Source organism: Anas acuta, chromosome 2 (assembly GCF_963932015.1).
Source record: "Anas acuta chromosome 2, bAnaAcu1.1, whole genome shotgun sequence".
Lineage (NCBI taxonomy): Eukaryota > Metazoa > Chordata > Aves > Anseriformes > Anatidae > Anas > Anas acuta.
Window position 1 is genome coordinate 47,322,040 of NC_088980.1, and position 60,842 is coordinate 47,382,881.

General features: G+C 40.6%; 6 protein-coding genes across 14 annotated transcripts; 1 reads left to right on the forward strand and 5 right to left on the reverse strand.

Moving 5' to 3' along the window:
* Nucleotides 1-10,445: 10,445 nt before the first annotated feature.
* RBFA (ribosome binding factor A) lies at nt 10,446-21,805 on the reverse strand. 4 transcript variants are annotated; one of them, XM_068674672.1, is made up of 7 exons: nt 21,380-21,805; nt 21,060-21,098; nt 19,696-19,872; nt 17,416-17,528; nt 16,126-16,210; nt 12,929-12,999; nt 10,446-11,177 (listed from the first exon to the last, which is right to left on the reverse strand). In XM_068674672.1, exons 1-7 carry the CDS (start codon nt 21,755-21,757, stop codon nt 10,787-10,789), a joined length of 1,254 nt encoding a protein of 417 aa, XP_068530773.1. In that variant the 5' UTR covers nt 21,758-21,805; the 3' UTR covers nt 10,446-10,786. The 4 variants fall into 4 exon arrangements, with proteins under 4 accessions (XP_068530773.1, XP_068530776.1, XP_068530775.1 ...); XM_068674675.1 differs by having other exon boundaries at nt 21,376-21,514; XM_068674674.1 differs by having other exon boundaries at nt 21,060-21,102; nt 21,376-21,514.
* Nucleotides 21,806-22,680: 875 nt separating this feature from the next.
* On the reverse strand, nt 22,681-27,768 carry LOC137852689 (probable 2-ketogluconate reductase). 3 transcript variants are annotated; one of them, XM_068674681.1, is made up of 6 exons: nt 27,633-27,768; nt 26,323-26,707; nt 25,206-25,377; nt 23,954-24,132; nt 23,285-23,381; nt 22,681-22,960 (listed from the first exon to the last, which is right to left on the reverse strand). In XM_068674681.1, the coding sequence occupies exons 2-6, from the start codon at nt 26,702-26,704 to the stop codon at nt 22,807-22,809; spliced, it is 984 nt and encodes a 327-aa protein (XP_068530782.1). In that variant the 5' UTR covers nt 26,705-26,707; nt 27,633-27,768; the 3' UTR covers nt 22,681-22,806. The 3 variants fall into 3 exon arrangements, with proteins under 3 accessions (XP_068530782.1, XP_068530781.1, XP_068530780.1); XM_068674680.1 differs by lacking the exon at nt 27,633-27,768 and adding an exon at nt 27,520-27,540; XM_068674679.1 differs by lacking the exon at nt 27,633-27,768 and adding an exon at nt 26,808-27,382.
* Nucleotides 27,769-27,828: 60 nt separating this feature from the next.
* On the reverse strand, nt 27,829-36,224 carry LOC137850910 (putative 2-hydroxyacid dehydrogenase SH0752). The gene is given in 5 exon segments (XM_068671437.1): nt 27,829-30,114; nt 32,138-32,160; nt 32,162-32,377; nt 33,896-34,219; nt 34,221-36,224. Coding segments are annotated over 5 exon segments (876 nt in total). The 5' UTR covers nt 34,326-36,224; the 3' UTR covers nt 27,829-29,906.
* A 142-nt stretch (nt 36,225-36,366) lies between these two features.
* On the reverse strand, nt 36,367-42,737 carry LOC137852688 (probable 2-ketogluconate reductase). Of its 3 annotated transcripts, none has more exons than XM_068674677.1 (7): nt 42,512-42,642; nt 41,759-42,003; nt 39,777-40,161; nt 38,538-38,709; nt 37,536-37,711; nt 37,186-37,282; nt 36,367-36,735 (listed from the first exon to the last, which is right to left on the reverse strand). In XM_068674677.1, the coding sequence occupies exons 2-7, from the start codon at nt 41,954-41,956 to the stop codon at nt 36,579-36,581; spliced, it is 1,185 nt and encodes a 394-aa protein (XP_068530778.1). In that variant the 5' UTR covers nt 41,957-42,003; nt 42,512-42,642; the 3' UTR covers nt 36,367-36,578. The 3 variants fall into 3 exon arrangements, with proteins under 3 accessions (XP_068530778.1, XP_068530777.1, XP_068530779.1); XM_068674676.1 differs by having other exon boundaries at nt 37,536-37,714; XM_068674678.1 differs by lacking the exon at nt 41,759-42,003 and having other exon boundaries at nt 37,536-37,714; nt 42,512-42,737.
* Nucleotides 42,738-45,369: 2,632 nt separating this feature from the next.
* On the forward strand, nt 45,370-55,579 carry TXNL4A (thioredoxin like 4A). 2 transcript variants are annotated; one of them, XM_068674682.1, is made up of 4 exons: nt 45,370-45,687; nt 45,846-46,019; nt 52,557-52,660; nt 53,598-55,579. In XM_068674682.1, the coding sequence occupies exons 2-4, from the start codon at nt 45,867-45,869 to the stop codon at nt 53,767-53,769; spliced, it is 429 nt and encodes a 142-aa protein (XP_068530783.1). In that variant the 5' UTR covers nt 45,370-45,687; nt 45,846-45,866; the 3' UTR covers nt 53,770-55,579. The 2 variants fall into 2 exon arrangements, with proteins under 2 accessions (XP_068530783.1, XP_068530784.1); XM_068674683.1 differs by lacking the exons at nt 45,370-45,687; nt 45,846-46,019 and adding an exon at nt 46,960-47,042.
* On the reverse strand, nt 55,348-58,630 carry HSBP1L1 (heat shock factor binding protein 1 like 1). The gene is made up of 4 exons (XM_068671487.1): nt 58,267-58,630; nt 57,835-57,894; nt 56,630-56,731; nt 55,348-55,377 (listed from the first exon to the last, which is right to left on the reverse strand). Exons 1-4 carry the CDS (start codon nt 58,432-58,434, stop codon nt 55,348-55,350), a joined length of 360 nt encoding a protein of 119 aa, XP_068527588.1. The 5' UTR covers nt 58,435-58,630.
* Nucleotides 58,631-60,842: the final 2,212 nt, after the last annotated feature.

Below are 60,842 nucleotides of genomic sequence, written 5' to 3' on the forward strand. Positions count from 1 at the left end.
GATCTGCAGTGGCAGAGGGTCCTCCTCATAAAACAGGGAAAGGTCTATAGAATTTAAAATGATTTGTGTTTTATTTGTAAATAAAAGACTTGAGAATGATTGCAGGAGTGGCCATTTCAGAACAGAAATAATTCAATCAAAGTTGTAAGTAGCCTTTCTGAATAAACGACTGGCACAAACCCAGTTGTCATTAACATTCCTGAGAATAAACATCTGATGGAACCTCTTTACTGGATTATCACCTACCTACCAAAACAAACAAACAAAACAAAGCAACAACAACAACAACAAAAAAACAGGATTGAAGAGGTAAATTCTCCTGAGCTCAAGTTACTTGCATTCACAATGCTCCAAATCACCAAGCATGCTAGTTCAGCATGTCTCATACAGTTACTGCTCTGCTTTAAAGCTACTCAATTGAGGCCAAGACAAAGCATTGATGGAGCTCATCAGACAGAACTGACACTACCAGAAAAAAAAAAAAAAAAAAAAAAAAAAAAGTAATCATAGAATCATTAAGGTTGGAAAAGACCTCCAAGATCATCTCGTCCTACCATTCCCCTACCACCAATACCACACACGAAATCATGTCCCTAAGCACCATGTCCAACCTTTCCTTGAACACCCCCAGGGACGGTGACTCCACCACTTCCCTGGCCAACCCGTTCCAATGTCTGACTGCTCTTTCTGAGAAGACATGTCTCCTAATTACCAAACTAAGCCTCCCCTGGTGCAACTTGAGGCCATTCCCTCTAGTCCTGTGTCTGGTTATCTGCGAGAATAGGCTGACCCCAGCTCCCCACACCTTCCTTTCAGGCAGTTGTAGAGAGCAATAAAGTCTCCCCTGAGCCTCCTCTTCCCCAGACTAAACAACCCCAGTTCCCTCAGCCACTCCTCACAGGACTTGTGTTCCAGGCCTTTCACCAGCTTTGTAGTCCTTCTCTGGACACACTCCATGGCCTCGATGTCCTTCTTGTAGTGAGGGGCCCAAAACTGAACACAGCACTCGAGGTACAGCCTCACCAGAGCAGAGTACAGGGGGACGATCACCTCCCTGGTCCTGCTGGCCACACTGTTTCTGATACAAGCCAGGATGCCGTTGGCCTTCTTGGCTACCTGGGCACACCGCCAGCTCATGTTCAGGCGAGCATCTACCAACACCCCCAGATCCCTTCCCTCTGCACAGCCTTCCAGCCACCCTGTCCCAAGACAGTAGCACTGCATGGGGTTGTTGTGGCCAAAGTGCAGGACCCGGCACTGAGCCATGATGAACCTCATCCTATTGGTCTCTGCCCATTGATCCAACCTGTCTAAGTCCCTCTGCAGGGGCTTTCTACCCTCTGGAAGATCAACACTTCCCCCCATCTTGGTGTCATCTGCAAACTTACTGTGGGTGCATTCAATTCCCTCATCCAAATCATCAAGATATTAAAGAGGATGGGGCCCCAACACCAACTCCTGGGGAACACCACTCCTGACCGTTCACCAGCCGGATTTCACTCCATTCACAGCTACTCTCTGGACCCAGCTATCAAGCCAGTTTTTAACCCAGCAAAGAGTGTACATGTCCAAGCTATGGGCTGCCAGCTTCTCCAGGAGAATACTGTGGGAGACTGTATCAAAAGATTTGCTGAAGTCTAGGCAGACTACATCAACAACCTTTCCGTCATCCACCAGGAGGGTCACCCAGTCATAGAAGGAGATGAGGTTGGTTGGGCAGGACTCACCTTTCATGAACCCATGCTGACTGGGCCTGGTTCCCTGGTTGTCCCGCATATGCTGCGAGACTGCATTCAAGATGACCTGTTCCATCAGCTTTCCTGGCACCGAGGTCAGGCTGACAGGCCTGTAGCTCCCCAGGTCCTCCTTATAACCCTTCTTATAGATGGGCATCACATTAGCAAGTCTCCAGGCATCCAGGACCTCTCCAGATGACCATGACCGCTGATAGATGACAGAAAGCGGCCCAGCAATCACATCCGCCAACTCCCTCAGCACCCTTCGGTACATCCCATTGGGGCCCATAGATTTGTGGGTATCTAGCTTGCCTAAATAACCTCTAACCCAATCCTCTTCAACCAGGGGAAAGTCTTCCTCTCTCCAGGTTTTCTCCCTGGTTTCCAGGCTCAGTAGTGCATGGGGGCTAGCCTTAGCAGTGAAAACTGAAGCAAAGGAGACATTGAGTAACTCCTCCTTCTCTGTATCCACCATCACCAAGGCATCCACCTCATTTAGCAGTGCACCCACATTTTCCTTAGTCTCCCTTTTGCTGCTGATGTATTTGAAGAAGTCCTTCTTGTTGTCCCTGATGTATCTTGCAATGTTTAATTCCAACTGGTCCTTGGCCTTCCTCATTGCATCCCTGCATCCTGCATTCTCTGACAATGTTCCTATTTTCCTCCCAAGTGGTCTGTCTCTTCTTCCACGTCATGTATGCTTTCTTCTGTTTAAGTTTTCTAAAGAGCTCCTTGCCCATCCACACAGGTCTTCTGCCCCACTCATTTGACTTCTTTCTCTGAGGGATGCACCAATCCTGAGGCTGGAGGAAGTGGTGCTTGAATATAAGGCAACTCTCCTGGGGCCCCTTTCCCTCTAGAGCCCTGGCCCTGGGGATTCCTTCATTTATGTCCCTGAAGCTCTCTTGAAATCCAGGATTGCAGTCCTACTTTTTGCCCTGCTTCCTCCTCACAGGATCTTGAACTCCAACATCTCATGATCACTGCAGTTGAGACTGCCCTCAACCTTCACATTTTCAAATGTTTGTTAGTAGCAGGTCAGCAGGGCCCCTCTCCTTGTTTGCTCACCTACCACCTGCATCAAGAAGTTATCCTCAACATTCTGCAGTAACTTCCTGGACTGTTTGTTCTGAGCTGTGTTGTCTTCCCAGCAAATATCAGTGTGGTTGAAGTTCCCCATAAGAACAAGTGCCTGTGATTGTAAGGCAACTTGCAGATGCCTGTGGAAGGCCTCATCCACTTCTTCTTCCTGATCTGGTGGTCTGTACTAAACACCCACCACAATGTCACCTCTGTTGGCTTGCCCTTTAATCCTCACCTGTAGGCTCTTGGCTCGCACTTTCAGCTGACTCACTTTCAGCTGACCAGAAACCATAGTCAGACTATAATTATCTAGAGCAGGCTAGTGAGCTTGAAAATTTACACTGTCTTCAGTTCTTTGGAATGGGAGTCTCTGCTTTGAAGACAAAGTATCAATATACTTTTCCATAAGATAAGCACATACATTAAAGTATTTCGTTCCATTAATGTGAGGTGGATTTTTTTTTTCACTCCTCTTCTATATAGCAGTTTATCATCGACTCTTCTATAGTGTCTAGTTACCCTTGAAATTGCCAGCCTGTCTGAAGAGAGAAAACTGAAGAATACTGTCAAAGACAGTCATCTGTTACGGTAAGGTAAGGTAAGGTAAGGTAGGGTAAGGTAGTCTTGAAAGGAAAGTAAAAAGTCACATGAAATAATATGAAAAAAAAAGTTTTTTGGGCACTATCATATAAAACTTTGTTACAGCTAACAGTTACACAGGAGATGGCACACAGTCAGATATCAAAAAATGCTAGGACCTGGAGACCAGAAAGGACCACAACCACAAAAGGCAGTGCTATTTGATAGGTCTGTTCTGTTCTGCCTCAGTTCATCTCATCTCACTTTACTGGAAACTTACTGGAAATGTTCCCAGAAAAAGCAAAAACACAAAGTAATTGCATAGTGTATAAAACTGAACGGCAAACCTATTGGGAAAAGTAGAAGCAAGCCTAACCTTTTGGGCTTGCAAATTGGGGTATTTCTTACTATGACAAACTTCCTATGAATCTGCCAGCAAATAGCCTGTCAGCATAAATAAAAAGTATGAACTTGATATGCAATGCAATCAGAATAATGACTTAAAGATTTTCATCCTACAGATCCTAACACAAAAGGGACACAATTATGAAGAATCATACACCAAAAGGCAAACATCAATCTGAGGATCTGATGCTTACTAAGTGATACATATTCATTTTGTATTCTAATACAAGTGTTGACTCCCACCAACTGCTGCTGCTGTGACAGAAATAAAAACTCAAAATGCCAAGCTCTTTGACAAAGAAGTCAGAAGCACCAATGAGGAAGTCAAAGTTCAGGTATCCGAATCAGAGTGGCACACAGAGAGTACTTAGCTGTGTCCTGTTATCATTCAAACACTGATGTCATGATGTGCAGAGCTTGTCCCAGCTTGCTCCCTCATAATTTTTAATGCCATTCTATGTTACAAAATTAAACTAAATAAATAAACAAACAAACAAACAAACAAACAAACAAATAAATAAATATTGCCTGATTTCCATTGTAAGTTTTGCAAATGGGTGAGTTTGGAAGAGGAAAGAGTGGAAGATAGTTCCCTTTTCCTTGCAATGCATCTCAGCAGTGAGAAGAAGAAAAATAATGGAACTGACTTCCATTGAGCAAACAATGCACAATTTTATTGCTTATGATCTGTTGAATAAATGTCCTTCAACACGGATTATTTGAATGAACTAAGCTGCCAAATTTTGTTTTCAGTTTTGCACCAAGTCCTGCAGCAACCCCACCGCCCACCTGACCTCCCTTACCCAGCAGAGGTAGGGGCTCCTGCAAGCCAGCAGGTCTACCCCATTCCTACCCAGGGAAGGGGAGTCAGCATATGCCCATGAGGCCAATGGGAACATGTGATTTGTTTTGTTCCTCATGGTCAGTCCTGAAGCTTCCTTGGGATTTTACCATGACTCACCATATCCTCAGAGTAAATAGAAAATGGCTCCCGACCACTTCAGAATCACAGAGCATCCTGAGCTGTAAGCGACCCAAAAGGATCACTGAGTCCAACTCTTGGCTTCACACAAGATCACCCAAAAATCAGACCATACGTCTGAAAGCATTGTCCGAACACTTCATGAACTCTGTCAGACTCGGTGCTGTGACCACTGCCCTGGAGAGCCTGTGCCAGTGCCTGACCACCCTCTCAGTGAAGAACCTTTTTCTGATATCCACTCTGAGCCTCCCCTGTCACAGCTTCATGCTGCTTCCTCAGATCCTATTGCTGGTCACCAGAAAGAAGAGATCAGTGCCTGCCCCTCTACTCTCTGCATGAGGAGGATGTAGGCCACAATGAGGTCTCCCCTCATCCTTCTCTAAGCTGAACAAACCAAGTGATTTTCCACCATGTTTGAGGTGTTGTCTGATGGCAGAGACCATGCTACATTAATGAATAGCAGTGATGAACAATTAGGCTCTTACATCTCTTAATGAGGAGATGGAGTCTAAGCAAAACACTGCTTAGCTCTGCTTTTGAATATTTGTTTATGCCAAAGTTATTCAAGATTTCTTCAAGGAGGTGCACACTCTGTAAGCTGCAATAACCCTGTGGAGTCTACCAAGGAAAACTACCATTGCTAGAAAGACGTACCAGTCTGTATGTTACCTCTTTAAGCCTGTTGTGCTGCCTAGGGACAAAAATGACATAAATGCTCATACAAGGTGAGGCTGTGAGAACTCAGCATTGATATGGCTCCAGAGATGATCTTTTCAGTGTTTATAATAAATATCTGACAGGAAGTATAGAGAAGACCAAGCCAGACTCTTCTCAGTGGTGTCTATTGACAGGAGAACAGGCAACAGGCAGAAGCTGAAATGTGAGAAATTCTTTCTGAAGAAAACACTTTTTTTTTTTTTTTTAATTAGTGGGGTGTTTGAATATTGGAACAAGTTGATGAGAAAGGCTTTAGAGTCTTCATCTCTGGAAATATTTGAAGCCCAACTGGATATAGCCCTTGGCAACCAGCTTGTAGCTGACCTTGCTTTGAGCAGGGGTTTGGACTCAACAGTCTCCAGAAGTCCCTTCCCACCTCAAATACTCTGTGGTTTCGTCGTTGCCATCATGACCTCATCTGGTCAACATGAGAAAAATTCAAGCTCTGTTGTATTGGGGTTTTCTTTCATCAGGAGCCATCCCATGCTCCTAAGAGACTTTTATTATTCTGATTGCAGCTGAAGAACATGTCTTAGGAGGGAAGGCCAGTAGGCTGCCTAGAGTTCAGCAGTAGCAGCTCCTTCTTTCTCATTGTTTTAAGCCTCTCTTCAGAATCAGATGATAATTTTCAGTTACAAGTTATCAATATGAATAAACTTAGTAAGGTCTTGTGAACCACATCTTGTGACCCACATTACTTCCGCAAAATCCTGGATGAAAGTTTTCACTGAAAGGGGGTAAGCAGTGGAAACAACAAAGCCTTCCTCTCCAGAGGCACGCACCAGTGGAGACAGACACTTACGGACTTCCCTGTCTAGCACCAAAGCAAGCACCTACCAACCCTCGTGTCAAATGGGATAAATCCTGTCTTCTGGCTTAGTGGGAGAGATGGGAACAGGCATTTATGCATTGCTTTCTTTGGAAAGCCACTAACACACCGAAGATAACAAAAAGTTTATAAATCTTACTATTGCAGATAATTCAGCAAAAGGCTACAGTTATTGTCTGAACCTGCAGAATAGAGTAAAATTCACTTGAAATTATACCAGGTTGTCCCAGGCAACTTGCTTAAAACCATGACAGCTCATAAATCTCAGTCACAGAACTTGTCTTCTTTGCAAGAGACCACAGAGCTCAACACTCCTGCCATTGCATTGCTTTTTTACTACACCTCATTCCCTAGGCTTTGCTCTCTTTTTCCTTACATGTTCTTTAGAGCCAGAGAGAAATTAATCAAAATTAAATAGAAGCATTCTCAATTGGATTTATTTTCCAGTAAGTTTGAGCAAAGCCCACAAGGTAAGGTGGACTACCTGAAGGACATAATACAGCCAGAAGAAAGTATGCCCCAAGTCATTATCACAATAGACAAACATTATTGTTGTTTTACTCCAATAGTTTGAAGTGTTATGCTTGAAGTGTAATGGTTAGGTGTTAATGAGAAGTTCTTTAAACATAATAGCTTTTGAAGTATAAATGAGTACAGCAAAGTGCTATCAGTAATGGTTGAATGCAATAAAAACACACATGTAGCTCATTATTCCTTGTTAATGAAGACTTTCTCCTGGTTTGGTAGGGACTATTCTATAGAATTTTAAAATCCTTTAAACTTCTGTCTTTGCTTATCCTGCTGCGGTTAGACAAAATGATAAAGGACAAAACGACAAAGCATTGAGCAATATGCTCCTTTCTCTCTGTTGAGCTTTTATGCTATTTACCTTGGCTTTACATATTCAAGAAACAACTACGTGTAAACTGGTTTTCATAACATTTAATTCCTTGGATAGAAAAGTTTGATGAGATATGCATCTTTGTTACCTAATTTCCCTGGCATGATGTTATTTTTTGTCAGTGGCTTTTCTGAGTCACATGAGTAAGGGGACATCCCTCTCTTGGGGTGGGACACATCTGGAGAGTGTTAATAAAACTCTCATCGTCAGACTCTTCAGCACAGTGGTTCTGCTGGAGACACACTTCAGTTCAGAAAAATGACTTACTAAAGAAAAGTAGAAGAATATGACCTTATGTACTCATTCAAAATCAACACCAGACAGTAATGGGTCTTCAGAAAAATAACCAGGTTGGAACCATGGTTATAGACATCCAAACTAATTAAGAAGCAGATTGACTCTGTTCCCTTTGTTTCTTCCAAAGCCTAATACATAGATTGTTAATTTTACTTTATTAGGCAAACAGGACAGTCCCACATTTTGTACAGCAGAAGCTAAAGATAGGGACATGAGTAATCTGTGGATTCATTTAACAAGTACCAAACATTCATTCAAAATGTTAAGAGCTTTGTTGACAAGTTGCAACAAATTCATGCGTAGCGTTGATAGATAGTAATACTGCACATTAACTCCTTCTGATTTGATAAATACCATCACTCACTGGAAAACAAATTATGGCATCACCTTCAAAGCATGTCCCTCCTGCGGAATTCAGGAAGAGCTGAAAAGTGAGAACTAGACACACCAAAATCAGTGGGACATGCTTCAAGTTAGGCAAGTATAGACATGAATTGCAGCTTTAACATGTATCCTAATAAAATTGATGCATATATTTTCAAGGCCCTCACCTGTATTCAAAACAAGCTTTAAGTACTTTACATGTATATGAGTAACATATGGACATTGATAGCCCATACACTCTCCATGTTATTACAGGTAAAGTAAACATCAAAATAAACTAAAGTGGGATTATTAAAATAGAACTGAATGTTTTTTAATTGTCGTAGAACTCATTTTTACTACTGAATTAGTTATATATTAAAGTTTAAACACTTCTGTTTTTATACAAACATGCAATTAAATTGTAATTGCTTTATAAGAAAACCCTAAACCTAACCAAACTCTAAACCTAACCCCTACCCTTCCCTAAACTTAACCCTACACCTAACTGAAAACTAACACTAACCCTAAACAATAACCCTAATGCTAATGATAATTCAACACTAACTGTAACCCTAAAACTAAACCTAAAAATAATCCAACACTAATCCTAACACTAAACATAACACTCACCTCAATGCTAATCCAAACCTAAATCTAAACCTACCCAAAGGTCTAAACCTAACCATAAACCTTAACCCAGTGCAAACCCTAAAACTAACCTTAACCCTAAAGCTAATCCACCCAAAAACCTAGCCCTAACCCTAAACATAACAATGCTCCTAAGCTTAACCAGAACCATACCACTTACCAAAACTCAAACCATAACCCTAACAGTACCCCAACCAAAACCCTAAACTCTATTCCTTATCCAACCCCAAACCTAATCCAAACCTAGCCATAAACATAACCATAAACCTAACTGTAACCATAACAAAAAAAACACTAAACCTAACCCTAACTGCAACTCTCATCCAATCCTAGTCCTAACTCTAGAGCTAACCCAAACCTAAACCCTGATCCTACTACTAACATTAACTCTAAACCCAACCCTAAATGTAATTTTAATCAACCAAGAACCATAACCCTAACACAAATCCTAACTCTAACCATAACCCTAATCGCAGCTCTAATCCAATCCTAGCCTTAACCCAGACCTAACTCTAAAACTAACACTAACCCTAACCATAACACAAAACCTAATGCTAACCCAAATCCTAACTGAAACTCTAATCCAACCCTAGATATAACCCTAACCCTAACACAAACCCTAACCCTAACCCTAATCGCAACTCTAATCCAACCCTAGCCCTAACCCTGACCTTAACCATAACCCTAAAGCAAAACCTAAACCTAACTCTAAAGATTAACGCTAACTCTAATCCAACCCGAACCCCAAATCCAACCTAAAATTTACATGTAACTGTAACCCTAAACCTAACCCTAGCCCCAAACATGTCCTAACACTAACCCTAAGTGAAACTCTAATCCATTCCTAGAGCTAACACTAACCCTAATTCTCAACCTAACCCTAACCGTAACCCTAACTCGAACCCTTACCAAAACTCTAACTGTACTTCTCACCCTAACTCTAATTGCAATTATAATCCAATCCTAGCCCTAATCCAAACACTAAACATAATGCGAAACCTAAACCTAATCCTAACTCTAACCCTAAATCTAAACGTAACTCTAACCCTAACCCTAAATCTAAACGTAACTCTAACCCTAACCCTAAATCTAAACGTAACTCTAACCCTAACCCTAATCCAACCTTTACACTAACCCAAACCCTAACCGAAACTCTAATCCAACCCTAGACCTAACCCTAATCCAAACGCTAATCCAACACTAACCTGAACCCTTACACTAACCCTAACCCTAATCTAACCCTACCCATAACCACTAACCCTAACTTAACATTAAACTAGACTTAACCCTAACCATAAACCCTAACCTGACCCTAACCCAAATCCCTAACCCTATCCATAACCTTAACCCTAACACTAACTCAACCCTAACCCTATCCTAACCTTAATAAAAGGTCAATATATCCAAGGAGGGTCATTTCTCAATTTTATATGATTTCTCATTCATTTCTAAATCTTAAAACAGTTACTGAGGTACTCTTCCTTGCTCCTTTTTTTCCACCTTTGAACTTTCAGTACATTTTTTCAGTCACAGTCAGTGCTTTGCCCAATTTTTCTCAAGAGGTCAGCAGTTCTCTATTCTTTTCTGATTACAATTCTCTTTGCACAATCATCATTTTCTAAATATTAACATAAATAACTTGATTTTTCTTTCAGGGTTGTAACTTTACTGGCCATAGCCTCAATGAGTTTTACCTTCTTGTGGAATGAGTGCCCCCATTAGTCTAGGATCCCTAGAGAACATCCTCTTTGGGTCTTCCTGTGCTGAAGGCTGCCCTTTGAACTCCACTATCAATATTTCATTTCCTTCTTCCTTCCTGACCTGATCTTGAAATAGCAGGTACCATCACTTAGTGATTATTCTTATCCAGATTACTGAAAAAAATCAATCAGTAAAATAAAATTTCTTCACGGAAGCAATAATTTTATTGGAAATAACAGAGTTGCAAGAAGTTTTAGTATACAGTGTTGCACTATGTATGTTTTGTAATTAAAAACTGCTGTCTAGCTGGAATTACTACAACTGTCTCTGCTTTAAAGCTGCTTAACAGAATGTCACAGACACCATTTTAACTTTTCTTACACACCGTCTTGTGCTAGCAAACCTCCATGTGTGGCAAACTTCTTTTTTGAAAGAGAAAGTGGTAAACAGGCTATACAAAAGTAATCTTTCAGTGTTTTATTTAATTAATTAATTATGTTTACCGTTGTCAACCTCCATTTTAAACAGTGTCTTTTTCCGCTTCATTTCAGTTTAACAGGAGGCTGACTTTGAGTTTCGCCATCACCTGCCTCCAATTCATTTACCCCTTCCTGTAATTCATCTTCTATCTCATAGTCTGAAATTGCATCATTGTTATCATCCAAATAATCAGCTTCGGATCTGTCCATTAAGTATTTCTGTGGTGTGATGTCATCATCAGGAGGATTCCTCATTTTTTTCTTTTTCATTTTCTTTTGAATCTTTGACAGCTGCTGCTCCTGTTTTTGTGTCCGGCAAATGCCTTCTGTATCTCTTGACACTTTCAGTCTTTTGTAGTCCATTATCTGCTTATTCAGCAATTCATGATCAATACCAAAAAGATTAGATCGCATGGGTGAATCAGAAGATTGAGTTGCTGAAGAGAATGATTCACTGTGAAAAGGAAAAAAAAATGTATTTTTCCCCCTGCATATAATTAAAGGAACAATACAAACTGGGACAACTTGAGGAATCTATAAATAAACTAGAGCTTTCAGTTTGACTTTGTTAATGTCCTGTATTCAGCATTGTGCTCCTTATGTTAAGAAGGAAGCAGTACCACTGCACTATGTGTGGACCGGCTACGTATAATCTTGTCAGCCTTTCAACAGATTCAGGGGTGGGTGGGGGCAAACAACTACATCATTCCAGATGAAAATTTCATTCCAGAGCAAGCACTAGATCTGGGAGCCCCAAGGAAGTTAGACCACTCCTAGCTTTTTCAAGAAGTTAAAAACAGCTGCCTGTGCCTAGTACCCATCAGACACACATAGCAATAACCATGTAGCACCTTAAGCTAGACAGAAGTATTCCCACAAGATACAAACAGAACAAGCTGTTAGGTGCCCTGTGGGGAAGTCTGTCACAAGCAATTTCCACCAAGAAGCAAGTTCTGATTTGCAACTGATAGTCTGAAAAGTCATTTCTACCAACAGACTACAGCACACTAGTGCAAGGCTCTTGGTTTTGAGAGCCTCCAGTTCACGTAATCATTATGCTAGGAGATCATCATCAATATCCCTCAAGAGCCAAAAATCCCTCGTAGAAGAATGCTAAATTAAGTAACTTTTTGTTGATTTAGAGAGACTTATCACTAAAATGTATGCAGGTATATCTAACGGAAGGTGTCCCTGCCCATGGCATGGAATTAGATTATCTTTAAGTTCCCTTCCAATCCAAAGCATTCTATGATCCTGTAATTCTATGTGCAAGTGCAACAATCCAAACTTCTGCCAGAATAAAAGTGGACAAATGGAAGGCGAGCAATCTATTTATATTGGTAAATACAAGGCTTATATTCTCTTAAGACTAATAGCAAGAAACAAATATTACTGCTGTGAAGCTTTTTTTTAATGTTTAATGATTGCAGACACAGTGAATCTTGAATTCTAAGAAGTTCCAAGAATACTTCTCTCATAAAAGTTAAGATACTAATACTAGAATAAGTATTAGGTCTGCAAGTAAAAAGGACTTATGACTGTGTTGCCTCAAGTTTAGATGTTAAACACTGCTGATTTTTAGAATTATGTTCTGATATCACCTTAGGTGTTAGTTGCCTCCAAAAGCATATAAAGTACAGTGTTACAAAGGACAATTCAGTCATTTTTCAAGCTTAAGAGAGGTCCACTTTTATACAAAACCCTTTCTATATTTGCAAACCTGCAGCAAGGTACCTATGCACAAGAACCAAAGACAAAATGACCTATAAAAATGCGTCTGTACTAAAATACGAAGGTAAACTAGAACATATACAGTAAGAAATATTTTCTCTCAATTTTAATAAACGGGTGTGATGTTAGCAAAGAAAGCTTAAATAACAAATTAAAACACCATATTCTACATTGAATTTCTGGGATGATTACTTTTTTTTTTTATCCTTTTTTTTTTTTTTCCTGTTAATAAAAGGCCCCTAATTGGCAAGGTCTTCCATAAAGTCTCTTTTCTACCTTTTATTTCCTTGCATCACCTTGCTGAATTCTGAGATAACAAAAATACACACATCTAATTAAAATATACTTTGTGTCATACCAAGTAATACCCTATACAAATAATAAATAATACACAATACAAATAATAAATAAAATTTAAGCTGGTCAACAGAGATGAAAATGGACATCTGTAGCATTTTGATTCAAAAAACTCACCTGGAATCATTTTGAGATAGTACTTTTTCTTCTTCAGGTCCAAAATCAGCAATTGATAATAATTCCTCAACCTGTAAATACACAAAGAAAATAGATATTAAAGGCACTGTACTAAATTTACTTTGTTCATACCTCTACAAGAAACAGACACAAAACATTTTTTAGCAAAACCATTTCAAAATGCCCTTTTCCTCCATTTTCATCTCACTACTGCAAAATATACATTAGGGTATAATTCTTCACCGGCTGTAAAATGAAATTACATCACATCAGATCTTATGAACTTTTTAGTTTCCAACAGTGCCAGGAAACACTATCCTTCTTGCCTAGGAAGTTTGTGTCAAATAATATAACTGAGCCATGGGTTAGTATTCTTAAAAGTTTTTTTTTTGCCATATGTATATTCTGAACAGCTCGTTAGGGATTGTGTGATAGATGTAATTTTTTTTTTCAGCCTTTCAAATCATTTTTCATAACATCCTTACACCGGGATTTCAGAGACATCAGATGGTTTGGGTTGGAAGGAACCTTAAAGATCATCTAATCCCAGCTCCTCTGCCATGGGCAGGGAAACCTTCCACTAGACCAGGCTGCTCAAAGCCACATCCAACCTGGGCCTAAATGCTTTCTGGGAGGAGGCATCCACAACTTCTCTGGGCAATCTGCTCAAGTGCCTCAACACCCTCTGAGTGAATAACTTCTTCCTTATATATAACATAAATCTCCCCTCTTTTAGTTAAAAGCCATTACTCTTTGTCCTATCGCTACACTCCCTGGCAGAGTCCCTCTCCAGTTTTCTTGTCACCCCACTTTAGGTACTTGAAGGCCACTATAAGGTGTCCCAAGAGCCTTCTCTTCTCCAGGATGAACTACACCATCTCCCTCGGCCTGTTTCTTTTCCATTTCTGTAAGTTTTTGTCCCTACTATAGGGAAGTTTCAAGTTGCCTTTTAACATCTAACCAGTAAATGCTAAAAATCTATTATATTCAGTAATGACAAAATTTTCACAATTAGGTACAGTTTATCTCATTCAAAATTTTTATTCCTACTTTACATTCCTTCCCTTCTAATTCAGGGTTTAATCCTTTTAACAAAAATTGACTAGGATGCTCCTTCTCTCCTGCAATGCTTAAAAATCAGTTTCAGCTACATTATTTCTAGTTATTGAATCTGTAGATTACATACATCTGACAGTCTTCAAAGTATGAAAATATGATCCAAGTGCTTTCTAGTGCCATTCACTGATAGGAGCTACATATGGAGGGTTTTTGCCCATCTTGAGTGGTTAACTTTTTGGGTGCCTGTGCTTCAAACAACTTCAAGGTAAGGTGGTGCAAGGGTTTTTCATCTTCAGAAAGAGTAAGTGGTTGTTTAAAGAAGTTTGAGATACAGTGATTAGCAAAACAGGTTCCATAATTACCACCCTGAAAGGTACAGCCTGCAGGAATAGCTATTTGTAGCTCCATCTAGATATGTTAATAACACAGTGATTGTAAAGACAAAGCACTTCCATAATCACAGGTAGGTTGTGTAGGAATTCTTGTGATTAGGTGGAGAGTATGAACAAACATAAACAGCTTTCAGAAGTGTTTAGTTCATTTTTATTCTTGTGCTAATGTAGGTTAAAAAGATCTGCACTGTGGATCAGTACACTGGCATCAAAGTGTCAGAATTTTTCACCAAAACAAGTTCTAGCCATTTTACTGCATTTCTAGAGAGTATGAAATCTTATTATTTCTTCCAGCTCTGCTAATATGCACCACATGAGCTCATAAGTAACTAAGAGAATTTACATATGATGGTCTCAATAGTAACACATCTAAGAGTAAGGCACTTCAGGGCATAGAAATGTGAAAAACATACTCTTTTCAACTAATGTCCTTTAAATTCACATCAACAGCTTGAGGAGCCAATTTTGCACATAATTTCACTCAATAGTGTCACTCCTCTCTTCTAAAATTCTCACTTCACAGTCCTAGTAACAGTGAATTTCCAAATAACATTATTCTGAAACTATTTCCACACCATGATAGAAAATGAGTATTTGGAGAAACAAGCTGCTGGTATGTAAGGAATTCAGGTAGCTATTGTTTCACGTTAGTAGAGTAAATTTAGTGAAGCCTTAGACCACAGCATGAGCTCTGCATCAGCTGAACCTGGTATGCAGTGGTGACTGAGCAACTGTGAATGGCATTGTGTGGGTACTGGGTGGTGCCAATGGGGAAAGGGGGGATGTGTTGGCCAAGGGCTGCACCAGATCAGAGCCTGCTGAGATAACAGAAGCCACCCTGCTGTGCAGTAACAGAAGTCATCCTGCCCTGCAACAAAGAACCACTATTCTGAAGGAACATAATGTATATGTGTTGAGCACTGATTGGACTATAGAGGACAAAAACAAAGATTGCACAGGTACAAGAACCCATGGAAAATTTTGAGCAGGGTCCGCCCTTAGAGGCACCCAGCTTGAGCTGATATGTAAGTACCATTAAATTATTGCTGTTTTAAGAGTCGACTCTCTGAGTGAATCTCAAGTGCCTGGTGAGACCCATTCTACTAGCAGAAACAGGATCCCCCAACAAATAATAAAGGTAAGTTAAAAAGAAGGGAGAAAAATTAGTATGAGTGAGCTTAAATCCTCTTATGCAAGGATATGCCTTTCCCCAGAAACATTATAACAATTCACAAATGGAAAAGGGTTGGGGTAAAAAAAATAAAACTAAAAATCACTTATTAGATTCACGGACATTTTAAAAATGCATAGTATTTAAAATATGGAAGACAGCTCCTCAGACCTCACTTTATACATAATCAAGTATGCCAGACAATACCATATATTGGCTAACATGTATTATTCCTTAAAAATGTAATGTCATTTTTTAGGATTTATTTTTTAGCCTAATTAATTATCTTTCACAAGCTTCTCACTTCAGAAGTTTTAATAGTAGCCTCAAAAAAAGTTAATGAAGCAATGGCTACAAAGGTTCTTTTACATTGTATATAATCATCAATCTTACTAAAGATTCTTCACTAAAATACTTTGGAACATGAAGTACAAGTATAGACAAAGACCGATCTTTAATGTAGTAATTAATATATAGCTCTTGAGCAATCAGCTTTCTCAGTATTCCCAAACATTATGATATCTAGGTCCTACATTTGCATGATATTTGTATGTTGAGTCAAGGATTACAATTACCTTTTTTACAGCCGCAGCTTCTTTGTCTTTTACAAATACTATCGGGGGTACATTTCCTAAAATTTGCTGACTCATCAGGAGATATCTGCAAAAATACAACATTCACCAATATGAATAACAGTACAGCACTTCGAGGAAAGGTAAAACACGTTAAATTAATTCCAACAGTACTACATGTTTAAGGATCCAGATAGCAAAACTTAACAGTCTGTCCAGTATCCATTGTGGTTAGTGATAAGGCACTAAGTAACATCACTGCAAAATCCCAACTCTGAATGTATAACATACAAGAACTATTAGCTGCAGATCCCTAAGTAGTGATGGTATTAGATTTGTCTCCTATATGCACAGGCTGGTTCAAGTCTTTCCAATCTTGTTTTGGCTTCCTCATCCCCACTGTAACAGTGAAAACAATGGTGGGATAGAGCCCTCACAGCATGGCAAGACAATAGCACTACATGGTATCTGCAAGAGGGACTGACTGAGCTTCCTTTGTCTTCTTCCCAGCCAGCAACATTCCTTCTCAAAGTGCAGAAGCTATTGAGAGTAAAGGAGGCCATTGTGATGGAGCAGGAATTACAGGCCTAGGGAAACGGAGGAAAAAGAAATAGACCTACAATTTTGTTTCACTGACACTTTCCCCATAAGGTGAAATCCTGACCCTCCAACAGACTGGTTGGATAGCAGAGGGTTTAGCCATGCACAGAGGGAGACAGAAGTCTCCATGGTGTCCTGCAAACTCATTGGACTGTCCACCAGAAATGAGTGCACATATCATAATGCATGGTAACATTTTTTGTTTGTTTGTTTGTTTTGAGTATTGTGAAGGATTTCTGTAAAATCAGTCATCCCTTCTAGAGGTCCAATGTGTCTCTAGTGATCAGAATTGCACAATGAGCCTGTAAGGAGGTAACTGTTGTAACTGCCAATCCTCTTCTGCAGCATCACATTCTGACCTACTGTTAAGTACAGCATATCCAGGCCACCATCACTAGTACAATGAAGTGCTACTTTATCCAAACTCCTCTTTCTTTCTGCTCAGTTCAGTCCAACCCTATGAAAGCAGAGAAACCAAGCAAACCAGCTGCACTTCACTGGGAGAATTCACAGCTGCTCTAACACAGCCATCCATCCCTGTGAGGCTCATCACAGGAGATGCTCTGACTCCAAATGTATAAAATACGAAAGTATCCTAACGGGTCAGATTTAGACAGTCAAAAATACTCATTTGTTACTATAACACAGCTAGGAATTTATGAAGCAGTCTAACTGTTCATCACACAGCAGTACCGTATACGTGGAGCACTCTTCTGCAGTAAACTTTCAACATAACTTTCGTTCTCTGTAATAGCAGCAGGATTCCAATACACACGACATGCTGAAAAGTTTGATGCCAGGGACACCTGCAAAAAGACAAACATGACTTTAAAACTTTGTATCTATATACACACAAACTTCATACACAACAAAACCTCTGGTTCATGAATAAACATGCAGTGACTCAAACTAGGTATCTAAATTCTGAAGAGAAGCTGTTCTTCCATCCCTGCTTCTAAGAACCAAAATTACATGTTGCCTTTACAGAGCTACGGTTTATGTTCAGTACCTGAAGATGTTTTTTTTTTTTTATTTATGCAATTCACTGCCCAGTCTCCGTTCTAACTGAAATTAAATGCAGAAGTCTGTCAACACCTCCATGTTACTGACAGCGCTGTATTTAGCCAATATGCGGGTACTACCATCTCAAAGGCTGTGGATGGGGTCTATCTAGACTTCAGAAAGGTTTTTGACACTGTTTTCCACAGCATTCTCCTCAAGAAACTGGCTGCTCGTGGCTTGGACTGGCGTACACTTCGTTGGGTTAGAAACTGGCTGGGTAGCTGGGCCCAAAGAGTTGTTGTGAATGGAGTCAAATCCAGTTGGAGGCCAGTCACTAGTGGCGTCCCCCAGGGCTCAGTACTGGGGCCCATTCTCTTCAATATCTTTATCGATCTAGATGAGAGGAGTGGACCCTCAGCAAGTTTACAGACACCAAATTGGGCATGAGTGTTATCTTCTCAAGGGTAGGATGGCTCTGCAGAGGGATAGGCTGGACCAACAGCCTGAGGCCAGCTGCATGAGGTTCAACAAGGCTAAGTGCTGGGTCCTGCACCTGGGGCCAACAACCCCATGCAGTGCTGCAGGCTGGGGAAAGAGTGGCTGCAAGGCTGCTCAACAGAAAGGGACCTTGGGGTATTAGTTAATTGCTTGGTGATCATGAGCCAGCAGTGTGCTCAGGTGGCCAAGAAGGCTAACGTCATCCTGGCTTGTACCAGAAATAGTGTGGCCAGCAGGACTAGGGAAGTGATTGTCCCTCTGCCCTTGGCTCTGGTAAAGCCAACCTTGAACACTGTATTCAGCTTTGGGTCCTTCACTATGAGAAGGGCATTGAGGTGATGGCGTGTGTCCAGAAAACAGCAAAAAAGCTAGCAAGGCATCTAGAAAACAGGTCTTATGAGGAGCATTTGAGGGAACTGGGGTTGTTTAGCCTGTAGAAAAGGAGGTTCAGGGGAGACCTTAACACACTGTACAATTATCTTGAAAGAGGCTATAGCAAGGTGGGGATTGGGCTCTTCTCCCAAGCACCAAGTGACAAGAAGAGGGAAAATGTGCCATAAGGGTTAGATAAGCAATCCCTAAAGACCTACAGAGAAATATGGTATGTAAGACAACGCACATATTGATACAAAAAATAAAATTACATGGGTGAAGTTAAAAAAATTTTTGATAATTTATTTGAAGACAGAATGAAATCAGCCAACAAAAAGATACATTTCAATTGTAAATGACAAACATTCTGTCACAGATGCGGCTATGACGTATTATTTTTTTTCCACGCTTGTAACCAAATAAGCTAAATCTGTCAAGCTTTTGAGCTTGACATTTGTATCATTTAATTTGGAAAGAACAGCAGACAGTGCAGAAAAAACTACTGACAGTAAACAAGAATGTGGAGAGTGACTTAGTTCCTGAATCACAGTTGTAACATCCTTTTTAAACATGTGAATTATAACAAAATGAGATACAGTTAGCTACAAATTCCAATTCTTCTTGAAACCTTGCTTGCCAATGCCATTGTCTTAGTCTTGACCTTTTTTGCTCTAAGCTCATGCCCCATTTAGGTCATAATTAAGCTGGTAAGGAACTCAGGGATGAATCAGCTCTCACACAGCTGCATAAAGACTCATGGAAATATACATCTATGTTGGTAAAAATCAGGGCCCTCCTTCTGAGAGGGCAATATAAATTGTACATGTATAAATAACAGGAATAAAATCATACCAGCAACACCATTTTTTAGTTGGCCTAACTGGCATTAGCATTATACTGACAAAGGTCTACTAAATGAGGTGCAATAGTGGCAAAACTCTCCTCCCATGAAAGATGAACTGAGGCTCATTTTGCTGTGCAGCAGCAATGCTGCAAAACTCTTCCTGCACGCATCACAGTACCTGGGGGCTCCAGCACACCACACCAGCCTCAAGTTGTAGTCACAGCAGCTCAACAGGAACTCTAGCTTTTTTCACTTGCCTTGCAGATTTCCAGCTTGAGGTCATAAAGTTCTTGATTAACTTCACCGGTACTCATCATCTCTGACACAGCTTTATGAATAAGGTTATTCAAGACTCTACAGCGTATGGTATCTTCTTTCCTAGTTTTTGTATGGTCACCTTTCACTACAGAGGTCAACTTGGTTGGCTCATACATCTTAAATCAAACAAACAAACAGTTGTTACAAACTTACATTAGGAAATTTTATATAGTTTTGTACCACTAAGTATAGTCTTAGAATGGCATTGTTGCAGCTGTCATGGCTTTGTATAGGTCTTATGTATCAGATGTTTTGGTAAAGAGTATTTCTACTCAAAAAATCTTTGACCTTCATGTACTACAGTCAAAATGTCTTACTTTACTGTTTTGTAGCTCAGTAAATCAGTTTTCTAAAATATAGCTGGTGTTAACTGAAAACCAGTGATTGCTTGAAAAGCAAACATAATTTGTTCTCCAGGTAAGTCTCATGCACTCAACATGGTTTGCCTGCACAGAGAACTATGAGCACAATTGTAACCAGAAGTTAAAGAAATCCCAGCATATCTGGTAATTAAATGAAGTCAGAGGCCTGTCATTCTGTGACGGGTACCACCATCTCCAGACAGCTGATCTGAATTTGCCTCCCACCAATAAGAATTGAAAGCAATCCCAATCACTGATACCTCTAGCATGCACACTGTCATTTTCAGTATAGGAAAACTGGAGAAGATTTCCTGGATCTAGTTCCTTGAAATCACAGGCAACCATGCAACAGACACTTCCAAAAGGATCCACAGAGCATCTATTCCATATACTCCTAACTCATCTTACAGGAGCAGACCACAATGCTGTACTTGACCTAAAAGCAACTTTTTTCCACTTGGCCACTGTTTCATGGTTCTTTTTGCTACCACAAAGTAGCAATACCACTTACATAAGAAATTGTTAGCTTTCTCTCATAGTGTATCCTCTTATTTATGCTAAGCACAGGTTATATGCATCCAAGACTTGCTGAGAACCTTCCTGGGAAATGATCTGGATTAAAACTAAGTGTGTATACGTAAGTATTAACCTGGACCAGTCTTTTGATACAGGCTCAAAACCACAAAGGGAAGTGCTGGGGCTTGTACAGATTAAAAAAAAATGGCACAAAGGAAGAAATGGTCAAGGGAAGAGCTTGACAAACAGCTTCTCTCACAGCAATCCTAGCATACCACAGTAAAACTGGAGTGCTAGTTTTACTCATTAAATTCTGCTCTTTCTCCGCCAGAAAACGCTTTTCCCAATGTTACAGGCAATGGAGGAATTATAAGCATGTTCTCCCTGGAAGAGGTGCACGCAGCGTTTTAAAAGCTTGTACTCACCATTTTAGACCCCAGGGCTGGGCTGTCATACCAAAACTTCTTTCTTTTGGAAAAAGGAAAGGCATACAGCTTTATCAACTCAGAGGAATAACGGGTAGGTACCCTGTGTGAGTTTCCCACGTAATATTTATATATTAGGGTGACATGCAGCGATGCTTCCCGTCCACAGAAGCTACACCAGGGAGGCAAGGCAGAGACCAGCACTAACATCCCCGCCCCGTGGGACAACCACAACCGGCCTCACCCTCCCCGGTGCTCCCACAAGCCCGGGCCGCGGATCCCCGTCCCCCCGGCCGGCAGCAGCGCAGCCCCGCACCTACTTCTTCTTGTGCAGCATTTTCTTCAGCAGGTTCCTGGAGCCGCAGGCAGGGGCCGAGCTGCGCAGCGCCCTGCAGCAGGGCAGCCCCACCGCGGCCACCGCCGCCCGCCCGCTCCGCCACATGGCCGCCACAGCCGGGCCCGGGCTCCGAGCGCCTGCCCCCGGGGAGGCGAGGCGCCACACGGCCCCGCCTCGCTGAGGAGAACACGGCCTGCTGCTGGGCCGCGCTGTTTGGGCTGGGGGAGGGTTGGTTTTCGTCACAGGAGGCTGGGTTTGGGGTTTTTTTTTGTGGTGGTGGCTGCGAGGGGGCTGCGGGTGCGCCAGGGTCTGGGAGGGGACGCGGCCAAAACAGACTGACCGCAGGGATCTTCCGTGCCATATTGCCTCATGCTCAGCAATAAAAGAAAGGAATTTGGGGCGCATTCAGAGTGATGCCATTTCTCTTCCCCAAAAAACTGTAGTACATGGTGAGCTGTGCTTTGCTGAAGTGGCTGAAGACCTGCCTGCTGATGGGAAGAAGTGAATGAACTCCTTGATGTGCTTCGCTTCCATGCATGGCTTTTGGTTTTACCTACAAAATTGTCTTGATCTCAACCTATGAGTTCTCTCGCTTCTACCTTTATGATCCTCTTCCCCATCCTACCTAGGAAAAGTGAGTGAGCAGCTGTGTGGTGCTGAGCTGCCTGCCTGACAGGGGTAAACCACAACAGCAGCAAAGGGGTGACACAAGAAAAAATGAACCCACGGGACAGGTTTGATAGCACTGAATCATCACTTGGGAATGTGTCTGTGTGACATGGAAAATTCGTGGAAAAAAATGGGAAAATTCAGACTCCTACCCCACAGCCGAACCCAAGCCCTGTGCAGACAATTCATGCACAGGCTCCATTATTTGCATAACTGAGTTATCTTAGTAGTGAAAACAAACGTGGTTACTACATTTCTATAAGAAGGCTGTACCAGCAAAGGCCTTGCAAATTATTCTCCAAAGAAAGAATAGTTCCATTGCTGCTGGACTTTCAGGAGCAGTTGGTCTAAAATGCTGTCTGCAGTTTGCCGCAGTTTGCTGTAGGTCATGAGCGGCACCAAAATACAGGGCTACGTAATGACTAAAATGTCCTTTGGTTTAGTGTTACGTTGATCTGCCATTCTAAGAGGATGCAAACAGCATGAATCGTACCAATTTAAGACTTGAGTTTCTCACTGAAGTTCATGACAAAATATGGAAGTTTTTCACACAGAATCACTTTTTGTTATTTCAATAAATTAAAACCACTAAACCCATAAATTAAAACCATCTAATTAAAATCATACTTCTACATTTATTCTGTACGACATACATAGGCTAATTACATTAAACATTATCAAATTACTGTTTCCTCACACTAGGATAAACACTATTGATGTTAACATTAAATGCAAGCCACTTTACAGTAATACTTCATAAGGGATAGGACGATTTGTAAGAGCTGCTTGTATGCTTTCAGTCATGTTTTCCATCATAACGAGGCGTGTCTTTTTGGTGGCACTTCCAATGTGAGGAGTTATTAAAACATTCTCCATTTTTAACAAAGGGTGATCCCTGGGAAAAGAAAAGAAATGCTGAGGTATTCAATCAGAGAGCGTGCTTCTTCAGCACCTGCTGAAGATGCTTAAAATAGTAATTAAAAACTAATTGTATGACTTTAGTGTACTAAGAGTTCAAACTGATACCTGGCTTTTTATTTAATAAATCTTCCAAATGAGTCAGCATGGATTTTGTTCGGCTGCTACAGAAGGACTGGGGACATCATTTCAATAGGACTAGTGCACATGCATTATGTACAGGATTACTAACAAGATTATGTAATTTCTCACATGCCCATAAACTTGTATGCACACACATTACCTTAATTACATGCCCTACCTTGGTAAAGGTTCAGGATATGTCACATCCAGAGCAGCCGCCTTAATAACCTTGTTTTGAAGGGCTTCCACCAAATCATCCTGATCTACAACCAGACCTAGGTTACAGTAAGAAAGATACTCTCATTTTTGTATTCCACACAGTTCTTTCACCATCTTTTTTGGCATGATGGTTAAGCAAATTGTAGTGCTAGTGATGTTCACAAAGCAGAAATAGCAGCAGAGGGTGCTCAACCAGAAGGAGGAAGCTTGGGTACACACATCAGAGTTGGACAATTGGGAATTTTAAAAGGCAGGATGTAGCAGCATAAAATAAAGTACAGCACCAGGCTTCAGAGTGAGCTTTGCCACCTAGATCTATGTTAGGAAGCACACTTCATTAAGTAGAGAAGAAAATAAAACGCTTAAGTAAGACGTTATATAAACACACACGGGTTTCTGACACTCCAAACTCAGTCACATTTTAGAGACGTACTTACTCATTATGGAAATGCTTAAATATTTTGCTGAGATATGACCATGGGCTAAATAATCTAGTAATCAGAAATTTAATTGAAAATTTCAGAGTAACAGACTCTTTATTGGAGTTGGGTTTTCCCAGGTCTTTCGATATAAAAACTTAATAAAATTACATTATGGTTCACTGGCGGTTATCTATACTGTACCCTACCTCTGCTGATGTTAATGAGAGTAGCTGTGGGTTTCATCAGCTGTAGTTCCCTCTTCCCAATCAGTTTGTGTGTCTGAGGTGTCAGGTTCACAGCTAGCATCACAAAATCTGACTGCTGGAGCAAATCATCTATCTTCTTACAGTAGATGGCTCCAACAGCATTTTCTTCTTCCTTGTTTCTGGGAGGGGAGGGAAGGGAGGAGGAGAAAATTAAAGTCTAATCGTAAGCAATAAGTTGTAGGAAAAGTTCAAATCAGCATTAGAGAAAATGCTTCTTTATTTTTTCATTAAGAAGCAGCTAGCTAGTCATCTGACTGAAATTCAATAAGGAAAAATTTTAAGCTCTGTTTCCCACAATATCAAGTGCACTACACAAACGTGTGCAGTACTATACCCATGGGAGGAAAGTAAGAAATGCACATAAATGCAATGAATAAATAATAAAATAAATGTACTTATATCACAGCTTCTGGATGTAAGAATTGGTTCTTTTCTGACCCAAATGCAAAACCGATGTCTGACATGAATTCCCTTCCCTGTGAAAAGTAACTCATCTGAAAATTGCTGAGGAAACAGATGAGGCAGGGCAGGGCAATTTTCAGAAATCTGTGTCACCAGCACTCTGCTTCCTATGAGTACCAGCACTGTCTCACTGAAACTACCTACTGAGATGCTGGATCAGCCAGCATTTTGATCCATATCAGGATAAATCAGGGCATGCATTGCCTTGCTCCCACCAGGTTCCCACAGAAGTAAATGAGGCACGGTATGTGGGAGCGGGCCCTGACAAACAGGTACACAGAAAGGCACGTGTGTTTCATACAGAAGACAGCCAAAGGGCTGGCAAGTCCAGTTCTCGTGGCCAGCTGATTCTAAAAGGATGACTGAGGTATTTCTACCTGCATCCCTGCTACATGTACGTCACAGCAGCTCCCTGGTTTGGTTTCAGCCCAGCCCACTCACCATGAACTTTCCTGATGGCTTGGACTTTTGGATGAACCTGCCCATGGTCTCCATGCTGAACACCTGGGCCCTGGCCAGAGAGGCCTCTGCCCTGCTGGCCATGTTATCACTTAGGGAGCAGCTCCCCTCGCTGCTTCCCAACACCTACAATATTCAACAGTAATGCAGAGAACATATCATCCTATCCTAACACGTGGGGCATACGAGATTAATTTGTCAGTGAAAGCTATGAATAATGTTCAAAAGCAGTGACAAAGTAGACTTTCCATGGAGCTGTAACTGTTTTTACCTCTGTTTCCTGTTGTGGTACAAAATTTTCATTTCAAAGGCTTTGGCTCTCTCAGCCACTTTGTAGCCAATGGTGCCCATTCCAATGATCCCTAGAGTAGCTCCAGAAACCTCAGCACCCAGCCAGTTGGCAGGGAAATATTCAGTGTCAGGGGAAACCGCCATTTGATAGCCTTAGGGGAAAGAAAAAAAAAAAGGGAAAATGTCATGTAAAGAATTGTACGGCTCCTGGCATCTGGTTACTTTTTATCATAACACAACACAGAAACAGAGGAACAATAACATAATGCTATTGTGTTTCTGGACAAGACTCAAAAAATGCTGCACTGGCAACACAATTTCTTACATTGATTCCTTCCTTGGGATATAAGTGTATCCAGACTCTTTTTGGAAGACAAGGAAAGGAAGGGCCAAAGCAGCAACCTCACTTTGATGTACAACACCAAACCTACTCATAATCTTTCTTTGTCTGCAGTACAAATTATTGTTCAATTAAAATGCACCTCAGCAATACAGCTTTCTACTCATGGTATTTCATCACCAGCACTAATGTAACTGACAGTGCCACAGATATCACCTATGCTGTAGGCACTGAATAGTGTAACTGATGAAATACATGTTGTAGTACCATCAAAAGACTTTCAGCGAAGCCAAAATATGTTTCCCAGCCATCTTACAGAAACACCATAGCTCACAGGGAGAAGAAATACAGTGCACGGTGGACAAATTTCTGGACAGTTTGTTCATAATGACTCAAATTGGTATCAGCTTGGCAAAGACAGGCTTCAGGGTTCCTTGCAAATAACTTTGTTTATTAAAACTTGAAAAGCAAGACTGCAGTGAACATGTAGAATGAGTAAGTGGCTATGGACTGAAGGAGAAGAAGCCTGAACTTAGGGCCATCTGGAAAAATTAATGTATCTACCTTGATAATAAATCTGTTCAGAAATTGAATGCACCATGTGCAAGTTCTCATCAGCACGACAGATTAATATCTCCATCTTCATATTTTTCTGTATTTCTACTATTAAGCTTACCTTCACAGCAGCACACACTTTCTAATTCCATGTTTTGAACAGCCAGCTTTTCTTTAAAAAGGCTGAAAGCATTTCAATTACCTTCCACAAGTCTCCTGGAGGATGCCAGCATCAAAGCCATCCCCAAGTCTGCAGTGTCAGTGGAAACAATAAATGGAGTGTTAGACACTTTCACACCATAGCGGGAGAGGAGGTTCAGGTCCAAATGGTCTATTCCCACTCCAGAGCTTGCAACTATCTTCAAGTTAGGTAGGCTCTGGAGTAATTCTTCATTAATAACTGGTTTGTGATACCACATATAAATAGCTCTGATCTTTTTGCCGAGAATTGTCTTGTTTTCGTTATATTCTTTCATGGTGATGAGACAAAAATGTTCCTTCAGAACTTCAGCATGATCTTCATATACTCCATGCTTCTCTCCTATACAGTCAATTAGCACACAAGGCAGCTTCTGATCCTCCATGCCCTACAAAAACGAGAAACCAAGAGGACATCTCCTTAAGTGAGTCATTATACCTTTTTTAAAAAACAGGAATCAACTGGCTCTATTACACGCCTTTTCTTACTTGATGATAGAGTTGGCTAAAGACAGTCACTCCCACATGCAGAACTTCTGTGTTCCATTTTTATGCAGCCTTGTTAATAAGACAACACATTATTGTTTCTAGCATACCAGCCAGGCTAACACTTGACCAAAAGAGCTACTGTTCAATGTTCAGTCCATTCAGAGGCCAGCATCTTGATAATTTACGAATGTGGCCATAAGAGTTCAAAACTATCTTTTAGCCCCCAAGTTCTGCTTTCAATTTCCATATATGCAGTCACGTCGATTAAAAAGCATGAATGAGATTATGTCAGGAAAAGCCTTCTTGAATAAAACCACTACAATTTGTTAACTACAGACTCTGGAGTTAGCAATTTACTTCCTCAGTGTAAGATTGCCCCTTTTTTTCCCCTTAAATCTTCAGTATCTTGACACCTCTGCAGCCTGCTGACTGAAAACCAAGTCCCACTGCTCCTGCCCTGGTCCCTGGGAGGGACAAGCACCCTCCTTCTCCCCCCAGCCCTGCAGCCGCTGCAGCACGCATTTCACGGCTGTTTCAGCAAGCAGGGTGGGATGTGCCCTGCATGAAGCCCCCTCTGCGGACTCTCGCCGCCTTCCCGAGGAGCCTGCAGGTGGAGCTGAAGACGAGAGCATTCCCGAAGGGCAGCCCAGCGCCTGGCAGGACTCGCCCTGGCCCTGTGGGACGCCCCCAGCCAGGCCGGCTCCCCTCTCACCGGGGGCCGCTCGGCCCCGCTGAGGCAGCGCCGGGCTCGGGGCCGCCCTGAGGCGCCTGAGGCGGGGCGGCCGCCGCCGGGCCCCGGCGGGCCGGAGCCCCCACAGCGCTCACCTCCGCCGCTCGCCGCCGCCGCTGCCGGGGAGAATCGGGGCTGTGGGGAAGGAGGAGGAGCAGGAGGAGGTGCTGTCTCCTGGGAGAGGTGTCTGGGAGGAGGTCAGGCTGCCCGTGGCCTCGGCTGCTGCCTTCAGACCGTGCACATATATATATTGGGTTTTTCAGAAGCGTGCTGCTTTTGTGCTGTTGATACTTTCAGAATAAAGAAGATTTTGTGTTAATGTCGTGTTTGCTTTCCTTTCATCCATACCCTCTTTGAGTAGGAGGCATGGTCCTATTCCTCTGGTGGGTCATAAAGTGATGTGCGCTTGAATTACTGCTGCGTGAGGAGTCTGTGACCGGCAGACACCAGTGACAGATCTCACTGCAAGCACGGAGAATACTCCCGGTGCTCCTCTGAGATGTAAGGAGCCGGGACAGGCCAAGAGTGGTCGTTCATGGCAGCTGTCACCCCTGTTACAGGCAGTCCTGTGTCTATCCCAGATGAGAAATGTGTAAACGTTTTCCTGTCATGGTGACTTGCACCATAAATCACAGGTAATGAAGGTTGCTGAGTATTGTTTCAGTATTTTGTTCACTAAATACATGCTGGAGTGATTCCCCCTAATATAAAGGCGACGAGCAGCCACTCAAGGAGGGACCTGACCTGTGTGATGAAAGCAGCTCAGGAGCCAGAAATCCCTCCTTCTGCCTGGGGCCAGGTTATCTCTTTTCTTTCCAAGCTGAGAAATAACTCACTTGCAAACGTCTGGGCTTCCCTTGAGCACTGCAACACTCTGAGATGGTGCAATCGTATACAATTGTATCTCCTCCAATTCTACCAAACACATTTGGATATGCTGTACAGAGAAGCAATCAAGTTCAACACAAGGTCCTCTGTAAAATAACCAAGAAGAGATAAAGGATAATAAAAAATTGTAATAATTGTACAAAATTATACAAAGCCATAAACTGTTATCCTCTTGATGACTTTGGAATACATTTGTTCACATGGATTTCAAGTTTGCACAGTTAGACTTTAAACTAAAAACTCATTAACTAACAAGATGGAGTTAAAGCGTATTAACTGGATTCCTAGTATAAGCAGGGTTTTTTGATCTTTCAAAAGACAAAAAAAAAAAAAAAGCAATAAACACTTAATGCTTACACATTCCATGTTCCACATCAACCTCTTGCAAGTCTGCTGATGGGGCATAATAGGTGATCTTTTAACTTGGTGCTTATGCAAGGATGCCTGAGATCAAAGGACCATTGTAAAGCAGAAGACACAAGTTTGCTCTAGCTATAAGTCTAGGAAGAAAGTCTACCAAATTTTAGTACTGAAAGTAAAAAAAAAAAGGGGGGGGGGGGAAACATTTCAAAGTACACTACAATAGTTACCCTTCATATATCAAATCAACAAATTTGGATCAACAAAATGAAAACACAACTAGCCAAAGAATAACCAAACAATAATAGTCAAAGCGATGTTACTGTTTTTTAAGCAAAAATCCAGGATTTATGCGTCAAATGTTGAGAAAGTGCCTCCATGAGGCACCACACTGGTAGACATGCCCATAGCCTCTGGGCCCAAGATATGTGTAGTACTTCAGCTTTGTATTGGGGAAATAAGCCTGTGGGGAGCGAAAATTTGGGACAATACAGCAGGTCTAAGAAGGAGTGATGATTCAAGCCACTTCCACACATTCATGGTATGTTACATCTTCAGATAAAAGAATTGAGAGAAACAGCGATGTAGTTTTAAAAAGTGATTTTGTGGAGTAGTTTACTGCTCCCCTGGCACACAAGTTCCTTCCTGTTGTTTCCTGGCGCCTACACTTCCCTTTGGCCTGTTATCAGTCTCAGCATCTGGGCTGCCTCCCATTCTTATTCAAAGCACTTTCACAGAAAAGCCAGGAGTGTAGGGGCTGTCTCTGCCAGACCCCTGCCTCTGGGCATCTGGCAGGGCTCACTCAGTGTTTAAGAGAAATAAGCACAGATGACAACGTGGGCAGTGATTCTGGGCAGGTGATATCCAAAGCTGCAGCCCCAAAAAAACAGTCTGCAGAACTACCACCAGCATCCCTGTTGGTCAACTATGGCACTTAATTTGTAATAACAGTCTGTCTGATTGCTATTTTCAGGTAATAATCTGAGACGGAAAACAGAGTGGAAAGGGAGAGGAAGAAATTTTCACCATGTCTGATCTGCCTGCAGTACATGCACCAGCTGTGTGGTTCATGCAGTGCGGTGCTACATGCACCACAGCAGGAGCTGGCTCATGTTTTGTACTCAGGCCAGTGAACTGTTCTTAATATTACCTTGGCTGATGTTAATGAGAGTAACTGTGGGTTTCATCAGGTCAATCTCTCCTTTCCCAATCAGCTTGTGTGTCTGAGGTGTCAGACTCACTACCACCATTGCAAAATTCGCCTGCTGGATCAAATCAACTATCTTTTTACAGTAAATGGCACCAACATCCTGCTGTTCCTGCTCTTTCCTGATGGGGAAATAAGGGATCACACTGCAACACCTACAGCCTGATTATCTCATCCATGAAACAAACCGGTGGCAGATTAAAGTGTGTTTAGTGTCAGTGGGCTGTTTAGGCCCTTATTCTGCAAGGTAGCAAGTCCTACTGCAGGGGATGGATTGCACACTTGCCTCTCAGCCACTGTGGTGCAGGATCCATTGGCTTATTTTAGTGTCTGTAAGTGGACTGAAGTTAAGCACTGCGAAGGATGTCAGCACGTGGTCTGTTCTCCAGGATCCTCTGTGGGAAAGGCGCACCTCACAGGATGCAGTAATCACTCAAAACAGAGTTGTCAGGTTCATGAGAATTCATCCATGGGACCTCTGAGTGTGCTGGTGGTCCTCATCCTGTTGCCATCATCCAGCAAGCCTGTCATTCGGTGATGAGAGGAATCAGCAAGAAAATGCTTTGGCAATTTATGATGGGCCCTGGCTGCTCCAGAACTTTCATGAAATAAAGCGTTCAACACAAACCATTACCAAACTAGACAGAGATTTTTAATTTGAACATTTCACAGTAAAAAAGGATACTTGCCATTTCTGCTGTTCATTGTAAACTTAGCTGCCTGGACTTTGGGAACTAAGGAAGCAATGATAGGAGACTACATGTACAGTATTTTGCTCCTGATTGCAAGAGAATGACTTTGAATTATCTCACCCCTTATCTAGAAATAAATAAAGAAGTAACATAAAGAAAATAACTTCAGCATCGCTTAGGACCATGTGTCTCCTAACATCCATTTTGTTGTTTTCTTTCAGTGTCTGAGTCAACAAACAGTGAATAAGCGGGAAAAGAACAGACTGGAATTACCCCAGTTTTGTAGCACTCAGAATGCATCTTGCTTCAGCACACAACCTTGAAATGTACTTTAAAATAGGTAGGTTTCTTTTGTTGCACTGTGCACTGATAATTCATCATTACACTCTTAGGTGAATATCAAGGAGCAAAACATATTAAACAGAGGAAGATAATGAAGACTAGCAGGAAAAAAAAAAGAATTTGTGCTTTATTTTCTCTTTTATAAACTCTGAAAGATCACTTTATAAATTCTCAAGAACTGAAGGAGGGAGTTTTCTAGTTGTTTTTTTTTTTTTTTTTCCAATGTGGGTTTGCTCAGTTGTTGCTATAATTTCTGAAGTAACAGGAATTCCAAATATGGCTAGAGATTTCCAGACTTATGGCTAGAGATTTCCATCCTTGTGGTTTGGCTAGAGCAGCAACTCTTCTGCTGCAGTCTATGTATGGCGAAAATCACTCAAAGACAGTGGTACTAGTACTGCAGCTTCTCCCTTCAACCAGGGAGGAGTAAAGTTGTCTCAGGGTAGGTCATGGTCTATAGCAGTAAATATTTGCTCTTCTTCTTGGCTTCACCCAGCCTGATTGCAGATGTCTTAAGTTGTACATGGGAAGCTTTTTCCCCTTTATATCAGAGCCCCCTGCCAAATCTCTAACTAAGCTCAGATTCCCAGACACGCAATTTAAAAGGGGCAAGTAATAAAGAGTGAAATCCAGTTAAATATTTGGCAAAGTTCTTACGGACTTGAAGAGAAACAAGGTTTTCTCAAGATCAGCAATCATTTAATCAGTCCTCAGATTTTCCTAAGTATTCCCTTTCTAATTTTTCAGTCACTCAGAATTTCAGCAAGATCAAAATCCCCCTTTGACATAGGGGAAAAAAAATAAACAAATGGCAGAGTTATATGTCACTACGGTAAAGCATAAGAATAAAAAAGGTATAAGGCTTGATTTTCCTTTTTCTGCTCATTTCTCCAGGAAACCATGGAAATTGTGACATTAAAGCTAAATTAAATTCCCTAGTGTTGTTTAATCACCAAATGATGCAAACACAAGACTGTTTTGATGCAACCATTCTTTTCTTTTCTTGTAATCCTGGCCCTATTCTTTCATTCCTTGCTGTGCTGACATAATTCCTTGAAATGGAAGTACAGGCTATCTAAAAGGCAATTTCTGCTGTAAACAGGGTCTTCACCTCTGTGTCCTGTTGTGGCACAAAAATCTTCATTTCAAATGCTTTGGATCTCTGTGCAATCTTACACCCAATGCTGCCTGTGCCAATGATTCCCAGAGTAGCTCCAGTAACTTGAACTCCTAGAAAATAAGCTTCACAGTGAACTTCAGTAAACTTGAAGTACACAAAAACCATTCCAATATGAAAAATGAATTGGGTCCTACACAGAGGAACAAGAAAAAATAGTCTATGCTTGAGGTGCTACTATAACACACACGTTTAACATTCAAAAACACAGTTTTAAATAGCAATGCTTTTTGTAATCTCCTAGGTTATTCCCTAATATATCATCTTTCCCTGCCATGTGTGTGATGTTCCCCACTTGTTCTCACCATACAACAAAATGCCTTTTGATATAATCTCCCCTAAAAATCCCTTTAGTGCTTTAGACTCAGAAGAATATTGACCTGTTCTGCATCAGTACTCAAAACAATTATTGCCAATAACACTGCAGAGGTTGGAAATGTTATGGGGAGAATAACACCAGATGTTGGTCATGCTATTTAGAATAAGAGCAGGTTTCCTGTTCATCTCTGCCACTCTTCTTTGACAGGGAAATGTGACTTCTTTAAAAATTACTTCTCAGTAATTTCCACAGATTATCTGTTAAACCTGCAAAATTGTGTATGGTTACACAAACAGAAAATAAACTTACATGCACAAAGAAACAGTTTATTAGTCTGATACTAAGGTGAAAGGCTTCTGATGTTTCAGTCTTACAACACTGCCAGTTCTTCTAAAACATAAGCAAAATATTATTAAAGTGAAATATATATAATATATATATGAAAGTGATATATATATACATATATACACACATATATACATATATGCCACAGGATAAAAACTCAGTCATGCCAGAGCAGAGAAATGCTGCCAGCAATAGTTTATGGAGATGGAAACAAGTCATTAATCTCCCCTTTAATCTGTCTCCTTCTTCTGAGGTAGAAAAAGATCTGGGGGGAGACACGTATCACTCCTTTGAGTTTCTATGAATCCTGTGGTAGAGGAGGCAGGTAAATTTAATAGGATAAATCTGAAGGATCCATTCCTGAAGCAGAAGCCATTCTAACCAAGCCAAGGATAGGTCTATCTGGGAAAAGAGCAATTAAAAAAAAATGAATAAATAAATAAATGAAACTGGAAAGGATGCTACTAGCAGGAACTGGAGCAGCATGCCTTGTCAGTCCCTGATGCCCCTTAAATTACTCAATTCCAGCCTCTAAGATCAAGCCCTGTCCACAAATGACAAAGTCATATTTGAGTACACCATGATAAGATTCTGCTCAAGTATTTTCAACCCAGGCTGTGAAACCTGTGAAAATGAACCTCTTTGATTTTATTTATACCTGTTTGAAATACGTGTTTGTGTATAAAGTAACAATTTTGATATATTTATGATATATAAAATATAGGAAGTGCTGGATTTGCCATCCTTGGAGGTATTTAGTGCATGTGACTCTTAGGCACGTGGTTTAGTGGTGGACTTGGTAGTGTGAGGTGATGGTTGGACTTGATCTCATGGGTGTTTTCCAACCTAAATGATTCTGTGATATCAAAATACAAATTATTCTATTTGTTAGCCCAACATACTTATTTTTTATGTTTTATTGCACTATGAATATCTCCAGATAAACAACTCCATTAAAGTCAAATTAATGGTATGTAAATCTTGTATGATTTCTAGAAGTTACAAAAGAACTGAAATGTTACCTTCTAGCAGTTACGTCTTCTAGCAGATGTCATCAACAAAGCCATCCCTGTATCTGCTGTGCTGCTAGAAACAGCACATGGAGCATTAGCCATTTTCACATCAAAACTACCTACAAGTTTCAGATCCAGGTGATCCATTCCTACTTTCAAATTTGCAATCACTTTCAAGTTTGGCAGGCTTTGGTGGAAGTCTTGGTCAATGACTGGTTTGTGCCACCACAATTAGATTGCGTGGACCTTTTTACTCAAATGCTTTCTGTCTTCAAGAAATTTCTTCACAGTGATGAGGTAGAATTGTTTTTTTTTCAGAAACTCCATGTGGCCATGCAAGTATCCCAGGTATTCCACCAATTTCATTTACCAAAAGTCCAGAGAGCACTCCGCCTTCCATAATCTGCACAAAGAAGAAAGACATAGTATCAGGAGAATTGCACATAATTATTTCCAGACATTTTAAAGAATCATCATTTTCTTGTCCTGTTTCATGACAACTGTGAAAAGAGATCTTATAAACCACTTATTTGAATAGAGAGGTAAATGAGCCAAGAAAAGAAATCACCCCTTTTAGTACACCATCAATTATATGCAACTGAGACAGGGAACAAGATAAAGGATGTTGATTCTGTAGGTCTTAGCTAGCACAATTGTATGTTGTATAATTGTATGTAAAAGACTGTATGCATAGATAATGGAACCAGCAAGAACTGGCTTGACTGCTGAAGTCTGTCAAAGAAAGGAAAGGTCAGGAGTTTAGCAGCAAGGAAGACTTCTGGCCTTCATCAGAAGACTGCCAGAGTATGCTGGAGGACCACCCAAGGACTCCAGTATGCATGTGAACAGGAGCGGGAACCTATGTTAATGAATCTTCGGAGATGAATATGCAAGAGCCTTACAGGAAATGAGTTGAATATGTATTTGTCCCACTAATATAAGCACACTGCCAGTAACCCCTAGTGTGTGTGTGTGTAAGGCGGAGCGATGCCTCCCACACCCAGTGCCCTAATGAAGAATACCTGCTTCATAACTAGTTACTGAGTTTTCACTGTGTCACAACAAACAAGCAAAATGAACAAAACAAAATAAAAAACAACACCCCAGTATTCACATAGTGAAGTCTGAACAAGTTCTGTCCCTTAGGGGCTGTAAAGTTTTATATCGCTATCACCAGGGTCAAAACATGCAATTATTTCTGATTAATTACTGAGTTTCAGACCGTAAGTATTCTGGTGTACAAATCTCCTTTCCTACCCTGAGATCATAAATTACTCTGTCTAAATATCTTACATTGAATCAAATCTTAAAATTCCTGAAAATAAATTCATTTCCTGAAAATAAATTGCATAGATTTGTCATGAACTTTGTGCTACAGGTTAATTTTTAAATGTTTTATTGCAGAGACTTTTGCAGCCTCCTGTCCTGAAGAGACACCAATGACTTCTTAACTGCAGCGCTTTCTCTTGAGGCGATCAGAAATTAACAATATAATAGTTGCTTAAGCAAGCATTTTCAAACAAGGACTTAAGCACTTGAATTATTTTTTTTTCCCCTTCAGGAATCAGAGACCACCTGTTTAAGGGTTCAAGGCAGTCTGGGAATAGACAGCTGTTTAAAAAAAATAGACCTTTTACAGTCACCATTGATTTTCCATAGCAATTCAGTAAAGAGCTGGCGGTGGGGAGAGGGCAGGGCAGTGTTCAAGGTCTGAAAATCTTGGAATCCCCTAGAGCAATGCCGACTGCTGACTTGTTAGCAGTATTTAGCTATCTGCATGTGAATGTCTTGCTCTTAGCTTGTCTAAAGTTACTGTGCTAAATCTTCATTTTACCATCACATCAAGAAGCCTGATCGATGAATAAGCCTGAATAATGAAGAGTCTTCATGGTTGTATGGAGGTTACAAATATTTTACTGCATTTTCTAATTGTATTGCTTGCTGATAGGAAGGCAAATGCAAGAAAAAGAAGTCTTTGGCTGGAAGTTAGCCCTGATCACAAATTTTGCTTTAGGCTGTGCCCTCATCCAGTTGATTTCACTGCTAGAACTACCACTGTTTCATGCTCAACAAAGCAAAAAAACAAACACACAATTGCTGTCTGCAGAGAGGAACTAAATTTACTGTGAGGATCCTGTCAGGTAAATCAAAGATATTTTTTCAATGTTTGGCTTCACTTTGATTTGACATGTAGGTGAGGCAGAGTTCTTCTTATAGTAGAAAACCTTAGGACTAAAATAATTTCAAAGGAGTTTGCTTTGTTGAGAGTTTTGACGTCCAAATAGAATATTGAAATATTGGCTAAAAAGATTTTTGGGATATGGTAACGTTTCTGTAGGGCATTAATGCTCAATTCACCTTAAATATATTTGAGAGTTTCATGCTAACTGCTCAATGCACTTGCTTATCATTACTGTACTTGCAAGTACTAGGAACAGCACACGGATACTCATTGAAATAATGAAGATATCAAAGCACATAACTGCTCAGTTTAAAACCTTCAAACAAAATTATCAATTTTTTATTTTTCAGAATTGCAAATGACAATACGGGGTAAGTCGAGTGAGATGACAGCTTTGCAGTATCATGACATCATCAGTGCAGAAACAGTTACTTTTTTAAAAAAAATTAAAAGTGGTACTGTAGGAAATAGTGCCTTCTTATACGTAAGAGATTTAGCAGTGTCATCTGGCCCACATCATTTGGGAAACACTTCACTCGGAATGGGTTGACCATTGAGAACAGCCAGCATATTTGCTATTGCTTCTTCTGCCATCATCTGGACGGCTTGGACTGTTGCAGTTCCAATGTGAGGGGTTATAACGATATTATTTAATTTTAACAAAGGATGATCTCTGCAAGAAACAGAACAAACAGAATGCATTACACATGGAATTTACTCTGTTGCTGTTACATGCCAGTTGTTAAGGACCAAACCGCAGGAAACAGCAATGGCATGTGAAGGTAAAGGTGCCACACACACAGGACAGGCAGAAAACAGTGGGAAGCTCGCTTCCATTTGTTCTTCCTCTGTATTGGTGTTGTTGTCTAGCTTGTCAGTCAGGTTGGCAAAGAACTTCTAGATTTGGGGAGGGGGCACAGTTTGTCATTTACTTGTGATTGTGCAAGATAAACTGAGGTTCTGCTCTTAAACAGTGAGAGACTCCCCATAGAGATCAAGATTATAGAACCATAGAGGCGTTTGGGGTGGGGACAGGCTGCTTTGTTCATCAAGATTATGAGCACACCTTTGCTCACAATTTAAAACATTTCAGATTAACAGAATGGAAAACAGGTTTCTCTACCTTGGCAGAGGCTCAGGGTATGTCACGTCCAGAGCAGCAGCCCTAATGATGTTCTTCTGGAGAGCTTCTACCAATGCATCTTGATCAATAAGTGCACCTGTATTGAAATAATATCTTTCTATCATGACAAGTTAATGAACGCATTTTTGCCGTAGGCAAATGCCGTAGGACCTTTGAACACATGGTATCTGAATTATGGCAAGTCACCGATTTGCATATTTCCAGCTATTTTGTGACTTAAACAACACAGGGATATCACAGACTGACGCTGGAGTGTGGAATGCCAACATAATCAGGTAAAACACAACCTTAACTATGGATCCATAACCAGTTCTGGTAGATATTCCTACCTCGGCCAATGTTTATAAGAGTGGCTGTGGGTTTCATCAGCCCCAGCTCCTTTTTCCCAATCATTTTGTGAGTCTCAGGAGTCAGGTTCACAACCAGCATAACAAAGTCAGATTGTTGCAGCAAGTCTTCCATCTTCTCACAGTAGTGGGCACCAACTGCCAGTTCCTCCTCCTTTCTTCTGAAGGAAAAATGCATACCCAATTTGACACAAATATTTTGAATTGGCTTTAACAATCAATCAGTCGTAACAGAGAACTTGAGCAGCCTAAATATTAAGAGGTCTGAGGCTAGGATAAAGAAAAAGACATTGATAAGAACAGATGGCAGAAGGGAGGGAAGGATGTGGCATAGAAAGACCAACAGGACTGAGGAGTGGTAGGACACTGATGGAGTTACATAAATGTGAAATCAAAGCACATAGGTGATATTAGGTATAGGGGGCTGGATATGCAGAAGGCCCCTGTTTCTTTCTCTCCTGCTTCTGTGCCTATACAGTTGCTGTAGACTCTCTCCTTGCTTGACATGTCAGCTAGGTCTTGTTGTGGAAAAGGAATGAAGGGGAAGAAAAGGAATGAAACTATAAAATGATGTGAAGTTAAGATCCTTGGCATTAGTGTGGTGACTGAACTGTCTGCGCTGAGGAAAGGGGTGACAGCTTGGGGGACAGCCTGGGCTAGGCCAGGGATGTTGCCAGAAGCCTGAGAGAAAATTTTGGCAGGACAGGGTCTGGTTTGCCTGAACTACACCTTAAAAAAGGTTAGCACAACCCTTTCTCCAAAAGTACAAATAGCTAACTAGAGAGGAGTGAGCACAAAGGTGAGGAGGAGGTGCTTCCCAGCAGGAGCAGCAGGGAACTAAAGTGAGGATGTGGAGGCACGGTGATATTTCCTCATGTGGCTTACAAATGCAACAAATGACTGGGAAGAGTGGTGACACAGACCAGAGCTTCCGTCGCTGCCCCCAGACTAATTTAATTACACACAGGAAATAAACATTTTTACCTCTGCTTCCTGTTGTGGTACAGGATCTTCATGTCAAAGGCTCTGGCTCTCTGAGCCACTTTATATCCAATTCTGCCCATCCCGATGATCCCAAGAGTCGCCCTGGAAACTTCAACTCCCAGCCAGTCAACAGCAAAATACTTTGTGTGTGGAGAAATTGCTATCTGGGAGCCTGAATGTAAAAACACGCCGAATGGGTACAAAATAATCATAAATTCAGGTTGGGAATCAGAGGAAAAAAAATATCTCACTGTTACAGCAGAGTTCAGAAACACTGTTTAAAAAATGTCCTAAGTAATTTAAAGATGAATTTTGACCAGTTTATGGACAGGCCTGGATGGTGCCATTCCCTGCAACAGCCAAGAGCGGATCCAGTGACACAGAAGAGCTTCCAGAAGGTGGCATCCTCCTGGGAGGAACTGCTTCCTCAGGAAATTAACCTTTAGTGGCTGGAATATTTTTTCTGAAGATCAAAACTAGCTTCTGGGTTATTTACCACCCCACAAGCATTGACTTCACATTTTTTTAGTAGGGACAAATCTCACCATCTATCTGCTGGACCATAAACCAAAACAGCCGTACTGCTTGAGTGGGGTTGAAAGTACACCGCAGATTCCAGCTCTGCCAGGGATCTCTGTGAGGTTTTATACATCAGACTCGAGGTTCAGCAAGATGCAACAGTGGTAAACATCAAGGGAAAAGAGGAGACACTTCATACTCAGGTATGCAGCAGTGATAACAGAAATTCTGAGTCTCAAGACAGAGGCAATCTCATCTCTGTTGTCTCTCTTGTCTCTACTGACACCTTCCTCCCCCAAAGGGCATTACACAGCAAGGGCATGGGGAGAAAGGATCTACATTTAGGCACGTAACTTAAGGTTGGTGGTGCAGTTCAGAATAACATTATCAAAAGGATTATCATCTGTTCCACTAATAATGCTGGTGCTCAAAATAAAGCCCATAGGTTTAGACAAACTCTTCACAGAAGAGGGAAAAAATGAAGAGCTGTACTTATTCCTGCTCTAGAGATGTAATTGAAACCACGGTCTTACTCTTGTCACTATTGCCTTAAAAAGAAGTGGGACATGAGAAAAGAAGAGGCCTCTGAAAACAGAGTCCTCAGAAAGTTTTTTTCTTGTAAAGGCATCCCCAATATCGATTCTGACAGATCATCTGTAACATAGGAATGTGAGATATGCCAAAGAAATACATAAGATCCAGGAAGATTTAAAATATTACCTTCAACTAGTCTTCTGGCAGAGGCCAGCATCAAGGCCATTCCTATGTCTGCTGTAGAGTCAGCAACGGCATGTGGGGTATTGGTGACTTTCACACCAAAGTTAGAAATCATTTTCAAGTTTAAATGATCCACTCCAACCCCAGAGTTTCCAATTACCTTTAAATTAGGCAAACTTTCTAGAAGTTCCTGGTCAACAGTTGGCCTGCACTCAGACACAAAAACGGATTGGATTTTTTTGCTCATTTCTTTTTTGTTTGCAAGAAACTCCTTCATGGTGATAAGGCAAAAGTGTTTTTTCAAAAGTGCTACAATATTTTCTTGCACACCATAAGTTCCTCCAATATCCAGAATCAAAAGACCCGGCAACTCCTGTTCTGACATGGCCTACAATAGAGGAATAGGAGAAATACACTGCTGTTTAGTAGAACATCCTTAAAACAGTGACGGTATATCAATCGTTTCAATTCACATCTGTAAAATAGGAAGGTAATGGAACCTAATACTCCTTTTAATAATACAGAATAAATCTACTATCACGTGATACTAGCATGTTCTTACATTAGAAATGTTCCAGTATCTTCATTAAGTGCTGGATTAGGCTGTAACACCAAGGAATATCCACCCCGTTGGATCTAAATCCAGTTTAATTTCTACAAGGTGCTCTTAAATAGTTTCATTTTAGTCCTGAATTCATACTGATTTCATACAAATCTGGTAGCTTCTCAGTCTTATTCACAAGTTCATTATATGAACAGTGGTATGAAACTTCTGCTAGAAAATTGCTGAAAGTTTCCGTCTATTGATTACAGCTGGTGAAGTTGTAGGTAGTGTAGGGAGGCACTGGGGCTCAGACATGTCTGACAAACATCTGTCTTCAATGGCTTGGGTCTAAAAAATTTGCACAATGAAGGATCATCGTTGGACAACTGCTACACTGCTTGCCTTCAGTGTTTTAAATATCTTCACCTAAACTTACCTCCTGCAAAATTTAGCAGTAAAAGTCAATCTTTTGCACACCCGTGCCTACATGCTGAACCACTGGGGAAGAGCACTAAAGGTGACAGTGTAAGTCCCACTGATAACAGTCCTTGATACTAGAATTTTTCACTTTCCCAGAAATTTTTGAGACCAGTCTTGCCTGCAACAGACCATGCAAATATATTGTATCCTGCAACCATACAGCAAAAAAATATTGAGTTCTTAAATATATCTCATCTATTTCTTGCCAGCTGAAGTCTTTTGAAATCAGCCAGCCCAACATGGTTGTGAAAATTGTCCAAATTTCCCCAGCTGTAGTCTGCATATTTATTAGAGTATTACACAATATGGCCTTAGAAGAAGAAATTAGATTCATTCTCCAGAAATGACCCATAAAATAAAAGACAAGATTTAATGTCATATTGTGACAGCGTTATCCAGCTTTGTGATGCTACTGAAGAAGCTTAATCAGACTGGGTGGCAACTAAATCTTCTGCAGTTACATCATGGAAAACTCTTTAGGTACTGGACATGATCACTTGGCTGGCAGATGCCACTAGAGCAGGATTGTATTATGCCATTTGCTTTCATCGCCATTTCCTCCTCTGGTATAATACACCACTCATGATGGTCATAGTCAAACCCACGTTTATTTTAGAAGCACCTTCTAAATTTTGGAAAAGTTTAGACTCATGGGGAAGCCACAGTACAACACATCAAGAGCTGATTTAGCTTTAAACAAAGCATGATTCTATGATTCTATGATCTTGTTCACACAAAACAGGCTAAGTCACATATAATTACTCTGCTCATTACTGTGGATATGCTGAGTAAGCCACAGTTTCAGCCACGTTTGACGTGGACGGGAACAGACTGCAGCCTTGGTTCAAGAACTGGGCTTCTGCAAGTACCAAGTACAATATTAAGAAATTATATTGATAGCAGTACTGTAAATACATTTAAGGAAATCTTGCAGAGGGAAAGGGGCTCTCCAGATACTAACCTTGGTCTGAGGAGCACTTAGTGATCTTCCTCCAGCACTACCTGCACCTGTCTTGTACCTCTGTCTGTATGCCACACTTCTGTGAGGGCGGTGTCCATGTGAAGCAATAACTGGATGAATACCTTTATAAGCCAAATTTGGCTGGCCAGCCATCAAGTGAATAGATTTTAACAGATTGAATGCTTTGCTCCTGAGCATAATTATTCAGATATAAGATGTCTTGTCCAGTGTGCTAAATGTAACACCTGTTAAGCATATGACAATTTTGGTTTTGGACTAGTATCATCTGCAGTAGTGCTGACTTTTTTTTTTTTTTTTTTTAAGCTGTCTCTCCACTCATTTTCTATTTATATAAAATTATCTGCTTTCATGTATCTATACATCCATAACCAGATATAACATATTGTTATAATGTATGTGCACTGATATCAAGTTCAGGTCCTTGCACTGCAGAAAAAAAACCTCTGAATATGTGACTGATTGAGACAAATAGGCAAGTAAACAGGACTACTTGTAGTTATTAACTTCAGTGTCACTGTTTTCTTACGCTAGCCTTATTTCTATTTCGGAGCTTGACTTGCTGCTTACTTTCAGATTCATTGACTGTCACTGCTCACTGACTTTATTTAGCCGAATCGTAGCAAAACAAACCTCCACATTTTTTACTCTCTCTGCTTTCAATTGAAATTAACAGTGTATTTTACCCAGAATAAATTCCCCCCACTTACTTATCTACAGAAGAAAACTAATTACCTTGATAACCACCAAATAATTAATCTGGACCCGTTCCTTTCTGACGATGTTTTCTTTACAGCTAAATCTCGCGGCTCCCGGAGGAAGCAAACCCGAGCGATTTCCTGGTACTTGCAACACGCAGCCTCTAGCCCCCTCTGCCACCTCCGTGCCAGGGCCAATAGCTGCGTGCAGGTCCATTCCGCCAGCAGGGGCACGTCCTCCCACGGAAATTTCAGCCCCTGGCTGCTACATACGCTTGCTTAACTCTTGCTCTGCCTGGTTTTGTCTGGAGGATATATCTATCTGGTACAGTCTCTGAACACTTCCAGAGAAAACCACGACATCCGGCAGAAAACTGACACAGCCTGGCCCCCGGGTGGGAGATCACCGCTAGCTTCTGTGAGGCCATATGAAACAAGAGTGCCCTTATCTGAAATGAACCTAACTTCTCTCAGTTTTGAAACTTAATTTTCTAGAAAGGACATCCCTTCTGATACTGTAGAACAAGCACTTTTGGATACTTTTTTTTTTTTTTTTTTTTTTTTTTTTGAGAGAGAGAAAGAGAGAGTTTTGCAACTCTGTGGAAAATAATTTGGTACAAATTCCACCTACCCTTCTAGGACTATTCTCCAAAGCACGAGTTCAGGTTTGTGTAGATTGTGTTGAAAATATGCATTTCATTTCTCCTTGCCTGCTGCAAGCTAACCTTTTGAAAGAGTTCACATATACATGTATATATGACTTTCAGGAAGATAGCCCTGAGATGCCTTCTCTCGAATATCAACTCAGTTCTTTCGAAACCTAATGCTGGCAATGCAATTGTCCTGGTTTCACTACTGATAACTTCAACCTAAATATTTACCCAGTATGTTCAGGTACCAACCTTTTGGTCGTGGGAGACTGTGGTGGTTTTACTCAGATGGGCAGCCAAGCTCCACCACAACCGCTCTCTCATTCCCCCTCCTCAAAGGGAAAGGGGGAGAAAATATGATGAGAAGGGCTCAAGGGTTGAGACAAGGACAGGGAGATCGCTCAACAATTATTGTAACGCACAAAACAGACTCAGCATAGGGAGATTAATATAATTTATTACTGTTATAAATGAAGTCTCAACTCAATCTGAATTTAGTAATATTTATAAAAGGAATATTTATAAAAGGCAAGTAAACAGTGTTGGGTGTGCAGGGAGTCTATGCTCCACCAACACGCACACACAAACATCAAACATTCTAAATATACAGAACATTGCTTTTACATACTAAACCCGAGTATGCCTATACGTATGTACAATCAGAAAAGGTAACAATCCTTTAAGTTCCATGACTTAACAGTCTCCATTTTCCATTCCTTTTCTTGATTACATACAAGTCTCCATTTTCCATTCTTTTTGAACAATATGTCTCGCTTTAAGTTGTCAAGCAACTCGGTCTTCGGGCCTTATGTATCCCGTTCTTCCCAGATCGAAGAAAAGCATATCCATCTCCTTTTCAGGGCCAATAGGCCTGGGTCAAAAGGCACGTTCAGGTAACCAGGGGGCGTAACAGCAAAGGCCTGCGATGGCTGTAGCAGCAGAGGGGCCGATGGCGTAGCAGTCGGATCAGTAAAGGAGCCCGCAGCTCCCTCACTGTCTGGCAAACCACACGTTTCTGAATGTGGTCCCACATGGCTCTTTAAGGCCTCAGAGACTGCTCGCCAGGTGCTGAGCAATCCCACTGCAACCTTGTCGTTTTTAGTTGCAGAGTCCCACACCTTGACCTCAGTTTGGTCCCATATTTCAGGCTCATAAACTGTCCAATTGTTAATAAGGAGAATAAACTGTAAGGCTACCAGGACAGTCTTTGTTCCTAAGGACCTATGACTCCCCATAATGCACAACTGCTTACCAGTGAGGGGCAGTTGTGTGCTGGGTCCGCTTCTCTCAGCTTGAGCTTCCCAGCTCTGGTGTGCCTGTTTCCAGCAACTTTCAGTACGAGCTTCTCTGAGCAGTTTGCTGAGTTTGGCCGAACCCATCTTCATGAGGCGATCAATGTGCCCGTTCCTGTCCTGGTCTCCATTCTGGTCACCTGTTCCTTTTCATTCCTTCTTTCTGCTTCTTTATCGATGACATAACTTCATTATATCGTGTTGCCTTTTTTATCTTGAGGGCAGGCTCCCCTCTTATTCCCTTCTCCCCACAGCAGTCCTTTTCAAAAACAACTTTTCATTGGTCAAACAACTTTGCCTATAACAACAACGGCAAACACCCAGAAACTTCCACGCCTCAGCGGCTGGAGAACAAGCAACCCAGTGGGAGGCTGTACTGATATGTACAGTACGTGGCACTTCACGGTGAGGGTGGTGGAGCACTGGAGCTGCCCAGGGAGGTTGTGGAGTCTCCTTCTCTGGAGATATTCGAGGTCTGTCTGGTCTACCTGGCCCTTGAAAGATGGGGCAGCTTCTGGATTCTTCTTGCAGAGGGCAACCCCTGCAGACCCCCACTACCAAAACCTTGCCATGTAAACTCAATACAAAAGAGACAGGGCATAAGGTACTTAGATATGAGTACTAGCAGGAGCAGGGCACTGCAGCTTCCAAGGGCAGGATCAGCTTGTGGTATAAAATATATGGGAAAGAAACACAGAAAATATATATATGCTGTTGTGATCCATGTGGTTAAGATCTGTATTTTCACCCAGCATTCAAACCACAATTATCACTAGCTCAATCATTATTTTTTTTTATTTGTCACAGGTTTATTTGTTTATATGGTCACAGGTGAATGTCCTGAGCAAACAATCCATAACCAGAAAACACATGCTGCTCTCCGTGTTGCAGTACCTCCTTGACCAAATCCAATGGAGGCACAAGAAGTTTTTAAGACCCATAAAGTGGAAATTAGAAGCAGAAATTGGGAGAAGGCTGAGGTGACCTCCATGTTACTGGGCTGCGCCAGGCACCTCAGCACGGCTCCACACCCCTCGTGAGAGGGGGGAACGGCTGTGGATGTGTCTGTGTGTCAGCACAGCCTGCCCAAGCGCCGGGACCGAGCACCTCCACGCAGCAGAGACACCCCCACAGCAGCCATCCCCCACCTCGGCCCGGAAGCACACGTTTATCAGCAGGGCGCCGGGCAGCGCTGCCTTTTCTCGTCATTTCCCCTGCCTGCAGGCAGCGCTTGTGCCGCCCGGTCCCGCCGAGAGAAGGACGCCCACGGGGTGAGGGAGCCGGGGAAGGGCTGGGGGGGGGCCCCGCGGGTGCTCTGGAGGCGGCGGGCGGGATCCGCTGCCGGTGGCCGCAGCCGGAGGGCTGTGGGGGGGCTGCCCTGGGTCGGGGAGCCCCTCTCAGCTCTCGGGTGGTCGCTGTCGTCCCTCAGGCCGGTCGCCTTCCCGTCAAGATGTCGTACATGCTACCGCACCTACACAACGGCTGGCAGGTGGACCAAGCCATCCTGTCAGAAGAGGACCGTGTGGTGGTCATCCGCTTCGGGCACGACTGGGACCCCACGTGCATGAAGATGGACGAGGTGCTGTACAGCATCGCCGAGAAGGTAAACCCGCAGCTGCACCGCGGGGGGGTTTAAGTGGCCTATGCTGAATCTGAGGTGGATTGCAATTTGGTTTGTAATTTGGTTTCCGGAGAGGTATTCCTGCAGGAGGAGGTAGCAGTGGAGCTGTTGGGCTTGGTAGTAGGACTGTCATGACTGTAGGTAACACAGCGCTATCGCTTCACAGAGTACGTCGTAACTTCAGGCTTCCATTAAAAGTTACATTCATATTGACGCTTAAAAATGGTAAAATCCTGGTCAATTAACGACTAGTGTTAATTAATATATCAGTGGAAATAGATGGCGCTCTCTTGAGATGCAACGGCTGAAATCAACTTTAGGAGCAAGATGCTGAAGCTGTTTTCAGACAGAAACTGAATGCCTGCTGACAGCTGGTTTCTTGCTCAAGAAAAGGACATTGAAGAAAAATTAGACTGTGTTTACATACTTTAAAAGGCAAATCAGACCTGATCGGGTATTTAGTAAAGGTTTTGCACGGTGATACATGTAGAAAACAGCTCTTCTCTAACTGAATCACACAGAAAGCAAGCAAGAAATCTGAATTGGAAGTGGTTACAATTAAACTTGGGATTCAGCTGTTTTCATGTCAAATTATGTGTAGTCCATAACTTACACATAGATCTTCTAGTGGTATTCTCCTTTCTATTCTAATGGTGTTGTTAAATAGATGTGCTTCTGTCTCTAAAATCCCTATGTTAAGTATCTATGTCTGTAGTGAAATGTTAAGACGTGATAGAGTACCGTAAGGAGTTGTGACATGGTTTAACTTCGACATTTTTGTGTTTAATGTGGTGGGAGTGTCTGAGAGCACTTTTAGTATTTACTTTTGGCAGGATGCTTGGCAATCTAGCAGACATTTTGGCAGTTAGGGGTGATGGGGGGATGAAAGAACAATGTAACTTGTTATTTAAAAATCTCCCTCTGCAGAATTGGCAGATTAAAGGGGGAGATCCTTCCTCATCCTCTTGCTTACAAGCCATATTCGGATCTCTGCTGTTTTAAAGAGTGAGTAAATGTTCAATTGTACAGGTGTTTATACAGAGAATAATACAGAATGTTAAGATGCTGTAATTACATGCCACATTTGAAGAAAACACAGCCATATTTTTCTCTTTTTTTTGCTTTTGTTTTACATTTTGGGTAGCAGTAATATTATCTATACTTTAAAATATGAAATCAGGTGGGCTGTTTTGCTGGGTTTTATTTTTATTTTTGAATCCTTTTGGGGAAAAGAAACCAGAACACCATATGAAAATTCAAAGCAGATTATTTTCCCTGAAATGTATTCCACTTATAGTTAAACTATAATATTTTTTTTCAGTGTTAAACATGAAAAAGGGCAAGGTTTCAAAGAGTTTCAAAACAAAACATTTTAAGATGTTGGATGTTTTGGTTGAAACCTAGACAAAACAAAAATCTAAGAACTTGAGTTTCACCAAATTCCCGTGGAACACTTTTTTTTTTTTTTTTAAGAGAAGGCTCAAAATTGCAAAAGCCCATTCTTTGCAATAATTTGCTTTGGCTGCTAAATTTATTACCTTTTCTTTAAACTAATATACAAATCCTGCCCTGGTTTGAAACCAAGTCACTTCAATGAATACATTATATTGGGTGAGTGCTGCATTAGGGAAGATTGTTCAAATGTCTTGCACTTACTTAACCATAATCAGAAGTGTGAACAGCTGTGGCTTTTGCTCAAACATTAGTTGTACTTCTGCCTTTCTGTTAAAGTTAGAGGAAAATGGGGAGTGGGGGGAGAAGAAAAGAAGAGGAGGAAAAAATAAAACCCAAAACATTGGCATTATAGTTACTGGTGTTTATCATTGAGCAAAGCTGATCCATTTACTTTAGCCTATGTTTTTCAAAATTGTTAGCTCTATGCATTGCATTTAGTAGTATAATGTCTTTCTCTTCTACCATATAAAATTAATACCTAAACTTACAGCATAGTTGGAATGAGAAAATTGTCTAATGACAATGCAGACCTTCAAGTTTCTACTTAACAGTGTTTGCAGCCTCTTTCAGTTCAGTAGTGCAAGTCTGCTACGCTTCTTCAACTTGAATCAATTGTTTCGAAAGCTATTCTCATTTCCTCTTCGCCCTCCCCTCTGTGATTTCTTTGTCCATGGGACATCTAAACATGCAAATAAAAGTCTAGAAACTTTTTAGGAAGATACTAGTTCTTGACTCAGATTTCTTCAGGTATTTCCTGTATGCATTTTGGGCCACAAGCGAAGAGAAATTTCTTCTTATTTCTTCAAGAGAGTTGAAATTATAACAAAAAATGCCTTTACCTCCGCCAGAAATGCAAAGAAAACTAATGTGATTCTTGCAATTCTTCCTAGTCATTGGTCGTTCTGTGGCATTCTGATGTTGTAGGCATGCATTAAATTTATTTGAATGATATTGTTAATGAAATTTTGCAGGAGAAATGATATTTATTTTATCTGGCATATGATTTTTCCCGTGTTTGCATTTTTTTATTTACCAGCTAAGTGTGAGACAGGATCTACAGAATCTGTATATTAAGTTCAGCTATATCTGATGTTAAGTGTCCTATATATTCCTCTGCTTTATAGTCTTGAGGCACTCCATTTACAGATTAAATAGTAGTCCACTGAAACAGACACAGTTCTGCAAAGTATTAAAATACTGGCCTGTAACTATGGTGAGGGAGTAATATACTTTTGTTTCTGTGTATATTTGTTGAATAACGTAGATTAATATGTGAAACTACTGTAATTAAGGGGAAAAAATCAAAACCAAACCTCAATCTATGAAAATAAGTTTTGATGAAATTTTTTACCTGTGTTGCTGTCTGGCTTTTTATCCCATTCTCTCCTGTCCCCACAGAGAGCAGCTACAATGGTACAGTGGTCTTGTCAAAGTTTTGAATTGAAAGACGGATAAAGGATGTCATAAATAAATACACCTACACGTTCTCTATCTTGTTTTTCTGTTGGTTTTTATCTTCAGGTGTTGAGAAAGCGGTACTGTTTGAAAGAAGGTGGATCTAGTATAGTTTATTTATTTATTTTTTTTCCAGAAAGAAGCAAACTTACTATATTGCAGTGTGTGTTACAAGGTTAAGTACTTTCACAGTAAACTTGGGTTGTTACATGTTCAGCTTCTAAAATGCTACAGGATTTTTGCACACTGCACAGCAATTTTTTTGTTTAAATTTGGTACCTTAATGTGGAGTCTGAATTGTTACAACTTTAGCTGCTTTTACAGTGCGGTTTGCTTCCTCAGAGCTGTGTTTAATTCTTGCTCTGAGGTCCCGGTATCGTATCTGTAGTTAAAACTTAAGTCAGAAAGAACTTCTAAGCAGCTGCTGCCTTGAAATGATTGCAAAGCTTGTTCTGCCTTGAAGTGATAGCAAAGGGATGTAGTTTTGAACTGACAACACTCTGGAACAAGGATTCATGTTGCGATGGATGAGGAGAAAATAAGATATACGGAACAAGTCTCCATATATTTAATAGCTCAAGTATAGATGAACTCCTGCTTCTGTGCCAGCTTGAATCCAGAAAGACTTGAATTGCTTTTCCTTAAAATGAAGCCTAGGTTAACCAAGTCTTACAAAATAGAGCTGGCTCTATAGGAAGGCAGCTCAGATGCTCTGTACTACTGTTTTTGTTCCAATACGGTAGCTGAGATAGTAAGCACTCCTTCAGGCTGTAAAGCTGGTCAGTACAGTGTAACGAGACATTTGAGTAGTTCTGCAGGGCTCGTCTCTAAATAGTGTTGAAATAAAATGCCTCTCAGTGACAAGCCTGCTCAGTCTGGCATGCCACTGAACAGTAGATACTATGGCCACTGTGGTGCTTTACTGCATCACCCTTTCCATTTTTAGCCTCTTACCTATCTCTTTCTCTATTTCATTCTTAGGCCTGAATGCAAACCTTCTGTTCCATATATTGTAGGGTTCTGTGGCAAGGCCCATGTTATGGGTAAATTTGGCAGCCAGTGCCCAAATACAGAACAAAATACGTCCTTTTGCAAGGCAGTTGGAAGCTAAGTGGCTTCAGAGGGGTAAATGCTTTAAACTAGTATCTTTTCATTGTGGTGCTTGATTCTAGTCATCAGTTCTGAAATTAAGAAACAGCAGGGAAAAATGCAATTTTTAAACCTCTGAATTAAAATTTAAGTCTTCTTTGAGGTCTGCTTTAGATGTCATAAAAGGTTTTGAGCAAGCCATTTTGTGTCATCATTTCCACTTCTTTAAAGTGAGTAGCTTTGATTCTTTTATTTACATGTAGGAGAGAAGGGAGATTCAGTTAATGTCTGAGATACTTGGATTATGTTGGTAACTTGCATATATGCTGTGCAAAGGTGATTCAGATGAAACAGTCCTCTTGAGTGATTTTTAGTTAATAATTTTAAAGTATCCGAGTTTCAGAAAATAAGATAATACATTCTTTAATTCTGGTTCTTTTTTGTAAAATCTTAAGCTGCTGGGGCTCGTTAATAGTGACAAGTATTTCTGGTTCTGAAGCAGCTTGACTAAATTAAATGTATATAATATAAAATGAACAACAAAACTTAAAGTTATAGTATTATGTGAAATACAAAGTTCTTGGAAGTAAAATTTTAGTTTAAGACCTGTATTAATACTTGATTTAACTTAAAACCATTTTCTCATCTCCAAATTAAAGACAATTGTCCGAAGATTGTTTAGCTTGTAAGAATTGCCAAATTCTTGTGTTGTTGCAGAAATTTCCAAGCACAGTAAAGCTGTACTGCTGATGCTAATAATATCAGTAGGATGGAAGGAGAAATAATAGGAGAAAAATAAAATAGGCTCTTTGGGTTACTTTTTTAAACCTGTGTTTTGCCTCCTAAGGCTAACCAGAGAGTAACTTCAGTCAATTCTCAATAAAATTGTTCATTTTGAACATTCTCTTAAGTTTCTTAGAAATATTTAATGTAAAAGTGAAATGAGAATGAATAATCAATTCAGAGAATGTTTAATCTGAGTAATTTGGGTAACTTGGGGTCATTTGGGGTTTTTAAGGCTTTACCTTTTGACTGGTCTGGAACATTTTTTAAATGGGGTGCTTTCATTAGATTATTGGTATAATCTAAGATTATAAATGGCTCCATAATAGCACAATAAAAACTATTTAAATGGTGCTTCAGCCCAGAAGAGATTTGACTTCCTTTCGCTACTTATTTTCAAAATATTTTTGAAAATAATACTAAAATTTAAAAATTTTCATTTTTAATGTGTGGTTGTTTTTTATAATGCAGAAACTGTTTTGAAGTCTGACAAAATTTATTTACTATGTGCTGCTGTTTTTTGTTATGAATGAGCATCTTCACACTTTCTCAACTGAGGTGTTTGCTAGGATGTTTAAGTACAGGATACACTGTACATAAGATTTTTTTCATGCAGTCTAATCCTGTTTCCTGGGCTAAAATAAAACACCTTTACATCAACCAGAAATTACACTTACCATAGAACTTCCAGACGCTTGACAGCAAAGGTAGTAAGTAAGAAAGCACTTTGAAGCAGTAAGATTGTCACAAATCTTAGACCAGTTACACTTCAGGCGTTGCATAGTCAAATGGGAAGGATGAAGGTGGTGTTTGTATGTAAGGATGGAGGTAGAGTGCATCCATGGAATAGTGCATGAATATGTGATTATATACCTTGAAGGTCTGTGTAATCTAGATGCCTGCAGTCATGTATTTAATTTATGGGTATGTATTAACTTCTGATGTACCTTCACATGTATAAACTAAGTTTAGAAACTAAGGCCTAAGGCTTCCTTATGGTCAAACGTGCTCTGAATAGAAAACAAAAACATGACAGTTTTCATTCAGGAATTAAGACATTCACTGTGAAATTAAAGGGGAAGAATCTGGAAATTCTGGAAAATGAAAACCTATCTTAACCAGAATTGCCTAAAGAACAGCTTCTCATCAGGGTAATTTTTCATAATCAATTAAAATTTCAGTCTCCTGTTTTCAGCTTTACTACTGTCAAAAACATTAGTTTTTATTACTAAATTATCAGTTTTATTTTCATTTAATGAGCCCAGTTCAATTAAATAGTTTAGAGAAAATATGCTTGGAGGTAGGCACCAAGACATTTTAGGTGATTAATTTTCTGAAGTGTGTAAGCAGCTGACAACAGAGGTAAAATGTATAAATGGGTAAAATGTGTCAGCAGTTCTTTTTTTTAAAGTTACTTATTTAGAGCTGCGCATGTCACTGTAAGGTCACAGCTGTATACAAAAGCTTATTTCTCTGGATGTTCATTTAGCATAGTCAATTTCCATTTGAAACTGGATGTGAAATTACCATATTGGCTGTATGTAAGGGTATGTTCCATGTGATTGGTCCTTGTGCATTTAAAAAGAATGACAAGACTGTTTTCTGTGATTTCCTGACAGTATTTTGTAAAAATAAATGTTGCAATTAGGAAAGTCTAGGTCTTTTAATCACTAATATAATTAATCAAAGGCTTGTTAATATATATTGCTTTTGTATTTCCTGTTTTCTTTTGCTTAGGTGAAAAACTTCGCTGTTATTTATCTTGTGGATATCACTGAAGTACCAGACTTCAACAAGATGTATGAGTTGTACGATCCCTGTACAGTCATGTTTTTCTTCAGGTACATGATGGTTTTTAAAATATAAGTCAACTGTGAATGTGTTCTTAGTACAGTGCCTCAGTAGAACTATAGATCATTTCTAAATGCATATCTGCATGCTCTAGAAAAGAACAAACTCTTCATCAGAGTATAGTGATAGGAAAAGGGGTAATGGCTTAAACTGAAATGTAGATTTAGATTAGACGTAGGAAGAATTTGTTACTGGGAGGGTAGTGAGGGTTTGGAACTTCTTGCCCAGAAGAGTTGTGGATGCCCCATCCCTGGAGATGTTCAAGGTCAGGTTGGATGGGGCTTTGAGCAACCTGCTCCAGTGGAAGGTGTCCCCGCCTGTCACGGGGGGGGTTTGAAATAGGTGATCCTTAAGGTACTTTCCAACTCAAACCATTCTAATATTATATGACTGAATAGGCAAATGACTTGTTTGCCAATTAGCATAGTAACAGTATTTTGATGATAAAGAACAAATTAGTGATAGTGAAAACTGTTTTTATTATGCTTTGGGTATAGTTGTAACTAAAAAAAAATAATTATAGAATGCTGCAGTAATACAGGAGTCAACCTTGTCAAACTTGCTCTAAAGATATACCCAAAGTACTAAAATTTTTCGAGCCATGGCACCTACTTTGATAAGTGTGGGATTCTTGTGTTAGATGGTAGTGGGAAAGAAATACAAATAAAGAGGAATATACTGAAGAGCAATTGCATTGAGTAGCATTCTTGATGTGGGAGCATGTTTGCAATCTTTGTTTTAGCTTTAGGAATAGGCAATAAAATGTCACTTTGAGGGTGGCAGGAGCGGGTACTTTGACACCTACTATAACCTCATTGTTATAAGGCTTCTTTTGAATCCTACAAAGCATTCTTATGAGGGATAGATAAAGTTTCTTTTTGAATTATAACTCTATTAACCTGTTTGGTTTCTTCTCTCCCTGTAAAGGAACAAGCACATCATGATTGATTTAGGTACAGGTAATAACAACAAGATCAACTGGGCAATGGAAGATAAGCAAGAGATGATTGACATTATAGAAACTGTTTATAGAGGAGCCCGAAAAGGTCGAGGCTTGGTGGTATCGCCAAAAGATTATTCCACTAAATACAGATACTGACACGTCTTTGGGGCAGCCTTTTCTTTTAGCCCTGCATCTACTGAAATTTATTATTGTGTTTGTGCGTACTATATATATGTCTATTTAAAACAAAAATAAACAAAACAAAAAAAAACAACCCCACAAATTGTTCAACTTTGAGCATATTTGAATTATTTAAAAGCTTTGAATTTTGTTTTAAAAAGGTAGAAGTCAAATCCTGGAACTGTCTGACTGCAGTAATACTGTAGCTGTTTTTTTGTTGTTGTTTTTTTTTTTGACTTTTACTCTGTGTTGACCTTTTGGTATGATGCATTTTTGTACACAAAAAGCCTGTTTGTAGAAAAACATTTCAATTGTCTTTGCTTGCTTTTGTTACATAAGTATCTGGGAAAATTATAGTGTAGCTTTTTTAAGAAGAATAAAACGAGGTCCACTGATTTGCCTTAACGTTCTTTAAAGTTGAGAAAGAAAACAAATGTAATTGGATGCAAAATCATAATATTGAAGATAAAGGCTTGTCACCTTTTTGTGGATTTTCTTGCATAGTGTCTTGGTCTTTTGTATCCAGTAACAAAAGGGAATATACTAAGGTGCATTTGTTAATATTTAACAAAGCTAAATAAAAACATCTTCAGTGATCCCCCACCCCTCAATCAACTTAATAAAGTTGTGATGGTGGAATTTCCGTTTTCATGGTGATTATGTATGCTAGTCATTTCAAATACATCATATTAGATTCTGTTCCAAAGGGTAGTTGCAATTCTGGACCTGGTTGCATAGTCAATGCTTAAAGAAAGGACGAACTGTGCTTTCTCTAGAGCTGAATTTGTCTAATGGTAGAGCGAAGTGTTTATATACTCATGAAACTTGGATTGGATTCCACTGTGGTATGGCTTTTGAAGTTTCCATGCATGTTTCTGGTAACTTCTGTTCCACAGTAATGGAGTCACTGTCGGTTCGTTATTTGCTTTTTGTTACTGCTCTTTGTTTGTTTTTTAAACTGATACATGAATATTTAGAGAATTAATGAAAAGCAAGCCAGACTGCAAGAAATGAGGTACGTGTGTTTTGAATCCAGTTTGTCACAAAATGAAGTGTTCAAAATGGAATTTATATTTCTGTTGTCCATTCTTAACAGAAAAGTAAATACTATTCAAACTACTTCAAAGGTTCTATCATACTAGCTTAGTATACAATGTTAAAGAATGGAATTCAGTCTAGTTATTCTTAGAGTTGCTTCCATGAACCTAAATTGAAAACTTACTCTGTTTGTTACTGTCTAAGCACACAAAATTCATTAATGACTCAGTTGCATATTCTGTATTGCCAGTTGTTTACAGGCTTATCCATAGAGATAGAGTTTTTATACTTTGTCTTCCCAGTGATTGCAAAGCTGATCTACAGTGTGATCTCAATCCGTGTGATTGATTTAGCAAGATGTTGTAATATGGTTAGGCCATACCTATTTTGGTACTCAGATGATAAACCAGTTCAACAAACTAGTCTAGTGGATGGCAGCTTTGGTACAGTTGGGTACATTTTCTAATGTGAAGAATTTGAGCATCAAAATGGCACATGCAAGTTGAAAAAGTATTGTCATAGAAGGAGCTTGTTATTCTGAGAACACTTAAGAATACAACAAAGAAACATGATGAAAATTTTAATATTAAATGAAATTCACTTTCTACATTGAAAAAGTTTGTGACTGGTAAGCTTGCTGTACAGGATAGTTTTGTATCCATAATATTGCTTTTGCCTCCCCTGAAATGAGTGGTTCATTACCCATTACAGGAATTACAGTTTGGATGAATAAACCCAGCTTCTGTCATGGCATGGTGCAAGTGTGTTGGTTTCCACTGGTACATTTTGTGATTGATTGCAAGCAATGACGCATTCCCTGATTCAGTGCAGTGCTGTTCTCCCTTTATCTTTCTTGATCACATCCTCATTTCAGTGCTGCAAAGAAACAGTGAATAAGTAGGTTAGTGGTTTAATTATTCATGAATGTGATTCAGCATAAAATAAGATCTCTATACAGTTAAACACATCTTCATGAGACTCTTTCCATATTTGTAAAAACAATTTCACAGCTTATCACCAGGAAAAAGGCAAGATAAATAGATACTGAAATTACTTCAACATATTTACAGACATTTCTGTCTTTCACTGCATAAGCAATCTCAGTTGGTTTAATCAGTAAAGCCTCCAACAACAGGAAGAAGGCAACATCATCGTGTACAGAACTCTAAAATGATGCTGAGATAAATACCAAAAGACACCAGCCAAGGCGTACATCTGGGGGGATTGTCTGTAACAGACAGCAATATAAAATCTAACATGCAGCCCACCTACTCATACTACCAAGTATTTGACAACAATGTTGTTGTTAACTTCCTCGTTAACTTCCACCTCGCATTTTACTGCTGCAAAGAATACATTATTGCTCTGTTCTGGGCAAGGTGTTTATGAGGTGTGCTCTGAGTCATGCTGGGAAGCTGTAGCAGGTTTAAAAGAGGTGTACATAAATTTATGCCACAGAGAGTCCTCAGCCACCTCTGTTAGCATACTTGAGAGACAGGACTAGTGGACAGGGGTGCTTTAAGCCACACACATTTTCTTACAAATATACAGCCTCAGTTTACATATTTTGGATTAGTTTGCACAACAAGCTATAGTTTGGGTTCTTCTGCAAAAGTGGTAGCATTTTTTGGCTCTTGTGGAAAAACAAATCCAAGGTAATTTTAAACATTTTAAATACATTCCCAGTATATATTAAAATCCAAGTAAATACATAAACACTACTTTCATGCTAGATGCTGCCCATATTTCAAAACTGAGTAGAAATACATATAATACAGGAAAAGTAAAGTTTCTTTACTCTTGACTCTTCATCGGTATTCTCTATCCCAGCCTCTGTCATTAGGTCAGCAACGTGCTTCTCAAGGTCATCAATGCGCTCGCCCATTTCTTCCAGTAAGAAGTTAAAGATAACTAAGAAATGTGAATGATATGATTGTATTTTTTTAATCTATGAGAAAAATACAGAGCTTTCTTCCAGATGCCTCAGCCTTTTACTTACTCATGTTCAACATTAATGCAAGGTGAAGCTCACAGGTGTAGCACAAGGCTGTATTATAACAAGACAATCCTACTTTCTCTTGAAACAGGGAAGCATTCTAGTTCTAAATGTTATCACATGCTTTCCTGTCTGCCTGTGAGTGAACTAGAGTATCTTCTGTGTAAAAGATTGTTTTCTGTCCAAGGAACTATTTTAGGTAATGCCATATGGTCAATGTAAATAATCAAGATATAACTGCTGTTAAACATTTATTTTTCTTCTTTATACTAAAGATGCAACTTCCTGAAAGTGGGGAGTTTCAGAAGAGTAAAATGTGTTGAGTTTGTAGTTTCAGAAAGCAGAGACAGATCCTGTTAACCACATCTAAGGAGAAAGCTCAGTGACCCTTCATGTCTTGTTTCCTTTATCTGTGCTTACCTTCCCATACACAGGAGCCTAACAGAGTTGTTTCTAACCCACCAACACGCAGTGTTATGCTAATTTAAATGCATTTTTGAAGATGTCTCTTTTTTTAAATGTACCTTCAGAATAGTTGCACATAATTTGTCCTGTACTTTACTTGAAAGCTAGAATTGATGTACAGAGACTAGCTCACTGGGACTGATCTGGCCTTCAAGAAAACCTTTTTAGGATTTCCTTAGTAAAGGGAAAAAAGAAACAGGGTACAGTTCAGCTGTCTTTATATCACAGGTGTCTAACTACATCAATCACATCTTAATTTGATATTCTGAAGAAGAAGCACATCCTGATTTTAAAAAGATCGACAACAACGACAACAAAAACAACAAGACTTTACATCTATTTGTTAATGAAGGGAAGGGAAGGGAAGGGAAGGGAAGGGAAGGGAAGGGAAGGGAAGGGAAGGGAAGGGAAGGGAAGGGAAGGGAAGGGAAGGGAAGGGAAGGGAAGGGAAGCCTAAGCCTTTGGAGGAGCTACACCTCCAGAAGTTACAAAACTTGGCTCACAGAGCTAGTAACCCAGATTAAAAAGAGGATATTTCTCAGCGTTATCTTTTCAGTCAGAGCTTCAAAATTCTCCTGCAGCTGACACAGCAGGCTCTCCGCCTAGGAAAAAAAGAAACGACGAGATAAAAAGCAGGAGGGTCCCAGCAAGGACAGCAGGGGGTCAGCCCTCACACAGCCGCGGCTCTCGCTCCCTTCCTCCCTCCCTCCCTCGGCCGGCCTCCAGCCGCAATCCCCATACCTCCCCGGCTCCCCGAAGGGAAAGCCGCTCTCCCCGTGGCCTTTTTGCCTTCTTTTTCCATCCTATTCCTCCAGGGCAGCCTCTCCGCTGCGGGCAGGGGGGGGCCCGCTGAGGCCGCCCCAATACGAGGCAGGCGCCTGACGGGGGGGCACCCAGCCCGGCCGGGCTTTCCTCGGAGCATCCCCGACCCGCTTTAGCCCCAAGCCCCCCGCAGGATCCAGCCCCGAGCTCACCAGCTGCGGGAGGGCCCTCGCGCCCGGCGGCTCGGCGGCCGCCATCGCTCGCGGTGCCGCCTCCCCTCCCCGCCAGGTGAGCGCCCCGCCGGGGCCGGGCCGGGCCGGGCCGCGTCGCTGCCTGCCCGCCTGCGGGGGGCTGCAGGGAGCAGGTTTTGTCCAAGACATTGATTTATTTGTAAGGTGTTAGGGGTAGAGCTGGTGATTCCTCACCCCTTTCTTCACCGTAAAACTTGAGAGGTATGGCAAGGCTGGAAAAAATGGTCTCATAAGCGTTTATGTTACAAAACAACTATTTCTATTATGTCACAAAATAACTATTTCTGGTTAAAAAATCATTAAATTTTGTCTACCTGTAATTTTGTCTATCTGTGATATTCCTTTTTTTTTTTTTTTTTTTTTTTAAGTTGTCATTTGTAAGTTTGTTTCCTTTTTCCTTGTAATTAGTTTTGTAATACAGACTGGCCCAAATACCAGTGCTCTTTGAAGCTTGTTGCACCAGGACTTCTAAGCAGGCAGGACCAAAGGCATGGAGGAGAATTGCGTGCTGCCTCCTAGCAGCCCAGCTAACACATAGGTCACCCGTGGTTTTCAACTTCGCAGCACAAAACCCTCCCGGACTATCTATTGCAAAGGTGTCTTACTGTAAGTAGAGTATTCCAGGTGCTGTAACTGTTGCCTGATGCAAATGAAGAGGTTTTCAACTTACAGTGCCTGTATAATTAGAATATTACTGTTGGGCAATAGCTTTCCTTAGTCTGTTTTTCACAGATGTGCCAAATACGTAACAGTGCTTTCCTACATAATAATTCTCTCTGCTGAGCTAGTAACCTGAAATGCTGGGAGGATTATCTTTTGTAAGTCTACCAGTCGGTATCTTTCTTAATAAACATAATTGTTTTCCCTTTTGACTTTATCCTGCCTGATTTAGGAGGGAGAGGTAATCCCTGTGGTGAGATTCTGGCATCAAAACAAATCTCCCCTTTGCTACCTGCTTCCCATTATCACGGCATCTCCCCTGTACATCCTTATCTTCCTATTCTTGCAGATTCTTCTCCTTGCCTTTCTTGTTGTAGAAAGAAAAATCAAGCAAGTTTTTCAGAGTTTGAGTAATCTACCAGTATCCCACTGCTCTAGAAGGCTTCCAGATAAAACAATGTGAACAATAAATCTATGTTGATATTCTTTGCATTTGTACGTAGCAAGACACTGTATCCACATAGCTTTTTCATTCTGTTGCATAAATAATAAGAAACAATTTTTGTTTCTTACATGTTTATTAGTTGCTAATAGATCTCCCTTCCCTTAGGAGCAGATAGTAGAGCTGTACTGCTTTTCCATTTTTACTCCTGATAACAACAATAGTCTTGCTGGTTTTCCCACTTGCCAGAACAACTACGTAAGCTTCCCTCTTATGCAGCTGCATTTTCCCCTTGAGGCAGTTGAAAAGGTTCTGGCTCCTTGGGTCAAGCTATCTTGAATAAAGGCATAGAGTCCTGTTTGTGGTGAAGAGCTTGCAGATGTACAGAAACATCTGGAAGTATGGAGGATTCATCATACAAACAACAAGCATGTGAGAATTGCACTAAATCTCTGTAGCACAACGTTTTAGCAATGGCTAGGTGGGGTCTAGAGGGGAAGACATATGAGGAGTGGCTGAGGTGCCTTGGTTTGTCCAGCCCTGAGCAGAGCAGGCTGAGGGGAGGCCTCATGGCGGCCTGCAGCTCCCTCATGAGGGGAGCGGAGGGGCAGGCGCTGAGCTCTGCTCTCTGGGGACAGCGACAGGACCCGAGGGAACGGCATGGAGCTGGGACAGGGGAGGGTCAGGCTGGGGGTTAGGGAAAGGGTCTGCATCCAGAGGGTGGTCAGGCACTGGGACAGGCTCCCCAGGAATGCGGTCATGGCACCGAGCCTGTCAGAGTTCAAGAAGTGTTTGGACAACGCTCTCAGACACATGATGGTCGGTCCTGTGTGGAGCCAGGAGCTGGACTCGATGATCCTCATGGGTCCCTTCCAATTCAGGATATTCTGTGACTCTGAAACATGTAGCTGTGTATGGCTAATACAAAGCTGTTTTTATTTAGTAGAATTAAAAAGTGTTTATAAATCAAAAAAAAAAATGGTTGTGGAAAAGATCCAAAGTTCAGCAAACCTAAGGACAGAGGGGACAAACAGAGGACAAACAGTTTTGCTTAGCAAAGAATTTATTTTTATTTAAAATAGCATTCTCAGCTTGGCCCTGTTATCCACTGTTCTCTCCCTCCTTAAAGGGCTTAGCTTCTCAGAGTTGATCTGTTACATTCATTTCCAGGGTTTGAAATCCAGCAATGTAAATGAACCATATTTTAAAAACAGTTGTCCATGTTAGGAGTGCATTCATGGGCTAACAGAACCTGAGCAAAAATCTTTTTATTTTTTTATTGGTTTCAAAGGCATAGGTTTAGATGAGAACCAATAAACAGCCAGTGCTGCTACTATTTATGAGTATTTACTCCGATAAGTAAAGAACAATTCATTTATTAAAAGGGAAGTTGATGTTGGTAATGAATACAAAAACAGATCTTGAGGGGGGCAGA

What these genes read in the sequence shown, in the direction of transcription:
- LOC137852688 (XM_068674676.1), bottom strand. Translation starts at nt 41,956, where the DNA reads ATGCTCAGGAGCAAAGCATTCAATCTGTTAAAATCTATTCACTTGATG. An exon ending in TAAGTGCTCCTCAGACCAAG is followed by an intron (nt 40,162 to 41,758) that starts GTTAGTATCTGG and finishes CCTCTATTGTAG; the next exon opens with GCCATGTCAGAACAGGAGTT. An exon ending in TGCCAGAAGACTAGTTGAAG is followed by an intron (nt 38,710 to 39,776) that starts GTAATATTTTAA and finishes TTTTACATTCAG; the next exon opens with GCTCCCAGATAGCAATTTCT.
- TXNL4A (XM_068674682.1), top strand. Translation starts at nt 45,867, where the DNA reads ATGTCGTACATGCTACCGCACCTACACAACGGCTGGCAGGTGGACCAA. An exon ending in TGTACAGCATCGCCGAGAAG is followed by an intron (nt 46,020 to 52,556) that starts GTAAACCCGCAG and finishes TCTTTTGCTTAG; the next exon opens with GTGAAAAACTTCGCTGTTAT. An exon ending in ACAGTCATGTTTTTCTTCAG is followed by an intron (nt 52,661 to 53,597) that starts GTACATGATGGT and finishes CTCCCTGTAAAG; the next exon opens with GAACAAGCACATCATGATTG.
- RBFA (XM_068674672.1), bottom strand. Translation starts at nt 21,757, where the DNA reads ATGGCACGGAAGATCCCTGCGGTCAGTCTGTTTTGGCCGCGTCCCCTC. An exon ending in AAAATGCTGCACAAGAAGAA is followed by an intron (nt 21,099 to 21,379) that starts GTAGGTGCGGGG and finishes TCCAAAAGAAAG; the next exon opens with AAGTTTTGGTATGACAGCCC. An exon ending in CAGCCCTGGGGTCTAAAATG is followed by an intron (nt 19,873 to 21,059) that starts GTGAGTACAAGC and finishes GTTTGATTTAAG; the next exon opens with ATGTATGAGCCAACCAAGTT.
- LOC137852689 (XM_068674681.1), bottom strand. Translation starts at nt 26,704, where the DNA reads ATGGAGGATCAGAAGCTGCCTTGTGTGCTAATTGACTGTATAGGAGAG. An exon ending in CTCCAGGAGACTTGTGGAAG is followed by an intron (nt 25,378 to 26,322) that starts GTAATTGAAATG and finishes CTTTCCCCTAAG; the next exon opens with GCTATCAAATGGCGGTTTCC. An exon ending in TACCACAACAGGAAACAGAG is followed by an intron (nt 24,133 to 25,205) that starts GTAAAAACAGTT and finishes CTCCCCTCCCAG; the next exon opens with AAACAAGGAAGAAGAAAATG.
- HSBP1L1 (XM_068671487.1), bottom strand. Translation starts at nt 58,434, where the DNA reads ATGTCTTGGACAAAACCTGCTCCCTGCAGCCCCCCGCAGGCGGGCAGG. An exon ending in CTCTGACTGAAAAGATAACG is followed by an intron (nt 56,732 to 57,834) that starts CTGAGAAATATC and finishes GTTATCTTTAAC; the next exon opens with TTCTTACTGGAAGAAATGGG. An exon ending in ATACCGATGAAGAGTCAAGA is followed by an intron (nt 55,378 to 56,629) that starts GTAAAGAAACTT and finishes TGTATTCTTAAG; the next exon opens with TGTTCTCAGAATAACAAGCT.